Here is a 61,412-nt window from a genome sequence, read left to right as displayed (position 1 = left end):
GTCAAGAAGAAGGAGTGGAGCTTACAGAAAATTGTTTTAGCAGATGTCTTAGGAACTGGCTGTGATTTTTTAACACCTGGTTTCTGCTGATTAAAGAATTTTCAGACCAGTCCCACTTGTAGATACCTTCTTTCAACATCACCACATCTATTACCTGCTGCCTGCTACTAGATGACTACCACATCTGCCTGCCATCTAGGTATTGTCTGTGATCCTGATCTCCTTGGCCACAAAACAGATTGTGTCTAAGCCTTGCAGATTCTTCATGGATAGTATTTTTGTCTTAGCAGTGAAGACGGAAACAAAGAAGATATTCAGTAACTCTGCCTTCTCTGTATCATCCATCACCAGGGAACCTACCTCATTCAGCAGCGGACCTACATTTTCCCTAACCTTCCTCTTGCTGCTGATGTACTTGAAGAAGCCCTTATTGTTGTCCTTGACATCCCTGGCCATATTTAATTCCAAGTGGAGCTTGGCCTTCCTCACTGCATCCCTGCATACTCTAGGAGCCTCCTTATGTTCCTCCCAGGTTGTCTGTCCCTTTTTCCACATTACATATACATCTTTTTTCCCCCTGAGTTTTGACAGGAACTCCTTACTCATCCATGTTGGCCTCTTACTTCTTTTACTTGATTTCTTCCTCATAAGGATGCATCGGTCTTGGACTTGGAAGAAATGATGTTTGAATATTAGCCAGCTCTCTTGGACCTCTCTATCTTCTAGAACCCTATCCCATGTGATTCTTCCAAGCAGGACCTTGAAGACATCAAAGTTTTCCCTGCTGAAGTCCATGGTTTTAGTCCTACTTTTATTGTCCTCCTTCCTCTATGCAGAGTCCTGAACTCCACTATCTCATGATCGCTGCAGCCCACAACAATGACATTTCCAGACAGTTCTTCTTGGTTTTTCAGGACAAGGTCCAGCAGCACACCTTTACTCATTGTCTCCTTCACCATCTGGGTGAAAAAGTTGACATCAATGACGTGTAGGAGTCTCCTGGACTATGCGTGCTTATCACACAGCAGATGTCAGGGTGATTGAAGTCTCCCATGAGAACCAGGTCATGTGATTGTGAAGCCACTTCCAGCTGTCTATAGAAAGCCTCATCAATTTCCTTCTCCTGATCAGGTGGCCTGTAGTAAACATCGACATCAGCATCCCCCTTGTTAGCTTGTCCCTTAATTTTTACCCATAAGTACTCAGCTCGTTCATCATCCCTCCCTAGGCAGAGTTCAAGACATTCAAGTTGCTCTCTCACATAAAGTGCAACTCCTCCACCTTCCCTTGCTGGCCTGTCTTTCCTAAACGGTACATAGCCTGCCATGGCAACATTCCAATCATGTGAGCTGTCCCACCACATCTCCATAATAGCAATGAGATCATGGCCTTGTGAATGAATGCATGTAGAGCTCTAATTCTTCCTGTTTATTCCCCATGCTACGCACATTGGCCTATAGACACTTCAGGGAAGTACTCAAGCATGTGGGTGTCCCATGAGGGGTACACAAGGATCCACCTCAGCCATGTGTACCCTTGAGGTGGTTTGCCTTCCGGTTCTCATCTTGGGAGGCAGCTAAGGAGCGTTTTTCGCTGCTCTGCTTGGTCTGGCACGTTCTCCAGTTGGACATGAGGGTGTGAGCATCACCACTTTGGACTCCACTCCCCAAGCTCATCAGTTTAGACCCTGCTTCACCTTGCCCGTCTATGCTTACTGTCTCATCCCACAGCATGTCCCAGATGTGTCTAATTACATCCTCCTCCTCTGCCCTATCTAATTTAGAGACCTGTCAATAAGCCCTGCTAGCGTGTGTGCAAAGACCCTCTTCCCCTTGTGTAGGCCATCTCATTATCCAAACTTGTGGTGGTGACATCAGCCACAGAGCCATGTGTTGATAGAGTGCACCCATCTGTTTCTGCTAATGTCACTGCCCATGACTGGAAGAAGAGAAGTAAAAATAACCTGTGTTCCTGACTCCCTCACCAACCATCCTAAGGCCCTGGAGTCTCTTTTAGTTGTCCTTGGATTATGGGTCACAACTTCATTGCCACCCACATGAAAGACCAGTAACGGGTAGTAGTCTGAGAGCTGTACCAGTCTAGGAAGTTTCCTGATGATGTCCTTAACCTGGGCCCCAGGAAGGCAGCAGATTTCCCTAGGAGAAGCGTCCTTCCCACATACTGGACCCTTCATACCCCCCGAGAAGGGAGTCACCCACAACTATAATGCTTCTTTTCTTTCTTATGGAGGTAGTTGCAATACAGGGGGTAGGTATTTCAGATTGTGTGAGCACCTGTGGTGTAGATGGTGTAGATGATCCTTCATTTACATCAGTCATTGCTTGACCTTCTACTTCCTCGTACATGTTGTATAGAGGCATCTGGGAGGGTGGAGTGAGAAAGGAGATGTTTTATCTGCTTCCTCAGATGTGGACTTGTTTCCATCCACCCCTCTCCCTTGACCTTGTCTTCAGTCAGGCAGGGTGAGCATAATGGACTCTCTTGATCTTGGTTACTTGGTGGTGGCTTTTTGTGCCTCAGAGAGGCCAGAGCTTGATCCCACCAGTCTAATTCCTTCTCCGCCTCCCTGATGCTTGTCAGCCTTTCTACCTCCTCCTTTAGCTCTACCACCAGGCTGAGCAGGTCATCCCCTTGCTCACACCTCACACAGCTTTTCTCTTTCTTACCATTCCATGCCAGAGACTGACTTTGGCATTCCCTGCAGCCTGAGTTCTGGACAGCTGTGTGTTTCCATGGTAGTTCTTTGTGGGTTGCTGCCTGCTTCGTAGCACATGCAGGGTATTTACCGTTCCTCTGGATGGCTACCATAGTAAGGCTCCTCCTTTGAGCATGATAACCACTAACTGAACTTATCTCTTGAGCTGGCAGAGCTTCCTCACCCCTCTCACTTGCCTTTCCATGCGAACTGCCATGCTAACTGCCTCACCCCTGTTTGCTGCCCCTGTTCACTGTGCTCCTGCTCACCTGCTCTTCCTAGGGTGTGTCTCCTGGTAATGCCCCCTCCGTGTCAGCTTCTCTCATGTGATCTGCGACTTCTTGGTGTGAATGCTAGAACCGCCTCTTCCTCGGGTTTCCCTGCCTCCAGGAAGCCTGCTGTCTGCCCCTGTCTAGTGCTTAGCTGCGGGAACAAGCCAATCTGGTGCTCAGCCGTGGGAACTAGACACTGCCACCGCTGTGTGCCTCTCTGAGTGACTGCTGAATGGTGCTGATAGAAAAAATTTCCCTCACAGACTGCTGGTTTCTTTATATGTCATCAAACATAACAATTACTTGTTTGTGCCTTTGAGTCCCTTCAGAGCCCATCACCACACTCCTCACACCTCTCACTCACCATGAGAAAGACAACTACTGCATTCACTATACCGGGTCAGCCACAGACATTATCTCGTTACATCTGTGTAGAATTTCAATGTTATTCGTGTTCTGCCCAGGTGCATGGGATAGCGGACTTTTAACCACCTGCTGTCAGAAGATTATTTCACTGTCCATAATGCAGAAGGCCAAACATTAAAATCATTCAGGAATCTTAATTTCCCTAAATTTGATACTTATGATCAAGAACTGCCAATATAAATTTGTAACAAACCATATGTTTGTCTAGTTTGAGTCAGGTCCAATGATGTTTCCACCAGTTCCTGTAACAGAAATTCCTGGCAAATGTTTTTCTCCACAACACACTCGATCTGAAACAATCTAGGTTATTGGGAAAAGGAGCCTTGGAAGGCATCAGAATTACTCAATCATTCTGACAGTTATGAGAGGCCAACGGCTGGAAAGATTCTGCGAGAACTAAATTAAACTGTTCTAACAAGGCGTGTATAAGCACAATATGATACTCTGGTGCATAACAGACCGCAGCCTTTAGATGCCAAAGTATTATTTGGATGTTGGGCAGTATGTTCCCTTCTAGCTTGCCACATTTTTTTCTCATTTAAAAAAAATTCCTGTGAATTCCTAGTAACAGTAACACATTGAGCATTGCTCCATTGTTCAAGGAACTCAAGAATACCTTACTGATTTATTTATAGGTACTGAGAGATGATGACAGATCTGAGAACAGAACTTACAGCTTTCTTCATGCAACGTAAGAGTTCTGCTTTTCCACAACCCCAGTCTTAACTGGAAGTTTTTACCTTCTTTCAGCTTTGCTCCTTCTTGTAATCCCTGCCTATGGTATTTGTCCTTATAGGAGTGGAACTGATCATGGGAATTAGAAAGACTTTAGGCAGTTCAAATCACTAAACAGATAAAAAGATGAGACAAGAAGAGCCCAAAGTGCTACTGAGGACAAGTACCCTTAATGGAAACAAATACAGATCATAGTCTGTAACTTCCATTAGCTCTGGATCAGCACAGAATCAAGCATAATAAATGTCACATAGAATTTGTCAATAGCCCAGCATTCACTTTGCAGCACTTGAACATTAATGTTGAATATGCTTTTTAAAGTTTGTACAGAGTCCCTGTCAGAGATTGATAAGGATAATGGCTCAAACATTGTGGCAAAACCAGTTCATCCAGCCACAGGAGATGATATATTCAGTATAAGGTGATCTGTGATTTATATATCAACGACAAGCTAAAGAGCCACAGACTAAGAGCGGGCTGGCTGATACAGGAGGTGAGGCACATAGCTCCACCTTCTGATACGCCCAGCATGGCACAAAGGGAAAAGCTGAGACCTTTCAACACCCCCGGAGACTTGTCAATCTTTCGCAATCACACACACACACACCCCGCCTCCCCTGCCCGACTTTTCTCTCTTTCGCAATAACACCCCACAAAAAAATAAAAATTACACAAGTGTACAACCCAGAGGGCTATAGATCCCCGCTTTGTGCAAGAGCTGGCTGCGCCCACCCAGCATCCTGAGGACCACTCTGCTCACCACATGAACTGAACAAGACACCAGAGAACACCGCACATCACTGGACCCGAGACTACAAACTCCATCACACATAAAGCGGACCCATAAGGATGGCAAAATCTTTCTCTCTCTTCTTTCTTTCTTTCCCATACTTCCACTTCTTTTTGCTTTCCTTTCTATAAATGACGTTAAGATTTATAAATCTTTTATAAGATTTACAGCCCCGCATATGCCACAAACATTTTATGTTTACCAGTTGAACCTACAATAATGTAAATCCTTCTTCCACCAAATCATATACCATTTGGGCCAAGCTGCAAAATAAAAGCCTTTTGTTTACAGACCTTAAGTACTGTGTGTGCTGTTTTCCAACCAAGGAGACCCACAAACCTAAGTCACTTCTCCCGGGACATGACAATCTCAGAGAAGTTACTGACTTCTCAAATGCTGTACATGATCTCACTAAATAATGAAAACATTTAAACATTTAAACAAAAGAGAAAATACAATCAACTATTATAGTCTCAATGATTTTTCTGCCTGTGTAAGTGTTAAACACCAGGTCATGCTTTGCAATAGGGGTGCTGTGAGATAACAATTCATGGCCAAATATGACTTGCCAGCTGCCAGCTCCTCTACAGTGAAGGAGATTGCTTTGATCATGACATCCCCTATGGGGCTGTCCACCGTTGCTGCTAATGGCTCCATGCACTGCAAAGCACCTGTAAAAATGCAGTCTCCATCTTTTAGAGTCTGTGTACAACTTGAGGAATTGTCCTCTTGGGCCAAAGCATTGTTTGCTACAAAACTTCCAATGAAAAACAATGTTATCATGAAATGCTATTTCCTGCAATGAAATGAAATAATGGACAGTTTGGAGTCTGACAAGCTAGGTCATATTACTGACAAAATGCTGATACATTCTGAATAAGCATTTTTTAAATGACAGAAGCAGTACATGTTAGTTCATGAAGTGTCTGAAAACAAAAATTTAGGTTTCTTACCTGCAGTTTGTCTCTCATTTGCTGCTTTCTGAATGTTTTTTTAAGATACATTTTAAAACCAGGATAGGGATTCCAAAAGGTTTGCCTGTGTTTTCCTTCCAGATTAATATTCTGCCAGCTAACTAAGAGGATGATGCAGCCAGTGACTTATTCGCTGATGTTTATAGTTATCCCAAGTTGCCTACAACTCAATAAATAATCAGCCTTCCTGTTTGTTTGTTTGTTTGTTTGTTTTAATCAAAGCATTCAAAACATGAAGTCATACAAAAAAATATTTTTCATTTTCTGAGTAAGAGTGCCTACATTGCTCAGCATTTTTACCTACCTATCTGTACACTGTTTAGGTAGATGTTTTTTAGGTCATCTTTGCAACTGTTTCTCTTTTAATTTTACCCAAACTAAAGGCCTAGAAAATCAAGAGGGGGATAGGGTTGAGCAGGGATGGGAACACAGGATGGATAAGTATTAGTTGTTTGCTGCAGTGAAAGAATTAAGGGGAATGAAATAGAGTTAGCAAGGAGCCAGACTCAAAGCAAGCAAGAGGAGGTGGCTGTGAGCAGATAAGCTGTGGAACTCCTTGCCGTCGCACACATGCCAAAAATGTAGATGGGTTCAATAAAGGCCAGGCAGACTCATAAAAGACAAATTCACTGATCGATATCCCAGAACAGTTAGAAACCACCTTTGCCTCAGACAGACAGTTAATTTCAAATTGGTAAAGACTGAGAAGGTATTTCAAGAAAGTGTCAAGTATGCTTACTGTGTTTCACTTTTCCTTGGCATCTGCTTTTGGCCACTTTTAACAGATCTAGCAGAGCCATTGTTATTGTTACATAAAAGTTCCATATCAGCATAAAGCAAAATTTAGACAGCAGGTTGGATAAAAATATGGTCTCACTGAAGTGATTTCTCCTGTAGGTTATTTTCCTAAGTAACTTTTCTGTTCATCACAATACAGAAAAACTTTGGTCAAGAAAATCTCCTGCTATGTGGGCCCTTCTAGAACTGTTGGGTTTGACTTACAGTAAAGTGTTTGGAGTACAAATCAGTTAGTTATGAATTGTTTACGTATATATGCTGAAGCCTACGAAGTTTAGAACTCCATTTGGTGCCTCACTATGGGTTAAGAGTTGAAAAGAAGACTGACATAGGGTTTCTGATGCCAAGTATGGTTGAAATTTCATGCAACCAGAACCAGAAACTTAGGGGGAAAATGTTAGGCCACTTCAATAATGCACCACACTACTAGATCCACAGATAATGAATATCCTGAAAACCAAACACACTGAAAATTCAAGTAAATGACAAAAGCGTATCTTCTTATCTTTTTGTTGCTCCCCATGTACATTTGCAACCCTCAATTATATGAACTTTATATGAACATTATATGATTTGTGGGATCTAAAGCAAATAGTCAGGTCCTCGCAGCACAGGAAGGGAAATAAATGCCTGGCTGCACTTCAACTTCAGCTCTTTGTCCCTGTCGTTTAAATGGAAACTTCCTTTCATCATATGTAAAAAGAGTGATACGGCTGAGAGACAGCGACACATTCTTTTCTATCACTTTGGCTATCCAGATAGTAGTACGGGAAAAAAAGAAAAAGAGGGGACATGTTTTAACATCATTATGACTAAATTTGTCAGCACTCACATGACAACACAATGACTCACATGACTGAAGTGATTTGAATTCACAGAGTGATTTCTCATTCAGTGCATTTCTGGGTAGAATCAAACCCAGAGGTTTCTATCTATGCTTCTATGAATATGAACGCTGCTATATGAACTGGTCTTACTAGGATGATGCAGCCAGTGACTTATTCGCTGATGTTTATAGTTATCCCAAGTTGCCTACAACTCAATAAATAATCAGCCTTCCTGTTTGTTTGTTTGTTTGTTTGACCATTTAATATTATTTTATTCTTGCTAGAAAGAAATTGGCTTGAGCTGGAGTAAGGATATAAGCATTTGACTGGATGGGTAACTTACTTTGCATAGCGCTGATATGTCACTCCATTTTCTCTATGAACCTAGAAGTGCTGTTTGGAGTTAATACAGGGGAGCACTGAAGGATTTTCCCAAATATGGAGAAGAGAGGTTAATAGGAACTCCTAGGTAAAATGAGCCATGATCTTAAAAAAACCATATTTGGTCAGATCTCAAAACCATAGGTCACAACATGGAAACTAAAGGATGGAGTTAGCTCTTGTCAAACTAACCATGAATGCAGAAATCTTGACTTTCATTGTTCCTCTTCCTCCACCTCAACTTTCTCAAGATGGGACTAATACTGAATAGTAGGACAAGGAGCCAAGACTTGAAATTCCTCAGTCATATTTCTGGTCATTCTGCTGACTTGTTAAGAGGACATTGAGCAACAATGGATGTATCAAGATGGGATGATGAAAAAAGCAGGAGATAATAAGCTAGCACCAAACCACTTAGGACTGAAAGCCATGACTGGGAACCCAGCCTCTAGATAACACTCCTGCATGACAATGTACAGATATTTCTACATGGTACTACATGGTATGTAGTACATTTCCTAGTATGTCACACAGTTCTGATAACACTTACCTATATTCATGGGTTGCTGTTGAGCTAAATTTATCCAAGTCAAGCACTTCAGTCTTTGGATGAAAGGACATCTCATTGAGAAAGTTGAAATTTTTATCAATGTCATAAAATGAGTGGCTGTTGCTTAGACTGAGAATTAGCTGGTTGCTAATGAAATAACAATGGGAGAAGAAGCACTTGCCTTTCAAGTTAGTCTCTAACATGAATAGAAGCAGATTGTAACAAAGAATAATTATTACAGTTTGGAACCTAGAGTGGAAATTAAAGAGATTAATGTAAAAAATTAGATTTTTCTGTTATCTTAGTACAAGCTGAGGAACGACCCAGTCATTTTAGGAAGACAGTCTCCCTTTAATTAAAAGGAGAAAAGCATAACTAAGCAGTGTAAAGAGAGAGTCTTATTTAGAAATATGGAACATAGATGATAAAATGCTGAATTGACCATATGTCTCCACAATGTTTTATATGCTTAAACATTCTGCAGATGATACATGGAAGCGGTGGAGTGAATACTGTAAGAATAATTTCACTGAAATTGAGAGAGGATAGGCAGAAATAATTTGAAAGGTCATCAATTAATGCTTCTAATCCTCTATTTTTCTGGTTTGGATGATAATTGTAGCTGAGAAGAAGGTCCTGAAAGTGCTTTTTGGGAAAAAAAATATAAAAAAAAAAAAAAAGAAGAAGGAAAAAAAAGTATCTGTTATTAGATTTAAAATCTGTTTTCATTTGTTGATATCTGCACATGTTTCCAATACCTAGTTAGGTTAATATTTGTGAGAGGCCTATGGCCATGCAGACTCCTTTTAACAGAACTACAGAGTCTGGAACACCATTCAAAACTGTCAGTTGTCTTTTTCTATTTCAAGGCAATGGATTATTTCTTTTAATACTCTCCAATGCACACAAAACAGTTGCTTAGCTTTTCTTTATGTATTTTTCAATACTGATTAATTAAGATTCAAGGACTTTATTTAGCAATCTTGTCTTCATAAGTTTTGCAGAACTCTCTCTTACTTAAAGCTTTTGCCCCAATCCCTTTTCCAAATAATGCACTATTATAGAAAGATTGTAGAAAATTAATTTATGGTTCATTATAAAAATTATATTTTTCTTCCTGTTATTACAGCAGACTGTCTTGTAGCACAGAAGCCTGTTTCTTGTCAGTGGCTGGAGATTCACTGTAGATATCTCTAATCAACAGGAATCTGTCATTTTAATTGACAGTTCACTTAGGGCTGTCAGTTATTAAAAGCAGGGAGCTAACACAGCTTAATAGCATCTCTTTTAGCACTGTAACCAGTACTTAAGGAGGGGCTGTTGTAACCACCCTTTTGCTGATGGAACACACTGAGAAGGTAAGAATAGTCTACCACCCCAGTCCAGGGTTGGCTTCCTCTCCACCATCTTAACATCAATACCCCGCTCCAGGAACCAGTCCACAGGTCTTGCTAGTTTAATTTAAGTGAGGTTAGATTTGTTTTATTTGAACCATTTTAACCTGACACCGTGGTCATTGTGTTGTATGTTTCTGTTCAGGCTGACCGGGCTCATCAAGGAGCTCATGGTCCATGTTTAAGTTGCATACCAACCTACAGGGCCAATTTCTGCTAATCCCAGAGCTCCATTTCTGTTTCTTAGTCCAGAGATTTAAGTGAAATTGGGGTGATAAAAGCAGATTACTTTAAGATTACTGGTAAAATCTGTAATGTACTGGGGCTCAGGCTTTCCTCCTCCAACATATAAAGATGATAAATAAGCTGGAGCATCTGAAATGTGCTATGTTTCTGCTTGAAAAAAATTATGAGATTCTTTCAAAGCCTTTCCTTTCAGCATGAAATGAAATGGTATGTGCTGGAAGAACCACACCTCAGTGCAGTCATGTTGAAATTGTCTGTTTTGTGTGTGTGTGCTATAATCAAATTTATTCTTTAAATGACAGGCACTAGGCTCAGCTAAGAAACATTCTCATACACATGGGGCAGAGAATCTAACATGGTCAAACTTTCATTAGCACATATTGTTTTCAGTATCTTTATCCCTTAGGATTAAAGTTTACTTCATTATTTTACCGCTAATATTTTATTGATTTTTTTCTTTCATTTTGACAACCTCAGTATTTTCTTTCTTTATGGAGTAAGTTAATAGAATACTTTAAAAGTACATTAACAAATTTTCCAAGCTCACAGAAACAGATACTTTCATGAAAAAATAAATCTTACCCTAACCTTCTATTTTGCAAAGACAAATCTGTTCAGGTCTTGACAACCCTTAGAAATGTTCTGTATATCTCACTAATGGGTTTCAGCTGGGAAAAAAAGCGGTACATTTTCTACATCATTTTATCAAGTAAATGCTTCAACAATATATTTGGTTTTGCCCACTACATCATTTCTGTTACCCTTTAGGATCTTGACACTGGCAATCACAACACAGAGACACAAATCTCAATTTATATAGAAAATGAGCTACAGTTCTCCAAGAGGCTGAATTCCAGCTTTCACTCCTCTGCTTATGAGGAAATAATTCCTTTCTAAGCAGAATAGCCCATAGGAACTATGTAAGGTATAAAGGTAGGACCTTGCAGTCACTTTTCTGCGAGGGAAAACAGTGCTCCCACTGCTAGGCAGGGAAGAAAAGAACATGTGGATGCCTGTCTCTACCCACTACGGGCTTTCAGCAATCAGATCCTTGCTTCCCTGCAGGATCACTGCTATTTACTTCACTGTCTCCCATTCCTCCTGTGTAAAAAGAGGCTCTGTGTTCCTCTTTTCCAAGAGTTTGTTGTTGTTGTTGTTGTAACTACTGTTCTGGTATTCAGGTATGTGCTCTGATATTTTTATTAATTATTGTGGGAGAAGCTGCAAAAGGGACACTATCCCTAGAGTTGACATCCTCTCCTGGGCCAAGCACCACTATACTGGGGTCCATTCTCTTCCTGAGGGTGGACAACCTTTTGTACTTCAGACTGTCCAAGTTCTTTACACCACCTTAGGCGTTTTCCCTGCTAAAGAGTGAGATTCAATCACAGTAAATCCCCAGCTCCCAAAAAGATACATCCCAGTCTGTTTCTTTTATGATTTTGAGATTTCTGCTGTTTCCAAGTTTAAGCAGTGGTCTTGCTCCAGAATTAAATTTCTAATACTACTTTTTCCCTAAGACAACTGCACTTTCTTTCTTAGGTGGCTGCATGCTGCCTCTTAACAGCATTTCTTGGATCTCTCGCTGTTCACAGACCTTGTACCCTAGGAAGAGGGTCTTTTCTCAAGCACAAATTCTGTTACCAAATGATTATAAAATAGTGAGTCTGTAGAAGCTATTATACAAAGAAGAATGAGCTAAAGCTTCAGCACGGGACATAAAATGGTAGTACTATGTGAAAATGAAACTTCCAGGGATAAAAAGCAAGAACTTGTAAACCAGTCAAATGTGTTGTGGCACCCACAAATTTTAGAATAATTTTTCTTATCAGACATTCACTTGAAATACTCATTTGGCTCTAATTCTTCTATACTTCATTGCAAATCTCTCAAATGTCAGTATGATTATTCAACATTGCTGCATCTAATTTATTGAACTTCTTTATATGGGGTATTTCACAAAACAATAATGCATTAGGCACAATTAGAACGTGACTAAATTGATTTCTGTAATGCCAATTATACTGGATTACTGCAAAAGTAATTTACACCTCCATACTGCAGATCCAATGCCACACGTGTGCCAGCTCTAGAGTAGAGAAGGTACATGACACACAGAATGCAATGAACAAGCACCAAAATGTGCAAAATCTTAACTGATAGCATGCCTGTTGACTATAATATCGGCAATTTGTAATGTTTAATAACAGACTATAAAGTAATTACATACTGTTGTATTTACACTGAATTTTATCATTAAATTAATGACTCTTCCTTTGTCCACCTAACCAGTCATTGCAGTCTAGAAGGCAACCAGCTTGGTCAAGCATGATTTGTCCTCATGACACACTGCTGGTTGTTCATCATTTTGCCCTTTGTGTACTGGAGATGGATTCCAAAGGCACATGTAGCACATACTCCATGACTGGTTTGCAGATTGAGACAAGTTAGGTCAACAAATATTTCCCTGGATCCTCCACCTTTTTTAAAAATGGGCACAACAGCCTCAATGCAGTTGCTGGGGAACTCCTCAATTACAGCGCTTTTCTGATAGGCAATGCTATTATGCTGGACAGCATTTGTGTATAAGTCCTAAGCAGTCCCATGATTATAAGGAGACTTCAGGGCACTGTCTTTCTGACCCATTGTTCCCCCATTGTTGGCAGCTCCTCTCCTTCAGAGTGTATGCTGGTACACACAGAAAATGCAAGCAGGCTTTGTCCATGAAGAATGAAGCATAAAAAGGCATCAAGTATTTCTGCACTTCCCATATGCACCAGTAGGATATCATCCTCAGCAATCAACATGAAGGTATCTGCAGGGATTTCTCTATAGATTATGCTGTTTATTTTAGCACCATGAGTGAACCATCTCAATTAAGCACCACTGATGTAATTTCAGCATTGCTGAATTATCTTACATTTATTTTGATTTTGTTGAAATAGAATTCTTCAAAGAGGATTGGGCAGTCATTCTTCACTCTTCCATCAACATAGAGCAATGGGCAAATATGAAGGTTAGTGTCAAATGCGAACAACACTCAGTGATCAAATGTTAAGTTCAACAGAAAATGTAAACAGGCACACTGTGAGAACACATTTACCTGGGCCTTAAACTTAGCTCCACATGACAGGAAGGGACACGTTGCATTACAACAGTCTGATGAATTTTCAGTTCCAGACATGCCAAAGAGATGCTAATATTTCCAAACCCGTAGATAACAACACTCGTTAGAGAGGAAAGTCATAACCACTTTTTTAGTGAGCTAAATTTACAAAAACCTTTTGAGACATGTGAATCTGAATAAGCATCAAGGAGAGTTTCCAGTGATAACAGATGGGTTGAGTTGCTAAATTCATGTCTTATTCCAAGACCAGCATTGGGCAACTCAAGAGACAGTAAATGCTAGGTCTTCAGCTATGTAGCTGTAAGGCAACTGGCAACTTGGCTACAGGCTGACATGGGATGAAGGAATCTTCTGGACCTAATTTAAGTAGGTAAGTTTATTTTTATTTCCATAACCTTTACAAACATAGCAACAGAGGATTCTACAAACACATTTTATTCTACTTTATTCTGATTTATTCCATGAGTATTTCAGATAACTGCCAATCACCAAGGTTGTCTGATCCCTTAGCACTGATGTGCTCTTAACACTCAGAGCCAGCACATGAGTCCTTTCAACACAATAGAGAGTCAGGACAATACCTCTGCTTAGCCACATGGACTGTCTTGTGCACTGGCAGTACACACATTAGCAGAGAAAGGCATCTTCCAGAGACCGCCACTAACCAGTAAGCTCCATTATGTGCAACAGAAAACACAAGAGGTCACGCAATCCTTCTGGGGAACATATAACAACCAGGGTAGAAGGATCTTAGTTATTTTGTCCTTCATCTTTCTTTCCTCAACTTTTGACTGTTTCACAAAAAGAAAAGTCCAGCCGCTAAGGACATTTAATTATAGTATTTTTTTCTTCTATAATACATAATGCGAACCCATCAAAAAAGTAAAGCAGACTACTTGCACTGACATAAAGTGAGGCACTGATGGGATTCATCATCTCTAAAAAAGTAAATTTTTTTTTTAAAAATAAACTTTTTCATTAAACAAGGAATTCTGAAGAAGCACAAGGTTTAAAGCTGATGAGGTCCTGAAGAGACGGATATGCTAAAATACCATGCTCACGAAACATCTGCTGATCACAGAATCATTTTGGTTGGAAGAGACACTCAAGGTCATAGAGTCCAACCATAACCTAATTCTACCACTAAACCACGTCCCTAATAACCTCATCTTTTAAACGCCTGCAGGGATGACGGACTCAATGACTTCCCTGGGCTGCTTGTCCCAATGCCTGACAACCCTTTCCATGAATATATTTTTCCTAATATCCAATCTTAAACCTCTCCTGGCACAACTTGAGGCCATTTCCTCTTGTCCTATTACTTGCTACTTGGGAAAAGAGACCAACACCCTCCATGCTACAACCTCCTTTCAGGTAGTTGTAGACAGTGATAAGGTCTCCTCTCAGCCTTCTTTTCTCCAGGCCAAACAGCCCCAGTTCCCTCAGCCGCTTCTCATCAGACTTGTGCTCCAGACCCCTCACCAGATTCATTGCCCTTCTCTGAACTCTCTCCAGCACCTCAATGTCTTTCTTATAGTGAGGGGCCCAAAACAGAACTATTCAAGGTGGGGCCTCACCAGCACTGAGTACAGGAGGACAATCACTTCCTTAGTCCTGCTGGCCACATTATTCTTAATGCATGCTAGGATGCCTGTAGCGCTGCCTGAGGTTGTTGTGACCCAAGTGCAGAAACCAGCAATTGGCCTTGTTGAACCTCATACATTTGGCCTCAGGCCGATGATCCAGCCAGTCCAGATCCCTCTGTATGGCCTTCCCACCCTCCAGCAGATCAACACTCACACCCAACTTGGTGTCATCTGCAAATTTACTGACGGTGCACTCAATCCCCTCATCCAGATCATTGATAAAGAGATTAAACAGAACTGGCCCCAATACTGAGCCCAGGGGAACACCACTCACGACCAACCGCCAACTGGATTTGGCTCTGTTCCCCATATCTCTTTGGGCCCAACCATCCAGCCAGTTCTTTATCCATTGCAGAGTACACCCATCCAGGCCATAAGCTGCAGCTTCTCCAGGAGAATACTGTGGGAAACGGTGTCAATGGCTTTACTAAAGTCTAAGTGCACAACATTCGCACCCTTTCCCTCATCCACCAAGTGGGTCACCTGGTCAGCAGATCATGTTGCTTTCATAAACTCATGCTGACTGGGCCTGATCACCTGCTTTTCTTGCCTGTGCCATGTGATGTCACTCAGCATGATCTGCTTCATGACCTTGTCTGTCACTGAGGTCAGACTGACAGGTCTGTAGTTCCCTGGATCCTCCTTCCAGCCCTTCTTGTAGATGGGCGTCACATTTGCCAACTTCCAGTCAACTGGGACCTCCCCAGTTAGCCAGGACTGCTGATAAATGATGGACACTGGCTTGGTGAGCACCTCCACCAGCTCTTTCAGCGCCCTTGGGGGGGATCCCATCTGGACTCATAGACTTATGTGTGTCTAGGTGGTGTAGCAGGTCACCAACCTTTTCCCCTTGGATTATTTGGGCTTCCTTCTGCTCCCCAACCCTGTCTTCCAGCTCAGGGGGGTGTGTACATGGAGCACAACTGGTTTTACTGTTAAAGACTGAGGCAAAGAAGGTATTTAGTACCTCAGTCTTTTCCCTCATCCTCTGTCTCTATGTTTCCCCCCACATCCTCTAGCAGGTGGAGATGCTCCTTAGCCCTTCTTTTGTTGCTAATTTATTTATAAAAGCATATTTTTCTTTCCTTTTAAAGCAGTAGCCAGGCTCAGCTCTAGTGGGGCTTTGGCCCTTCTAGTTTTCTCCCTGCATAACTTCATAGCATTCTTCCATTCGTCTTCTGTAGCCTACCGATGGTTATAAAATCTCCTTTTATTCTCAAGTTCCAACTGAAGCTCTCTATTGTTGATCTTTAAACAATGCCCTTCAGCAGAGTTCAAATATGCCAACAGATACTTAGCTTTTCTACTTCACAGGATGAAAATTAGTATCTTCCAGTTTCCTTACTCTGAGACAATGACACTTGCATTAGTACAATTTGCATAGACTTGAGACCTTTTGTAACTTTCCTTCTGAAGAAGCAAGTTAAATTTGAAACATACAAAATGTTCAAGTGCTTCAAGTCAGTGGTCTATGCTGGCTGCTGAGCAATGTGTAAACATCTGCATCTGTTTACTCTCACTTCACATTTGCATGTTTTTCCTCATAATTCCTCTGTTTTACTTGAAGGGAAAGGGAAATAAAGATTTCAGTGAAGGTTTATTGTGGCTCAGAGATGAGCAACCTTCACTGTTCAGAGTTTGAATCCAGTCAGTAACAAATTCAGGGAACAACGTCCAACTACATGGTTTGGTGTCAAAACAACTGTGAGTACCAAATCAGTTTGGAATGTACAACACAGTCAAAAGAAAATAATGGAAGTACTGAGACCTAGCTTGGCAGCACTGCTGTGTACAGGAGTTGTGAAGAGGAGCAGCTATGCTCAGAAGTTGAAAGAGCAGAGAAAATAATGGTGAGAATGAAAGATGGACAGGTACAGGTGAGTAACCGACTTGAGAAGAAGCTAGGATGAGTGCTGTGACACATAGTAAGACTGAGAATTTTAACAGCAAGTTGTTAGCCAGAGCTAGTCTAGAATAGGCTTGGCATTGTGTAAGAAAAGTGAAATCTTCAGTAGTTGTCCTGCTTGGAAGAAAACCTAGGGTTAACAACTACTATATCCCTTAATCCAGCTAAGTATTTTTCTCATGAACACCATATTTTTCAGATGACACCATTGAATGGCGTATGCCATTTCAATGCCAATAGGCTAAAGGGAGTTCTTGCAGTAACACAAAGCCCAGTCTATCAAATTCAATCATAATGTGTCTTACCATTTGTAACCAACAACTTTCAACTAATATGACATGATACTGTCCTTGATGGCTTGGGTGAAGGACTAATACAGGAAGTAGCAGGTGAAATATCCACTTGCATCCACTACCAAGTGCAAATCATTTTTTATTTCTGAAGTGGATATTAATGGCAAAAAGTTGCTCACCATTTTGATGTGCAGGGGAAAAAGGGCAAAATAAACCACTAAAACCAGGAAGCAATCAGAGCTATTGGTGTAAGACTGGAATCAGCTTTAAGAATAGTCAAACATTCCTGAAATGGCAGTGTTAACTAGGAATGCCAAAGAAAAGACAAAAGAATAAAGGACATGGGATATCACTAACATCTAAAGGCTATTTTCTGAAGCAAATGATTGAAGTGTTCCAGGTTGACTTAACACACATCTGTGTATGATATAAAAAACTGCATTAACACATTTAATGAGATCATCCAGACTGCAAATATTATGTCAACAGTGTTATATTAATTGTTCATAAAAATTAGCTTGCTGGTTCTGCTTTCAGAAGAATGGCCTGTTTTGGAAAAATTACATCTCCTTTCTCCTGATTACTTAAAGTAGTCCAGAAAAAAAAAGCAGAAAACAAAATGAAACCAAACCAGAAAAAACTCACAAAAACAACAACCAAACAAAAACCAACCAAAAAAAAACCCCTCCTGTACAAATCTTACAAGTTCTGTAGACAAATTTGGTACATACATATTTAAATATCTATGCCCAAAAAACGTTCTTGCATGTCTGTGAAAAAACACTCCATAAAATGAAGTATCTCCTTCACAAGTAGAAACCATATGACAGCCTTTCTGTGGCTGAGAGACAGTGAACCTTGAAGACTAGAGCACAATTATTATTCTTCACATTAAAGAAGTAGGAGGGGCATACAACATTAGAAGAAAGCAGGTCTGGAGTATACAAACAGAAATACATTATTTCCCTTGGTATTTAATTAAATTGTAGATCCCATTACTACAGGATGTTGTTAAGGATAAATGGGTTTTAAAAGAGATTAGATGAACTCACAGAGAACAAGCAGGTCTGTCACAGAATATTAAACACAACTGTTAGAATACAGCTGGTCATGAAATGTCTAAATAGCTGTCTGCTGAAAGGTGAAGTGATGTGCTTGAGAAAGGATCCCTTTGTACATGACCTGTTTGGTGGACGCTTTGCATCTATTCCTTGCACCAGCTGGCGACAAAACACTAGGCTTGACAGACGTTTGCTCTGATCCAAGAGGAAAGTATTTTATCCATTGTTCCTTCTTCTACTGAGGCAGGTCCACGACTATGGATTTACTCATCTTTTAATATTCCAACATCTTGCTTCAAAAAAATGATTCTTTAAGATGTTCTAAATTAATTACATTAAAACCTATAAGCTCAGAGGTTTATTATTAATTACATTTATGTTTGAGGGATTTGGGACTGCTTCAGATACACTCAAGGAATTCAGAGTAATGGCTTCTTGAAAACTATATCACCAGAAACTAATCATTCTGTGGTACAAAAGATTTTCTTAAGTCTCAGTTGTAAACTTCATTAAAACTTCAAACACCACGTCCACCAAGCTCAAGACTGATGCAGCCCTATGAGGAAGAAATCAAGTAAAGGGAGTAGGAGGCCAGCATGGATGAGTAAGGAGCTCCTGCCAAAACTCAGGTGGAAGAAGGATGCTTATGTGATGTGGAAAAAGGGACAGACGACCTGGGAGGAATACAGGCAGCTCCTAGAGTTTGCAGGGATGAGGCGAGGAAGGCCAAGCTCCACTTGGAATTAAAACTGGTTGGGGATGTCAAGGACAAGAAGAAGGGCTTCTTCAAGTACATCAGCAGCAAGAAGGTGGTTAGGGAAATAATAGGTCCACTGCTGAATGAGGTGGGTGCCCTGGTGATAGATGATACAGAGAAGGCAGAGTTACCGAGTTACCAAACTAGGAGGAAGCATTGACACACCAGAAGGCTGTGCTGCCATTCAGCGAGACCTGGACAGGCTGCACGACTGGGCGGAGAAGAACCTGATGAAGTTCAACAGGGGTAAGTGTAGGGTCGTGCACCTGGGGAGGAATAATCCCAGGCAGCAGTACAGGTTGGGGTCTGGCCTGTTGGAAAGTGGCATTGCAGAGAAGGACTTGGGAGTTCTGGTGGACAACAGGTTGACCACGAGTCAGCAACATGCCCTTGTGGCCAAGAAGCCCAACGGCATCCTGGGTGCATTAGGAAAAGTGTGACCAGCAGGTTGAGGGAGGTTCTTCTCTCCCTCTATCCTGATGAGGCCGTGTTCAGTTCTGGGCTTCTCAGTTTAAGAAGGACAAGGAATTACTGGAAGGAGTCCAGTGGCAGGCTGTGAAGATGACGAGGGGTCTGGAGCAATGTTTCTAATGAGACAGCTGGGTCTGTTCAGCCTGGAGAAGAGAAGGCTGAGAGTGGATCTCATAAATGTTTACAAATATCTCAAGGGTGGGTGTCAAGATAATGGGACCAGACTGTTTCCAGCGATGCCCAACAATAGGATGAAGGGCAACGGGCACAGAAGGTTCCATCTGAATATGAGGAGAAACTTCTTTACTTTGAGGGTGCCAGAGCACAGGAACAGGCTGCCCAGAGAGGCTGTAAAGTCTTCTCTGGAGACATTCATACCCCACCTAGACACATTCCTGTGTGATCTGCTCTAGGTGAACCTGCTTTAGCAGGTGGGTTGGACTAGATGATCTCCAGAGATCCTTTCCAACCCCAACCATTCTGTGATTCAGTAAAAAACCTCAGGTGTACATCATTCCCATGGACTCCGCATTTTCAGTCGTGACTGGCTACATCACCAGTCTGTAAGCTTCCATAATATTTCTCTCTTCCAGTCAATATTTCTCTCTTTGAGACACAAGTCAAAATTACAGAAAAAGAACAGTCAGAATGTAAAAGCTGACTTCCTATCACCTCTGCACTCATTTGCTAGTCTTGATGACTTTTCTTGCAAATTGGAGCAGACAAAGGGATGCTGAACTTATGACAGATGTGGAATTGTGGCTTGTTTCAGGCAGCGTTCTGTACTTTACATTGCATGTACATATTTGCGGATAATTTATTCCAGGATACATGGACTAAGAAGAGATCCATAAGGCAATGGCATAAAACAATCAATCAACCAAACCACCAACTCCAAAAAAACCCACCCAAACCCACATACACAGAACAACAAAACCAGACCATTGTTTCAGTCTTATGCTAAACACAATGAACCCATCTTTAAAGTTTTTTTAATCAAAATTGCATACATTTGTATTAGTTACTCTCTTTGTCTGTAGGTAAAGCATGTGAATACATCAAAGGCCTTGTTCAGGAGTTTCTTCTGTTGTGAGGCAGTATTTTAAACAGCAAAGTTTAAGATAATCCCATCAATGAGGTCCCAAGCTCTGCCCAAACTTTACTATTTGAAAACTAAATATGAATTCATAATAATATCTCATTCAATTAAAAATTCCCCCGAACTCAAAGGTTTTATATCAGTGATCTTTACCTCCCTAAGAAAAAAAAAAATATTTTTTTTTTAAGAAATTGAGCCCCCAAAATTAGAGCAAGAAACCTGGATATAAAAAACAACAGGTGAGTATTTTTAGTTTAGGTTTTGTTGTTTTCTTTTTTTAAAGTTCCACCATTTGTAGTGCAAATAGAAATCTTTGCTTTCAGAAATAGTTGTGTGAGGCAAAACAACATATCTTGCCAAAGTGAGAAGAAAACCTTTACAAAGTTTATAGGAAAAGTGCTCTGATTGCAGAGGAATAATTTTCATATTCATTTGCTTTAAACCAATGTTAATGAATTGTTATTAATTTGGAATTTTTGGTTTTTATTTTTGCATCAACAAAAATCATTTTTTGAAGCACAACATAGGTTTTGGTCTCCTGCACAGAAATTGTATTCCCACTTGTGTTTTTTGCAAGTCCTTTCTTCATTCTGATTTACATTTTTGGTCATGAAACCATAAGGCTACATTACCTATAGCTCTTCAACTGTTTGTTAAGAGCACAAACTAATACAACATTAATATTTAAGCTGAGTGTATTAATTTTTGGTCTGACTGAAGTAAATACTCAGTTTTGCACATTCTAAAATACTTCACCATACACAGATGCATAAAATACAGCATCAGAAGCCTCAGCATAATTCTTGGAATCCAGAATTTTTTGTAACAAATTGTACCATTATTCTGAAAATAATTTTTTACAGACAACATTCTTAAGTATTTTACAGCAAAGCACTTTTCATATACGTTAACACACAAAGACTCTGATTGAAGAGAGTCCGTAAATGAATCCAGGTTTCCTCAATTTGCGTTGACAATCTGGATACTTCTTCCAATAGGTTTGGTTCTGATGACAGAATCTTAAGATGTAACTGAAAATGAAAACAAGCAATTACTGAGAAAATAACTCAGAGAGCAGTTTCCTCATTCAATTCCAATACTTTGCTTTCAGGAATGTCTCAAGTAAGGGAAGGACTCTTTTCCTCCAATTAATTCCACCCCCTGTTCAATGGTGCTTACCTTTTGCTAGTCTTTTACAAGCCATTTTAATCCCACATATGTATTAGACGGGATAAGGCAAAAAACTGTCTTAAATATGTTATTGTTTTACTAGATCTTCTACTGCTTCTGCTGAATCTATCCTAATCACACATGTCTCTAGAATGCAACTTTCTCCTTTTTCCAACCTGCATCAGGAATTCCTCTATATGCTTGAAAGTCTAAAGAGATGCCCTGAGGTTCATCGGGATTATTATTTTAACAATCCGTGTTGCATAAAGCAAGGAGAATTATGTCAGCACACTCTACACTGATACATGGAGATGATGTCTTTCTGCGTAATAAAAAGTAACCTTGGTAAAGCATAAAGAAAAAATCCCTCTCAACCTTGTAGAGAGGCAGTAAGTACATTATTGCCACTTAATGGATGCAATAATTATTTTCCTGGCTACAACTTAAATGTAGGACACTTGCTAAGCTCAGAGTTGTTTTACTTGAACCTACAACAAAAGATACTGGTGTTCATGTGTCACAGGATGACTTTTTACTATTTTGCTGTAGTTTGGATCAAGAGTACATTTCTGAGGCATATTTCCTAGCTGTCCCTCATCTACCCTGCAAGAGCTACACTTTCTTTGTATCGAACTATAAGCAGAAAGATTAATTCTAACACCTAATGCCTAACATCTAATCATACCCAATCTATGGGACCAGACTAATGAAAAACAGACTAATAATAAATCAACATGATAAAATGCCACTCGTGAATGAATATCAAGACCTCAACCCTTAGTGTTTCACTCTACAGATCTACTGCTATTCATCTGCACTACTTGTTCTTGTGGAAGTTGCCCCATGCCTTCTATTTAACAAAGGGAAAAGAGCAAGTTGTATTTGTCCAGCATTACACTCTTACCTTTAAAACCAATCCCTGCAATATTGCCATTAAGAAATATTCAGTTAAATAGACAGTATCACATATGTATGAATACTTAAAATAACTTTTCCCTAGTAAACTGTAATGAATTGCTTTCTCACTGTTTCATAAATCAGAGCATCCTAACAAGATAAGAATTTGTACAACAGAAGGGTTTCAATCTTTTGCAAAATTTCTAAGCATAATTGCTACTGTATTTTATCCCAATAACTTTAACTTCCACACACCTGGGAAGAATTCCATTAGCTCTGTGATGCTTAACATATAACAAAAAAAGGCAGCTCACTGATATGGAAAGTAAATTCAGGCTTGCAATGTCTAGTGATTAAGTCCAACAAAATGCCAATTTTACTTCCCCAAACATCGTGCATTGAATTGTTTTCTTACTTAAGACACAGTATGTCTTAGCTTAGCAATTAACAACTATTACGAAGTTAAGTATGTTACAAAAACCAAAAACAATTCTAAGTAATGAATACGAGAATAAAACCTGGCTGGATAGTTCCTCTTCACAATATTTGTTTTTTGCAAGTTTTTCTTTACTATGATCAGATGAACTGTCAAATCATCTGATACACTCAGTCATTTTAAAACCATACCAAACAAAAATCATTTAAGACAATTCTTTCGAACAGACAATTTACATACTTTTACTGGACAACCATAACTTTAAATAGGACTAACATAAAATTTTATCATAAAATTGTTACCTTTAAAAATAATGCAAGGTATGCCTGAGCAAGTTCAAAGTTGTACTTCTTTTTCAGCATCATTCCAATCATTCTCAAAAAGCTTTGCATCACCTCCATGGAGCCACCACCTTCAGGGGCCAAACCCCTTAGTTCTATTTCAATATTTGATGGTCCAAAGCTTTTCAGTAAGTTAAGTGGTGCTGTATCTGTGTTAAAGCATTGAATACATTATCAGCAACATTTGCAGAAAAGAATCTTAAAAATCCTTCACGTGAATGGGCTTACTCCAAATTCTTAAGCAGTGACTGTACGTTTCAAGTTTCTGCTGTTACCTTTTTGTTTTCCACAAAACGCCATCCTGCCTCTAATTTATTGTCCCATCACATATTAAAGAGAAGTACATATCTAATAAGACAATGGCATTTTATTTGTATATTTGTCTTGAAAAATACAAGAAGCATCTTTGTATTTGGATTCCCATTTCTGTCTCTTAAGCTGAACAAAATTTCTTATTAACCACAACATGGTAATTTTACATATCTTGGGAAGAGGAACATACATATTTCTGTCTTCAAGATGTTACCGCAAATTCATCCTAGAAGAGACAGGGTACTCCTTTTACCAGGGATCTTTACAGTGTTAACTCTTATTGACACAAGGCTAAATTGAGAATCACCTGGTGCATCTAAAGTAATTATTACTCTTGTTAAGTGAACTCTTTCTGCTTTTCCTGGGACCTTGGTGTTGGTGGGGTGGGGAAAATCTTTTCCATGGTAGAAATACATGAAATTCACAACCTCTTTCCTCCTCTTCATAAATGTTCTTCTTCAGGATTTCTGCAACCCTACCTGATCTTTGAGAATTCCATCCATTTGCTTTAAAAATGCAGAAATAAAAACATGTATGTTTGGAAACACAGCTGTTGGCAAAAACATTTTTTTCAATGTCTTGTAATTCATATTTCTTTTACTAGGAAGTTGCTAGGAAGATCAACTTCTTATACTCCTACACCACAGCAACTAATGGTATCAGGCATTGGCTAATATTCCTTAAGCGGTATAACTCTGTTTCCATTTGTATTTGATTCCTGTGAAAATCATTAGCTAGTTTTAAATGTAATTGTGATATTAAGAGTACTAAACAGATGCATTAACTCATTTTTGTGATGTGACATTAATAAAAACAAGCATGGAACACACTATGAAGTTGGTACACATAAAACATGGAAAAGGTGCCCAGCTCAGTCTATGTTCCACAGTTCTGATCTGAGGTATGAAACCCTGTCTCTGTCCCAATTGTAAACCAGGATGGCTTTTAGTATTGTCCTGTTTATTTATGTAGCTTAGTCACCTTTAGAAGAGATGCTTGTAAACTACCAAGCCCAGAACCACGCTACACCCCAGCAGCTTCTGAGATGAGATAAGTAGACTCTCTGAATTGGGATGACAGCACAGAGCAGGTAGCACACCTGCCTTACAGCAGAGAGGTGGCCTGAGGGAGGCCCATGGGACCACTTACTACCTGATACTGCCAGTTTCCAGGTGCTTAGTTTGGTTTTAAAATATGCATATCATGTTTCACTCTTCTCTGAGCAGCTCTGAAACAGCTTAATAAAGTACTATCAATTGAAATACTAAAAACACAGAATAAAAACAGACTTTGTTTGTGACAGATAGCAAAGTTCTGCACACAAAATACTTTACATGACCTTGAGTAAGCTGGTAGTCTTAAGAGAGTTTAAGAAGGGGTAGAAAAATTCCCAGAACTGCCTTGTGGACAAGCTACCAGTGACTATCCATTTACACTTCCAGGCTAGCTACATCAATAATAATTTCCAAAATTCTAAATGTTATTGATTTTGTAGTAGCACAAGCTAAACAGGGAAAATATCAGGTACATTCCACAGGCAAGTTAAGTGACTGAATTTCAAAATTAATTGAATGTTAAAAGAAATCCAAGAACCTATTTTATAGCTTTTGTTTCTTCTTAAGCTTTAACTGATAAAGCAATCAATTAAAGCTCTTGGTTTACTGAACATTTAGTGACATAGCCTTGAAAATAGAACTTGCTGGGCAAATTATGTTTTTCATGTTTCTGTGAATCATCAGACTATTCCTTACCAGATCATTCCTTTTCTTTCTTACCCTACAAATAACACAGAGCACCTTTTCTGGGTGAGATCATCATAGTCTCAAAAAAAGTCTATCAATCTTAGGAACGTTATCTTCTTTACATGGTTTTAGCCAGAACTTCAGGCTTCATGCTGCAGGCAAGCAAGTGTACCAATGCACCTTTGATCTATAATGGCTATCTATTAGCCAGCTTTATACATAACAAGTCATTCCCTTTGCCTTTTCTACTGTACTATGCATATTTTTTCCTCCCACATGTTATAATTCTGGCATTAGAAATCAAATGTATATCAAAATATTATTAGTGTCTACATTTTTTGTGAAATGTCTTGTTAACTTACATTCATTAGTGCTCAGGGCTTCTTCAAGATGAATGTAGAAATCAGATTTCTGTGACAGTACTCCAAGGTTTACTACCTTTGACTAGACCATGAAAGCAGAAGAGAGTGTACATTAATATGCAAAGGTATTTTTCCATCTCAATTAGACTCTTTTCCTACTGACAGAGTAACAGACTTTAAGAAAGCAAGCATTAACGTAAATACATTAGAACTGGTGCTTTAAAGTCTTTAGCAAGATTTCACTCGGCACTAAAAAGCACTTGAGATTTTATTTTAAAATACAGTACATACACTCTATCATACTAATTTTTGGTTTTACCTGTGTATCTTTTTCTTCCTCTGGAACACTGTATCGGGGTATAAGACCAGGAACTGTTGGAATGAAGAAAGGAGCTGACTTGGGAACTTTTGGTGGCTCTCTTGGTTTATTTTTTTTCTGTTAATTAGATATTTGAATTAAAATCATTATCATTATATTAAGAACATGTGGGAATCTTCTTTGTCAATAGCTGTATTTTTAAAATACTATGAAAACTGCAAGAACTAACTGAAAAATACATAAACAGGTTAAAAGTTTTACCACTAAATATGAAGCTACTATTTAGAAGAAAAATGGCCCGTAACCCAAATCCCAGAAATTGTGAAAAGCTTCTGCTGCAAGGTCTTGAAAAAAACTGAAAATTGGGACCAAATTTTGTGACTAGGTAAATGCAGCTCATAGAACACGAGCAAATGTATGCTGGTGTATACAAATATTTTTTGCGTGTTCCCTCTTTTTCCAGTTCCAGGAGTGTCCAATGGTGATATGGAGGCATAACCTAGAACAGCTTTACAGGCACTAATTAGCTGCATTGACATGGAAATACTGCCTTCAGACAGCTATTTTGCATATTGCAGGAATACTAATGGCAAAAGTTATGACAGGTCCTCCTTCTCAAGAATTCTTGAATATCCAATAGAACAATTAAGACAACCGTCTGTTCTACATTACAGAGAAATAGCCCTCATTTTACTTCCTCCTTAAAAAATACAATCCAAATACTACAGCAGATAAGCAATGGTGTGCCTAATATCGTTACCTTGATAACATCAAGACTGAGGAGATTTTTCCACCTTGATTCTGGTAACGAGGAAAGGGTCACCAGCTGCTCTCCCAATTGCTCAGGCGAGACATATTCTATCATTTCATCACACATTTCTTCATCTCCTTCCATATCCACATCTTTCAAGAACAGATATCTTTTATAAACATACATACTCCATATTTATTTTTTAAAAATCAAAACATGATTATTTCTTCTGCAATTTTTGAAACACACATGCTGAACAACTATACATGTGGGTGCTAGCACAACATATAGCTAAAAAGCTACAGAGACAATCTTTAGCAACCCTATGAAATATTAAATTTAAATTGTGAATGATCATAACTAAAATGCAGAATTCGATAAACCAGATTTTAAAGACTTAATAAGATTTATCCACTTTGACTGAAAAGATATAAAAGCAATGTATAGAGTTCCAAGGAAGAACCATGGATTATTTTAAAAATTTTGTTAACTGTTTTAGTTTTGAGTTACAAATCTGTAAAATCTTTACATTTAAATACATAAAATATTCACAACCTGTTCATAAGTATGACTGAAGTAGCACATTAAAATGAAGAAAGTCTCAACGTTAAAGCACAGCATCACACAACAAAAGACATGCAATCTGTCATTAGGTTTTCTCCAGACTTCCTATGTGGTCTTGTCAAAACACCTATACTTCCCCGTCCTTTTTGCAAAACATTACGTGTCTGAAACCACAAATGTGATAGAAGAGCCCAAAATAACAAAGAAATGTAAACCATTAAAAGCTCTGAGCATCCAAACAGGAACTTTACGTTCACCAAAGACACGAAGTGAGCTAAATCATTCAGCCAGAATAAGTTTATAGGATTAAATCATTCAAAGTTTTGGGATGAAATTCTGTCTCACTAATTTAAGTATCTAAAATAATTATGTTCTTAATAAAGCAGTCATCACCAAGTATGTTCCTCACTGTTTCATGAGGTCAAAAGCTATGTGTGTTTATCCTCCAGATGGAGAATAAAATAGAGCACTGCTAAACTTGGGCAGACAAGATCTCCATCTAGAGGACTTCAGAAGCACAACCATTTCCATTAAATGTATGAAAAATGAAATTCAGGCCTTCCATCCACTGGGAATCGATCACAGGGACATGTGAGGTCAGTTGAATCCAATTCTCTTGCCATCAAGACAATATACAGCAGTGAAACTACCATGGCATACAGGCAGAGACAAAAGTTGGTGGTAACTGGAACAAAGAACCCTTCCCGCTGCCAAGCAGTAACATTAATTTCAAACTGGCCTCACATACATCAAGATGGAAGGTATTTACACAAGTTTGTGATTGAAGAAAATCAACAAATAGCACAGATGTTTTTATTACCTACAAAATATCCCTGGAGATGTGGACATAATCACAGTGTAATTCCTAATGTCTGAACATAGAAACATGACTAGATTTTGGTAAACAATATTAGCATATGAAGAAGTATGCCAAAAATGGTAGAAACAATAGGAACAGTTCAGAGAAAGAATGCTAAGACTGAGTTTTCACTGAGGAAGCAAATCATTTCCTATTTGAAACAGAAGAGCAAACTGAAAATAAAATACTCTTTCATCTGAAGATTACCTTGCACAGGGCAGGTGCTAGGGCGTGTTACCATAGAAGGCTCATAATCTGCAGGAAGCGGCCGTAAGGAGACAAGTGAATACAGAGAACGGTTTGACCTGAAAAATAAGACAGGCAACTTTCAAGTGAACGGGAACAGGTATTTTAGACATAATTTTACTGCAGTCTAATACAACTGCACTACGGCAATTCACCAGGTTCTATTAAAGATTAGTTGTTCTTATCTGCCAGATACACAAGAAATGAAATGTGGCGATTTACATCATCTGAAAGTCTGAAACAAAAGTTATGCTTAAGTATTATTGCCAAGAACATTTAATATATATGGCATTATGAAGTATTATTACTTCAATCATTGCCAATTACTGCATTTACTTGAAATTACAAAACTGCAGCTGTAAAACCTTGCTTTGTAGTTAATATGTACAATACTTTATGCAAATATAAATGATTCATCCTGCTTTCACAGAATTTCATAGTAGTACTCTTGGCAAATTTTCTTGAGATTCAGGACGCCATACACGTCATTCTGACAAATCATTTTGTCTGTCAATATAAAACCAGGGCTAGGTAAAAATGCTTGTCATTATTCACAATGAAGCACTTTTACTTAAGCATAGTAAAGTCCCAATTGAACACCCTTCAGGCAAAACTACAGGCAATAAATGTGACCTCAAAGATCTATCTATATATTTATCAAAAGGAAAAAACATCCAAACCACTTACAAAGTATGTTACTTCAGCACCTCCCCATACCAGTTATTTGCTTTAAAGCCATATGAGGAGGAAACTGAACTAAAATAAATTTTACATCTGTGATGATCTATATTTAATAAACAGAAATAATTGCAACTTCCAAATTCTACTCAGAAGTCTCAGACAACTTTGTATACCAGGATAAGAAGACAAGCCCTTCAGAAAGTAACACTACATGAGCCCTGACATTTTTATAGGGGTACAAAAAAAACAGAGTCAAAGAAAAGCTTTAGGAATAGCATAATAGGAATTCTTTAGAGTAAGAAACGTTGGAAAAAAAAAAAAAAAAAGACCATTTAATTGTCAGAATAAATACCTTAACTGCAAGGCATTTCAAGACTTAAGGATCACACCAATATAGAATAATTGTCTCACTTAGAACCAGAGAAAACAAAACCCTGGAGATGACACTTTGCAGAACAATTCTCTGTTTGCGATAAAGGTGTCTAAAAGGTGTCTGAAAGACTTCTTCCCCATCTGAAACTCTGTGTAGAAATAGATATATGACATACTCACCACAAATAAATTCCAAGATCATCCACATGTGTTGAAGCTAGAAAATCTCCTGTAGGAGACATAGTAAGGCTCACAGCTGCAGAGTCTACCAAAAAACAATCTATGAGGCTAAGAAGAGAAAACACAGAGAAAATCTCAGCAAGATGAATTTATTTATCTATGTATATCTGAATTACTGCACAAATACGACTGAATGCAAACAGGATAGTGGAAGTATGTATGCAAACGAGCGTATTACAAATATTCAAACACAGCACAGAAACTTTGCAAATGAATGGCACTGTGCAACAAACTACTTACCTTTGTAAAATTCTCTAAAAATCAGCTAGAGCTAGTACATTTATGCTAGCTCTTTAGACATCCACATTCTGTGGTAAATACAAAGTGTCTGTCCATGTTCAACTCCTTACGTCTAACACTAATGTTTTTAGTGGCCGTAAATTTCCCATGTCTAATCAGTCCCATGCTGCTCTGACCTCATCTTGTATGCTCTGCCATTAATTGCCTATTTCCTCTTTCTCTATACTTCATATACAGCTAGTTAACACCTGTACCTAGTGTTCCTAAACTTAAGAATGAACTGTACACCTCAAAAACTGCAACAGCTAGTTTTGACACTACCACATATTTAGCCCAATATAACATTCCTTGATCACTCCTCTCTCTATTGCAGAAAACTGAAAAATACTATACAAAAAGGCAGTTTCTCACTATTTTAACAATAAGCCACTCTTGGGTTCTGGATGATGTCACAGGTTCTGGAAGATGCACACCCTAGCAGACTTCCACTCAAGTCCGGGTTCACAGCACTGTTTGTCATTTGTTGAGGTATAAGTTTCACTTACTTCAAATTCTAAGAAGCAGCTGAGTTTGACAACTAGTTAATTGAGAAAAACAAAAAGAACAGATGGCAAGTTTGAATACTTTGCTCTTGTTTACAGACCAAAATCAAAAGCAAAGTGAGAAGTGATGAGAGCAGCTATTTCTGCAACTCTGTTCTGTTCACTAACAGTAGAAAAAATATTGATGTAACAAAGCAGTTTAAAATGTAAAATGTTTTAAAAATGTTTTCTTAGGTACCAAGCACTCCTGAGACAGTTTGACAAGCCATGTTAAAATATATTTTTTTCCCTGAGTTGAATGTTTTATTCTTTCTGCATGTTGTTAGAGGCACATTATAAGTAAAAAGTAATCAGGTAAGAGTCACATCATTCATCATTTTCACATAAAATATACAAACACTAAATCCATAATGCCTAAGTATGAATCAATTACACTGATACATTTTGCACACAGTGCACAATGGCTATAAAATTTACCATAAATGCCGGTTTTAGTTCCAAATCCATCCTTTTACCCAATCTTTATCAGTAACTGAGAAATACTGTTCAATAAAGCAGCTGTAAGGAACAACTGCAAAGCAAAGTTAACACTAAATTATTTTTTTCCTACTTACTGAATTTAAATCATGATCAAAATTACAGACAATGGGGGTTTGTGCAGAAATCAATCCACTATATAGGACAACGAGATATGTTTGTAATTTTTACACAAAATGTACAATAACCGCTAAATGAATCTTGCTGGGGGTTGAAAGCATTCACCTTTATGCTTCCTGCCTAGCTGCAAAAGTGAGAAAGTATAAAATTGCTGAGCTCACAATATCAACATTTTTTTTTTACACCTTTCTATCTCAGGTACTCCATCCAAACTATGAATAGTCAGCCTGTACCCTTGATTATTTAATTTGTCTACACAAGCTGCACTGCAAAAAGAAAAATTTGCATAATGCCAAGGTTCCTGCTTCTAACTTTCTCTACAGAAAATGGTAATTTTTTCCCCAATTCTCAAAAAGCCCTACATAAAAACATGCACTAGGAATTCTTACATTATGTAAGGACAGTTAAGCAGCATTCCCAAGTGAAAACAGATGTTCAATAAGTAAATGATATGCTAACTATTAAAGTCAGTTGGCATTTTTCATAACATAGGACTTAAGTAATCTAAAACCATATTTTCTATTCTTTATAAAGACAATATCAAAACTGAGTCTTTAGAATGCACAGTTCAAGATTCGGTTTTTCTATTTATGAGTCAATATACTACACTAGGATTTTTATTAAAAGTCATTCTTCCTTTTCAGTACACTCCTCTGCCTATAGTTATGGGGAAAATCTTCTTTTAAATTCTGGAAGAACAATTTAACCTAATTACTTTCAAAAACAGAGTTTGTCAAGTACCTGCCTAGATTTCGGCATGACCAGAATTTCTTGCAGTTACTCAGAGAAAAGACACAATATACTTACTTATGTGTTACACGCAAACAAGAACTACTGTTACTTTTATAAACAGTATGAATGGATTCTTATTGCAAAGTGTTGCTACCAAACAAACGAAAGGTACAAGTAACATTTCTGAAGTTTTATAATTAATGTCATGATTTTTTGTAGTCCTATCATTTTGGAAGGGAAAGATGGTGAGACAGACAAGTCCAAACAGAGAGTTAATTTCCCTCCTGTTCACACTGGAAAGAATACAGTTATTGTCCATCCTGTCCTGTTTCAGACTAGTATCGTTCATCATTTAAGAATAGGTCAACTGTTGAGATTCAACACAATTTTTGTAGTAAAATGAAAACTTTTACAGTATACACATTATTTATCAAATCACAACAAGTAAAAAAACACCCAAATGAAACCCTTCAGTCCCAGGTATGACCCGAGCTGCACACTGCATAGCACTGATCTAAATTACTAAAAATCTGTCTGATGTACTGCCAAAAGAATGTACAGGCACAACTTAAAGCTACTTTTTGGCCTGTTTTTTCTGGGCTCCTGAACTTCTTGTGTGTACTGGTGTATTTCTTGGCCAAACGTCATTATGGGAGAAGACTACTCACAGTGGATCATGGAAGAGTATTTTGGCAGCTGCAAGCATGCACAAATGAGAAATATAACTGAAGTAAAGCCCTATCGTGTTGCTAAAATGAATGGAAGTGAGAACGGGATTGCATTTATCAAACCAACTGCAGTACTGCATCCAACTCTGGGGCCCCCCAGACATGAAGTTAGATCAGGTCCAGGAAAATGGTCAGAGGACTGGAACACACTGCCTGCGAAAACAGGCTGAGAGAGCTGGGTTTGTCCACCGTGGGGAACAGAAGGCTCCTGAGAAACCTTCTTGTGGCCTTTCAATACTAAAAGGAGGCTTCTATAAAAGACCGAGATATTTTAACAGGGCCTGTGTTAACAGGACAAAGGGAAATTATAGTTTTGAATTGAAAGGGGGTAGGCTTAGGTTAAATATAAAGAAGAAATTTGTTATGATGAGGGTGGCAAAGCACTGGAAGAGGTTGCCTAGAGAAGCTGTGGATGTCCCAACACTGGAAACATTCAAGGGTTGTCAGATGGGGCTTTGAGCATCCTCGTCTAATGGAAGGTGCCCCTGGCCACGGCAGGAGGGCTAGAATACATCTTTGACAGTTGCTTCTAACTCAAACAATTCTATGCTTCTATGAACACTTCAGCATATCACACATTAATTCACCTTAAGCAATCTCTTGACAACTGTATTATAGTGCTGCTTCTAGACAAAAAAAGAAATTCATGGCCATTCATGCTACATGAAAAATCCAGGTTTCATCATTAGATCTTCAGGACATTGTTATTCTGTATACCTAGAAAAAGGCAAATATGGCTTGTACCACACACAACTAGAATAGTGGGTACTGAGTTGTCAGACCATGGACATAAAGCACAGGTTGGTTACAGATAATTAAGCAAGAGGACTATTTGCCATTTAACAGACAAAAAGGGAACTACAATACATTTCTGTTCTATATTTTTAAATTGACTCACCATCCAGAGGGAAGGTCCCAAGTTTTAATGGTACAGTCCATTGATGAAGTTATCAGCCAACGACCGTCAGGACTGAAAGTCTAAAATAAAATAGCCAATTTAATGGCACAACTGACAAGTCAGTCCCTACAGGAGTCCTGTTTTACACAGTTCGAGATTAGATTGCTCCCCAACACCAAATTAATTTTAAAACAAAACTGACATCACCTTATTGAAAGTAAGAAAAGGACAAAAATGGAAGCTGTTTCAGAACAGGTTTAAATATATGACACAGGATACACCTGGCTGTTAGTAAAAGCACTTTGATCCTTGCTTTTACATTAATGATGAAAACCACTGAACATAAACTGAAGAAATCAAATAAATACTTAATTACAAGCACTTAGAATTAAACCAGAAGCTAAAACTATTTAAATCAATACTACAAAGTATTACTACGCATGATGTAAATTAAGGAATTATCAGTGCACTGCATAATCTCACATCTGTTTACATGTTTTATTTACCTGACTCATCTCTTCTATATATACAGTTAAGCCTGTTGCACATTTATGCCCCTCAATGTGGTTTTCATTATTCCTAATGCTTTATTCTGTTGCAAAGTTATGGTAAAATCCCAAAGTACACTAAAAGTACATGGCCATTCAAACACCACACGTTAACTTGGAAACTAACATGGCCAAAACTGCTGTAGAGCTGAACTACAACTGTACTATTCACAGTTGAATAATACTCAGTGACTTCACACAGGCAGAGAAATCCACCATCTTTAAAATTAATTAGGTATTTGTATATGTCACCTGTTACAGAAAATAAATTAACAATTACCATGTCATTAATCCGTCCATGGTGTCCTGAGAATGTCCTGACAATCTTCCTGGTTTCTATATCGAAAACACTAATACTGAAGTCATCAAAGGCAATTCCCAGAATACCACTGCCAAGAATCATTAGCACAGATAATAGTGAATACTCAGAGACAAAAAAAACACCAAAAACCATATTAAAATCATGCCAAAAATCTTTTATCCTGAGATGTCAGATAAAAAGTATTACATTCCTTCAGTCTAATAAAATGTCTTGCATTTTGTTTTGTCAACTAGTAGTCAGTTGTATTTCAAAGCATCAGAAATTTAAACTTCATTAGAATATTTGGTTGTCATCCTAGACTTACATACTTTCAGCAAAACAATATGCACATGAAATAGCTTCAGTTTCTTACCTGTCTCTGTGAAGCAGTATTCCACTTGGAGAAGAAGAAAGCTCAGTGGAGTAAACTAGATCTTTAGTTTTAAATTTCCAAAATTTAATTAATCCTTCACTACCAGCTGTGATTATCAGCTGGTTTAGTCCATCCACTGCTATCCCCCTAATGGCCCCCTCATGTGCTGCAAATCAATGGAATAGAAAGTTGTATTTTAGAATTTAAAAACAGCATAGAAATCAGCAGAATGCCAGACCCTGTTCCATGTCTTCACCTAACTACACTAAATGAATGGTAAGCATGTGACAAACAATTCTAGAGCCACCTCAGAAGACTGCTTGCATATTAGCAGTTTCTTCATCAATACAGAAACCAAACTGCTTTCAAGCAAGCACCTAGCATGCAACACAAAAGTTGTGAGTAACTGAAGATCATACTAGCTTTTATTTCTACTCCCAGTTTGAGGAGCTTCATTTGAATGTGAAATTTGAGAGACATTTTGAATCACTTGTGGAATGCCACCAGGGGGCCTGACCACTCCAGACAGAATTTAAAGCTTCAGTTCTGGCACAAAGGCTGGGAGTTTTCCTAGGCTACTTTACACTGCAGTGTAAAGACAAAGCATAGCTCCTCTGGTTTTGGATCAATTTTATTTCTTAATCTATGGCTAGAGTTACTGGCCAGTAATCAAACTTAGAAAATTAATCCCCCTACCAGGCAATGAAGTTATTAGGAGATCACTTCATGTCTGCTATGCTAGATGGCTTTCAGAAACCCAGTAAGGTTTTAAGGGTTCATCAGGACTCTTTCCTTGTTTCTACAACAAAAAAGTTCAGATCACAAGGGCACTATTATAAGTTGCAGACTTACGAAGCAGCAGCAAACATACATGTATATTTCATGTCATGTATACTCACATATGCAATGACTGAAAGGAAAAGTCTGAAAACTATGGCATTAAGTCCTAAGTTTGCAGCTGGGCAACTGAAAATAATAGCATATGCAAAAAACTGGACTTGCTTAGAATTTCAATTTCCCATGCATCTAAAGTATTCTTTCATTTTTAAGCAAAGAGCACAAAACAGATGGGAAAATTCATCTCAGAGATAGAACCCTATAACAAGAAGCCAAGTACTAGAAATGTGATTATCTCAAAAAGACCTGAGGTCAGAGGATCTCATTTTAGTGCTAACCATTTTGTAACTAACAATTTTCTGTTAATTAAAACCAAATATATACTAACACCAAAGATGTTAAAATAGCAGGGATCCTGTCCTTCAGAGTAGGTGTCAAATTACTTTTGATTACAAGGAAAGATAGGACAGTGTAGGATAATTAGAGAAACTGAAAATTCCCCAATTCAATTGAGAAGCTATGTTATATTTCCTAGTTGTCATCATTCTGTTAAGAGTCAGTATTTTAAAAGTGTAGCAATTCTTACCTCTTTCTTTGCCATAACGCCCTCTGTGAATGCCAGACTGCATGTTATACACATCTACCTGTCCAGTTGACAACCCAATTACGGCAAAGTTCCCACATGAGGTAATGTCAACCGCCTTTCAAGGGGAAAAAAACAAAACATCTAAGAAAACAACTCCTTAAGCTTATATATCATTACCAAAGTTGCTATAAGATATATAACATACCAAGAATACAAAATCCTAAAACGTTTCCTTAGACTTCCTCAAGGAAAACTACACAGAACAATACATCTCAAAAAAGTAGAGAGAGGAGCTCTTAAAATTGGCTAATTGTCAACAAGTAATAAATACAGCAGTGCACACTTACAAAGGATAATTAAATACTTAGTGACATCCATCAGAAATCATATCTAATAGTATCAACTCTGTAACCTAAATGACTAACATATATAACCAATACATCAATAAACAAAATCCCTAAATAAAGTTCAGGCATGCTGACTGCAAACCTCTTTCAATGCCCACGTTGCCAATGGCACCTCAAAACTTTACAGACTTTACATAGTAAGAAACAAAGAAACAATGGTCTAGAGGACTGTGGAAAGATATAGTCTAAAGAGTCTAGTAGCTAAAAGCAAACCAGGTGTTTACAAGTGAATTGATCTTGTCTACCACTTAACTACTAACCATAACGTCATAAAAACAACTTGTCACAAGATACAGTAGTATGAATGCCTAACATATGAAGTATGTGACAAGTGACTACTTGTCGTGCAAGCTCGTAAACTTTAGTAAACATATGTATCTTCTTCATTGAGTATCTGACATTCATTGTGTTCAGCTCAAGTTGAAAAGCCATTTGGAAACACATTTTTCTGTATTGGCAAAAAAAAAATCTTCAGCAGTTTGTATTCACAGATCAAATTTATCTTCACAGTCATATAGTCAACTCTACATCACTGTAACAGATTAAAGGTAAACACCAATCATCAATCTGAATCAGAAAATGATATGTGCACTTAACCTGGATGTTTAAGAAAAAAATACACATGCAGCATTTCTCTTAAGACCATATGTATTACAAAACAGCTAGCAGGACACTGAGCTGGCAGAAAGCACTTTGCAAAGCAACTAAAACATGTCTAAATAGAGTTTTTTCATCCTAAATATATTGATTCTGTACAAATAGAAATCAAAATAGCATATACTGTAATGTTGAAGAAATACTATCCTAAATAAACTTACTGTTGCATATATATCAATAGGTTTGTGTTTGCTAAATTCTTCTGGCCTCAGTTTATGAGCTCCCATGGAAGTTTTCTGATAGTTCCAGGTTGTACAGGTTATATACCCTTGATGACAGGCAACAATACCATCCCAGTCACTCTGATGTGCCACTTCTGCAATGTAACACACTCCTTTTAGAAACAATCATTCTAAAATCAAATAGCTCTTCTGATATTGTAAGAAAGAGAACTTTGAAACACTTTTAGGGAGAACAGTTCACATTTAGTGTTCTTGTTGGACAGTCAAAAGGCTACCACTCAAAAAAACAATCATCTGGCAATCAGTTGTGCACATACTAGTGTAACTAAAATGCTAAAAAAACTACAAGCATTTTTTGGTATATTTCATGTCTTTGTATATTTGAGTCTATGCTGTTTGAAAAGCATATTTAAACTTAAATGATGTAAACTGCTCAATCCATACATATTTCCAGCTGAGCCTTTTTAACTGTTTCTTCAGCTGCTGAAGTAGTAGAAGGCTCTAAATTAAAAATTTAAAGCAGGTTTTAAGAGCTAAGTCTGCTTCATGTAGCAAAGCACTTTTTTGCATTTTCAAGGAAATCCTTCCTCAAAAGCTCTGTATCCAGACTTTGTAGTCAGATATGATATGTGGGGATCTAAATGAGCAAGTTTCCTTTTTTTTTTTTTTTCTGGAATATATACATTACCAAAAAATTGGGTATATCTAGAACTTCAAAGAATAAAACAACCAGATACAAACTGGATCACTTCACCGAAGACAATATAGCAAAAAAAGAAACAACTCCAACTAAAATGTACTTAAATAAATGTTTTCTTATGTCTCCAAACATATTCAAGGTAGTTCTACTACCCTGAATCAAGGAGGCAGGTCTAACATTAATTTTAAAAGTGCATATAGCTATATATATACACATGCATATATTTGCAACAAGTATGTACTGCACCACTGAAGTCTGCAAATATAGACACTTTATGTAGTTAAACAGCTACACAAAATTGTAAATCCAAACCTTTCAACATACGAAACAATCAGCCATCCATCCTTGGAAGACAAAAGAATAGCTACACTTAGGACAACAGATTTCAAGTCTGAAAAGGAGGTCATTAATCTAAAGAAACACATTTTAATGAAGCAAATAATTGCAATTCTGCTTCAAAAAGTTAGGTTCTGTATTTGCATACTGAATTTCAAATTAACAAAGTAATTGAAATTTGACTTCAAAAACTCAAAAAAAGAAACAGGGGAATCAAAATCAACCACCATAACTAAGATTTCCTCAGCTGACAAAGATCTTCATCCTTCCTAACAGCTGGTTCTCCAGCCTGGAATAATACATACATCAGAAGACTCTGGCTCCTGTGCTGAAGATTTTCAAGCCAAGAGACAGTTTAAACATAAAGATATTTGAAATAAAAAACTTGTTTTTTCCAATAGCAGAAAACTTTACCAAGTAAAATGGCATTTTAAATTACCGCTCAAGAGCTCATGAAGAGTAAAAGAATCTCAGTAATGTCATCTTGATAGAGCACAGGCTTTCAAAACAGTAGTATCTTGAGTGTTAAAAGAAAAAATGATGAGCTCTATAACGTATCTCAGACTACTTACCTGAAGCAAAGACTGTAATTGGTGGAAGTACCATCGTATCAAGCTTCAGACCTTTCTTTTTTGATTTCTTTTTGTTAATTGAACCTTAAAAAAGAAATTGTCTCAATCTCATGGCTACATCTGAGAATAATGGTTTAAAAAGGAGTATTTACTAAATGTAAAGTTCCAATTAAACCTGGCTTGCATTAACACAGCATTGCTGTTACCTAGCGTTTGAAAAGCTAAAAACATTATTAATACAGTTCCTGTCAAAGTTCATGTGATGCTGAGCAAATCACTAGCTTATTACATTCACAAATATACTACTCAACCCATTTATACAGGATCTTGTGCCGACAATCCTGCAGCAGATGTTCCCCATCATAGCTAAAACCAGGGTCATACAGATATGACTATATAAATCAATATATAACACCCAGCCCTTTAAATAACCAAAGAGTCAAGAATTTCAAATTTATGCGCAAAGGATATATAATCAACTAACATACAACTGTACCTTCAAGTCTATCTAAATACATATATATCAATATATAGACATAGATTTTTAAAAATAAGAATTATTTTAGTCATGCCATGCTCTCTGAACTGTACAAGAAAGTGTCCCTTAACCATGGCACTGCATGAACAATGTGTTTTTAAATTAAACTCTACATTAAATCAAAAGAACTAAAGTCCATAAACATGAATTAACTAATGAGTTAGTCACTTAAATGGAAGAGGAATAGGGTAAAAAGCTGTAATTACGCATGCTGAAATGTCAACTATTGCTTTATACATTTTTAATACAAAAATCACGCCTAAGTTTTCCCAAAGTGAAATAACATACAGTGCTAGGCTACATAAATTACTTTTATTAAGTACAAACAAATCTGTACACTTCATATACAAACAAATCCGGACACTTAATATACATCAGAAAAGACTGAGTTTGCAGAACAACTGAGGTGAACAGTTTCCATGCAACAGTTAAGTGAAAATAAGGCCTAATGTTTTACCTCATGTTTGCATAATTACTTCTTAGGGCATTTTTCACCAATATTTGTATTTTCACTGAAATACTTACCACGTCCTAAACTTTTATTGAACTTGTCATGCACTGTTGAAAAAGACTGCAATGTTCCATCTTGACCTGATAAAATATTAACAGAGAGCAGTGAAGGAAACTTTCTCTTTCCTCATAAGCTATCTGAGCAAGAAAAGCAGAAGATAAACACTAAGAAACCTCAAACACCATAATAAAGTATTTCCTAAAAATTCCAATCCAGGAAAACAACGCAGAAACATTATAAGCAGCAGTCCTAATGGAGCATCATTTTCTATGGTCTGTATTCCATTCCAACTACTTTGCTTCACACATGATCAGAGTAACACCACTTTTATGGACATCTTCTCCGTGTTCAATTCCCCTTCCCCACTCCTTTCTCCACTACAGTATCTAGCTGATCCGAAACTTCTGTGATTAAAACCTTAAATAAACTGTTATTAATACTTCCTGCAAATACCTCCATAATACTTACAGTGCTTTCCCATGGCCCCATAAACTCCCTTACCAACTACAATATTCCTTTCTTTATCCTTTGTCTAATGAACATATGCTGTTGCTGGTTAAGAACTATGCCTAGGTTAGCCAGTAAGCTAACCCAAGCAAAACTGGTAAAAGCTGAGTTGTCCATAGTTTCTGTAAATCAGGACACTAATGGGACTTCCCACCTCTACCCAGGGACAAATGTTCACTGAACCAACAAGAATTTTAATAGAGGGACACAAGGCTCGAATTTTAAACTAGCAAACAGGTCCACTTTGCTTGGGAGATGTGGACAAAGCAGAAACAGAAACTAATAGTAAAGGAAACTGCACAATGCATGCAAAATTAAAGTCACTGAGATGATTTTTAAAAATCAGAAGAATCACAAAACATTTTTACTAGGCCAAACAAGTAAGGAAACAAAGAATCAGTCAAAGTGAACTTAAAAAAAACTGAAAGAGAATGGAACAAATATAGTGCTCAAGCAACCTCTCCCTGCTGCTATACAGAAATACAACAGGATGTATGTACTGGGAACTGGGAGAAATGTTGAGCAGGATGAAAGTTTGTGGAGATGCCCGTCCTGAGGAAGCAAATAGCATTTGAAAGGCACCCCACATCATTGCTACCTCATTTCTGTTGCACAAAGTTCTACCACTGGTTCAGAAAGGAATGTAGAGAGTCAGTCTTCTTACACTGCAGATACATCAGATCTCAAAGCTGGAGATCTTTTTTACTTTAGCAGTTGCCTCTGTGCCCTCTCCATAAGTTTCAGTACAGTTAACAAAGCAGTAAACTGCAAAGCCAATGTGGAGATCTGTTAAGCAGCTGTTGATCATTACTATGGTTCACCTGCTGTGAGCTGAATTACTATCTAGTAAATAGTTACTGAATCAAAATTACTAGTTGGATGACCAGTAAGAAATTTTAGCACACGTGGTTTTAGCGCAGTGTACTGCTGTGCCGTATTAGGTGTAATATTCAACAAAATGTTATGTTTTCAAATGTTGCCCATGTAGACAATTTCATTACTTGGGAGTAATTAAAGATTAGGTGAAGAGCCTCTATTATTCCATTACTGAAGTGTTCCAGGCCGTAAACCCGTCTGATCTAGTACTTAATTTCCTAAGGGGTGTATTTGTGAATTTTTAAATACACTATTTTCTTAGGAAGGGTAGTCGCACATTCTTACATTTTTAGATTAATATCTTGTTAACAAGCGACCTTGGGAGTATATATTACAGACACAATTGGGCTGTAACAAATTGCAAAGACACTACAACCCACAAACCTTGCTCAAACTACTGGAAAAAGTGGAGTGGCTCCCCTAAGTTACTAAATGTATTATGGGTGTGATACTGTGATACTGTGATTATGCTGTTTATTTTTCCCTGTCACAACAGAACTTCTCTAGTTGTTAGAAGTTTTCATTTTGATCAGCTGATAGCTCCTTAGGGATAAGGAAACATTTTTCTTCATCGCACACATAAATACAGATGATAAAAGTACCTCCTAAGCTTTTCTGCTTGTATCTACTTTTCAGCCTACCTGCTGATACACATTCCTCTAGGGAAACCATGAAACAATTTGATATAGTAATAAATAACACTGTTGACATGAATCATTTACTATGTTTCAAAAATACACATATTTAACACATGAAACACAATATACTGTATTAATAAAACAAAGACACTTAGCTCTGCATGTTTATTACAGCAGAAAATCAGACTGAAGAACAAGAATGAGAATTCATACCTGCGCTAAGAATTTGCTCTCCATTTTGCCCATGGTATCTGATTTTTGTTGGTGGTGCACTATGTCCCATTCGGCTTCTCAATACACGTCCTGTACCACCAGGTCCATCAAAAATCCACACCTGTCTCCCAAAAAAGAAAAGCAGAAACAGAAAGCTGATAAACACTCCCCTGCCAATAATTATACCTCTTGGCAGTGGAACAGGCAAAGCTGGGAGCTGGCACAGCAAACTTCACACATTGGCTTTCTAAAACTCTGGAAACTTCCACCATAGCAGCTGATTGCTTCTTGCTGTTCATTGTGCTTCACAGAAAGCTAATGGCATCAGAGGACATGCAGCACAAGGGATTTTTATCAACAGCAACCACTTGTAACCAAGAACATTATAAAAATAGTTCCAAGATCTAAGATAGTACACCAGGCTATAAAGTGTAGTTCTCCAAAAGTGGATCCAAAGCTTTGTTCTTCAAGGCTATCACAAAGCAATAAATGAAGCAATGACAACATGGTAGTAAATCCTTACACTGTGCCACTACAGATTGACTCAAAGTCAGAAACTTTAGTAACTCGAGTTTTGTTGCATTTATTTCACTTGAGAACTGCTGCTTCAATCTGAACTACACATTTACACTTTGGAGGACAACATGAGAATAAAAAAACCATAACAGCAGCTATTGTAACTTACCCGTATAGCATTATCAGCACCATTAGTAATAAGAAGTGGCTCTCCAGGGACAAACGACATACCAGCTATTGCTGTGGAATGGGCATCTTCCATCTGACACATAAGTTTCTTCTCTTCTAGATCCCACAAAGCAATGTGTCCAATTGGGCTACCAGCTGCCATGACTGGGTGTCCATCTGCTCAAAAAAAAAAAATAAAAAAAAGAAGTTCAAAAGGTTTGCTTATTATCCTTATTGACTTCTCAAATGTTAAAACTAAGGCAAGAAAAGGCTATAATCACAAGAAAAAAAAAATCTCAAGCTGAATCTAAAAATAAGATGTTTTAACTGAAATATTCTAGTATTTCACACAGAAAAGAAACAAAGTTCACTGACAATAAAAACAGGATTTTTTCATATCAGATAACGACAAATGTATCTACATCCAGCAACTGATGCTAGATGCTTTGCTTGAAAGCACAAGAAATATTGTACATGTACCATTTTCAAACAGTGCTTTATACTCCCAATTCTTCCCCAAACTTATTAGCCTTCACAATTCAGGATGTGAGAGCTATTGTATCACCACTCTAGAAGTTATCAGTTCTTTTTTAAAGTCTTCTAAAGTTTTTGGCTCAACAGCTTGCAAAAATAAATTCCAGAAGTTGATTACAGTTTTGTTCAATCATTCTAAGCAATAATTAAAATCTCAATTCACAGAATTTCTAATTTTGTTCTATTTGCTCTATCCTGGCTAATATTAAGGAGATAAACACATCATACTAACTCCTAAAAACATACTCCAAATATTCAAGTAAGTTTTAAAATATCATATCCAGATAAAAGTCCACCAAATATCACGCATAACTGGTAAACAATCTTTTCACTCCAACCAAAGAAGAAGGTAGTTTCCCATTTGCAATTACACACATCATAGATAACTAAACCAGACAGTCCTGGGGTTTTCTTTTCCAGTAAAGCTTCCCAGATATGGAAATATGCCAAGTTCATTTTATTTACTCAAAGAGTAACATGAGTACATGAGTTCAAAACAATCAGGTTATATTTAAACTAGACGTCCTAACTATAAAGACAGGAAGAGAGAGAGATTAGAGAACATCTGAAACCCACGCATTCAAGCAGGTAATGAAATTATTTAACCTTTTTAACATTTCAACTTAAATGGCTGACAAAAAAGGCACTCCTTCCATTTCTCCCAAGTCTTTCCACAAGCCTCTCCAGTAGCATTCTTGCTCAACGGGGTCTAAAATCTATTTTCTGTTAAGATCAGTATGTTTTGTCTATTCAAATAAGATATTAGATTCAATATCAACAGCTCTGTAGGCACGATCAACATTAAAATAAATGGCTTCAGTAATTAGTAGACACTTGTTAGATTAAAAACGCTCTGAATATAAACAGGGTACCCTAGTAACAGCTATTTGGTAGTCACTCAACTATGAACATTGTAACTTTGTTTTTAAAATGCACATGTTCAGAGTAGTTTATTCTTAAAAAAGAAAAAAAAAATCCTTAAGCAATAGTACAACTCAAACAGTCATCTGAAGTCCTAATCCTGCAATAATTTTTCATGAACGGATCTTGCAACACATGCAAAGACCCAGCAAGGTTCCATATAGGTGTAAAGAAATGTACTTGTATGGAAATTGCAATTTAGTGTTCCATTTTCTGGGAAAGACACTACTGAGAAGTAGTGTTGGATACTAACTTCCAGTGTACTCATTACTCTGCACTAACTCTGATATAACTCTGTACTCTGCTAGCTCTTGGCACACTGTAAACATAAACTATCTTTCTTTTCTTTGAAAAAGGAGTCCTGTAGGGCACACTTCCTGTCCACTGAGTCACTACACAAGAAACCACCATAAAATAGCCACCATGATGAAGACGCATGATCTCCCTCACTTATCGGTAAATTTTCTAGATTATCTGTGGCACTTAAAAACCAAAACTCTCAGCCCAAATTTTGCTTCTGAAATGCCTTATCAAAACATATTTTAGTTTTAGTGATTATATACATAATTTCACTAAAAATGCTAAGACTTACCTGTACGAAAAGATATTGCTGTGATGGGACCCCAGTCTTGTTGAAATTTCATCAAAGTTTCATCAAACTTAATATTATGTACAATGATATGACCTGATACAAGACCAATCGCAACAACATCCACTGCTGGAGCCTGCAAGAAAAATTTAACACCAACTAAAATGAAAAAGGAAAAGCTTGTTGCTACACTAGTAATATCTATACATACAAAATAATGTATCTAAGTCCAGGACAAACGGTAAAGAAATAAGGCAACTTGCATAAGACCTTCTATCTATATTACCTTGACACACAACTGATAAATCTAAACAAAAAATGAGAGATGCAAGATTTTGTACTTTGTCTCCACTGGAGGAAACAATTCTGTTCCCAGAAGCTGGAACTCCTTTGAAAACAGCTAAGTTTTCAGTAGTTCTGGTAGACTATTATGCACCCTTCCACACACCGACATGTTTACAAGTTTTATCCAGGACAACTGCAGATCATTTTCAAAGCTGTCATCAATGCTACAGATGAGTTTTCATTAATTTTTATATCTACAAAACTAGAGCAAATACAATTATAAAATCTTTTACTGAAACAGCAAAATCTACATTTGATTAAGCTCCAAAGCAAAACAGATTTAGCAAAAAGCTACCAGTGCAATGGAAATTACATGATACACATGAGACTTGAAAACAAACTGTTTCTGTGAATTCATTACATCATTCAGTGAATAAAGACAACGGACATGATGAACACAAAACAGCTAAGATGCTAAATGCAGAAGAACTAGGACTAGAGGAAAGGCAGATCTTAAGCCTTCAAGTCTACCTCTCTTCAATGTCTAAAATGCTCAAGAGAGGTTTATTAAAATTACCATACAAAATACAAGCCATCTTTATTGCTGTAATTTTAAACATTATTTTTCTTGCTGTTCTTGACCAGTGATGTCAGAAAAAAAAGATATAGCAAATACTAACTTGTTCAAGAGTTGTGACTTTTAAGTGCCATCCTGGAAATGAATATAAGAGTTTGCTGGAAAGAAATAAATGAAAAGCATAAATCAGTTAACCGTCATTACCTCAAAGGTGACATAACTACATAATATGAATAGGGAGGAAGACCTCTCTACAAAAGTTGCTCCCCATGCGTTTCTGCTCTTAACACACCTCTTCAAAATTCTTAACATCAACATAAAAAACCAGTCTTGGTCCAACTTCTAATAAAAACAAATCCCTGATTTGCAGAGTAACTTCTGCAAATGAAGACACTAAAGCATATTATAAACATATCTCGTTTCTTTCACAAATGGTAACAGCCAAAACATGCAGTAGGACTGTCCACCAACAATGCAGCCATGCAGTACTTATTAAAGGTGAAATTGTGAAGACAGTATTTAAGAACAGACAGAATTAAAAAGCTATTCCATCACCACAAATACAGGTTGTTACTCTTAAGAGAGCTTGCAGCCATGTGTTACCACCTTTCACTTTCCTTTCTTGCCAAAGATCATCAAACCTCAGTTCTTTCAATGTATTTGTCTAATTATGCCCATGCATACAGACAAAATAATCTGTGCAGAGAACAATCAATCAAAAATATAAATTGCTTACACAGCAACATTGCTAAAAGAGTAGTAACAGTCTCATACGTTTTTACACAATTAGAAGAGAAACTAAGTCATATAAGGAAGACTTTTTTCACCTAGGATGTATTGCATCTCAGATGCTGCAACAGGCATTGAAAAGATGTAAGAGTACTATAAGTAGATATATTTACTTTTCTGTATTTGTAGGTTATCCCTGCTTCCTGATTTACATAACATATATGGCATCTCCAAAACATTAGAATATGAAATATAAAAAACAGCAGTGACATCATTTAAATATACAATAGTTATGAAAATAAAACACTGAACTATGCAGGTTAAACTAACATCTATTTGAAGTATGTACACTAACATGCAAAGAAGTTCACTGAAGCTCAAACTTTCATGAGAGACAACTACATGCCTGCACATCTCCTTTTTGAGTACAAAGATCAAATGCTAGTAATTACCTCCACACTACCTGCCAGCAATTCCTTGGACAAAAAATATCAAGCTTGGAAGGAGGGAGGTAGAAGGCCTAAACACGCATTTACTATTATTTTAATTATTTTAATGGGAAAGCTACATGTTTCCAAGAAATGAAAAGAAAAAAAACAAGAATTCCTGAACAATCCCTGACATTTTGCAGAGAAAGTAAACAACACGCAACTTGAAAGGCATCAGCATTCAGGGAGCAGCAGCATTTTTTGTTCCTGGAGACAGACCAAGTGAAGACTTGTGCCAAAGGACTCATTAAAAGATATCGTATTCAAAACCTACTGTCCTTAAAAGTATTATTTGTTGCATATGAAACTACTTGGAGCATGAATGATATCCAAGTTTTTAAGAATCTTACTTGGATCTTATATTCCATAGCTGCAAGCTTCCTTGTTCACTCCCAAGGAGAATTTTATTCAAGTAGGTGCTGGGATGCAGAATTGCAGAAACTGCAAAAGTGGCCTTATCAAAATCCACTTGAAGATACTCCTCTGGAAAAAAGTAAGAAACTGTGTTAGTCTGGCTGCCCCTATAAATCTGCAGGCTTGTCACCCCTTGCAAATGTAAAGGCAGAACTGGTGTTTACCCTGTACAAATCTCATAAGTGGCGTTTCTTGCATTAAAGGATTAGCTAATAAGTAACAGGACACACTAGATTTGTTTACATTACAACATCTGCTGGCTTGAAGGTATAGTTTCTTCTTATAAGCCTACCTAACACAACAATGCTGGCAAAATGGTAGCGATTTATATCTTTCTGAAGGATTCCTGCTCCTGCCTAGGCAAAACACCTCATCTGATTAGCATGGCTTTTGTTTGTTATAGCAACTCCATATCTCTAAACCCTGTTTGCAGACACTTTTGAAACCCAGCATCCAAGGAATTACACTAGTCAAAACAATGAGAATGCTTTCTAAAGAATAAGATTCAGGGAACTGAAGCAGGATTTCATAAGGTATTTTACAAAAGCATGAAGAGATACTGACACCATCAAAAGACTATTTTTAAGAATTTCGTCTTACCCAGACTGGTAAATATCAAGGAACTACAGGATTTCAGAGATGGTGCCAAAGCTGCTGTATCACAACCTTTCCCAAAAAATGGAACACTAAATAGCAATTTCCATACAAGCACATTTCTTTACACCTATATGGAACCTTGCTGGGTCTCTGCACATGTTGCAGGATCCATTCATGAAAATTTATTGCAGGATTAGGACTTTAGATGACTGTTTAAGTTGCACTATCTCTTAAGGATTCTTTTTTCTTTTTTAAGAATAAACTACTCTGAACATGTGCATTTTAAAAAACCTTTTTCTAAAATTACTGAATGCTTAACAATGCTATCCTATAAAGTAGTAACAAAAATAAAGTGTCTCTTACCTTCTGACTCTATATTCCAGACAATAAGAACATTATCAACATCCACAGAGATAACATGATCACCAAAAGGCTGCAGAAGGTGTATCTTTGCTTTGTGACCTTCATAGGTATGAACCACCTACAATTTCAAAGTAGAAATGTTTTCAGTATAAGCTGTTCAGGTAGCATATCATGTTAACATAATACCTGAGGACCACTAACAGATCAGCAACAAGTTTAAATAAAATACATAGAAACGCCACACAACTTGAAGTAGAAGACACATCATTTCCTCTGACATTTAAAACTGTTGGCAAAAATATTTTAACTAAATATTTGTAATTATTTAGTTTACTTTTAATAAATTTATGTGAATTATCAATTTATCTTTTAAGTAACCACTTTATTATTATAATCAATATAGAAAACACAGGTAGACCATTACAGAATTTGTTCTTACATTCCCGTTTTAAGTGTTTTATTCCCTCTTCTACAGTTTTTGTTTCCTAAAATCGAAGGTACCAAACATCTGCAAAAACAGATGTTTGTAGAAAATTAACCATATTGGAAAAACAAACACTACACAACATTTTGTACTACTAACCAACACGTAAACTAATAACAACCTCTTTGTTCCTGGCAAAAGCATGGAGAATGTTGTCATACGAAGCAAATATCAACATGCGGTCTGCTGCCAAACATGTAATATCTTGTGGCAAAGCATTACCTGTTAATCAAACAGAAGAAAAGTTCAACAAGTTTCAGGTTCGTAACAGAAGAGAACATCTGACAGTATATTTATTTAGCATGGTGACCCACCAAGAAAGCTCCCTGTTGAATGTTCTGTTAAATGTCTTAGAGAACTGCACACATTTCAGATAATTAAAACACTACTGTAAACAACATCATGCTGGTAAAAACAACATAAATAACATCAGATTGACAGATGACAAAGTGTTGAAAAACTATTACAACTTACTGAATTATCATGGTAAGTAAAAGCATGCGTTAGCTTTGTGGGGGCTTATAAAGAAGTTATCCCAACATAACACTTCCGTGGACTACCAGAGCCCCACAGCCCACTGTACTGGAAAGACAGATGATAAATCAAAGTTTCAGCATTAGTAATTGCATATTATGTGAAGTCATTCTGTTGACCTGGACGCACTCCTGCACCCACTTCCTGAATACATCTAAAGACACCAGGAATTTACCGCTCTAAGAACAGATCTCACTTTCCACCTTGTGACTGGTTCAGAAAGACTACCTACTATTTATCGTGATCTGCTGCTTTACTAGCTTAGATGGCAAGAGAGTCAAAGCTCCAGATCACACTGAGAAGCTGCTGGTATGGTCCCAAATGGTAGAAAACTGAAAAAAAAACACTAGGGAAAAGTACTCTCAATCTAGGGAAATACAAAAATGCACAACAAAGCACTTAATGATTGTACAGAGAAATACTAGATCAAAAATCAGTCACTGTAGGAGTACGCCTATGATACAAATGATCAAACATGCATTCCCCACAATAATGCTTTGTATTACGAATTATTATCAGACACAAAGAATCCTGTATCCTCTGCTGTACTGCAGCACAGCTTCAATGGGAAGAACTAAACTAAGAAAATGAAAAACTTTGCACTTCATGAGAGGTTTCATTTGTTTGAACACCTTAGACACCTTCCAATAGAGCCTTTGAAGCGACTTAAGTCTACAATCAGGTTACAGATACCCAGTACTCCATACAAGCTGTATGCAAGTCTGCTTAGGCCAAGAGAGTTTTAGGCATACCCCAACTAAAGGTTCACAGCACCAACCACATAACATCAATAAACCAACAACACCACAGAGGCACATCGTTTATTTTTTTCAATCACAATTTTGTATGGAAACACCTCAGTTTCTCAAAAACCCTAAATGAATATGTCTGTCAGAAGATGTAGCCCACTGAAATGGATTTCACAGAATATACAATGTTATTATGATTTTGTAAACTGAAACCAGAAGTTACATTAATGTGTTTACCTCTGTAAACTATTCACTGCTGATCTTTTAGATCTAGTCCCAGTTGTGTGACATTTGTTCTCAAGTTTATAGGTGCTCTGTTAATGAAAAATATTTTACTTTATGAGGTCTGTGTAAAACTTTGTGGTATACAGAAGTAAACCTACTTTTGAAGACAGCGCACCATCTCACTGAATCATCTAAATGTCAGATGGAAGGGTCCTTTGGAAATCATCTAGTTCAAGCTCCCATCCAGCTCCTCCCAAAGCTGGACTATCACCAGCACTACATCAGGTTAACTGTAGCTATGCCCAGCTGAGTCTTGAAAACTTCTGGAGAAGGAGATCACTCAAGCTCTACACTGTACTACAGTTCCCTCTTAGTCAGGGCCATTTTTCCTGACCTCCACTGTGACCTCCTCAAGCTGCAAACTGTGGCTGCTGCCCCTTTTCACTCTGTCTACCACCACAAAATCAGGTCTGCCACCTTCATAACTGTCCTTGAAGTAACAGGCTGCCTCTACATTGCCCCATATCTTTCCTTCTGTGAGATTAAACAACTCCAGTTACTTCAATGACTCCCCTCATACTGACTGCTGTAGGCCCCTGGCACTCCCCAGTTCCTCAGCCTCCCTCCTAAAAGAGAAATGGGAGTGGTGAGAAGGGGAGAATCACACTAACTGGGTATGGCAGTCCAGATATGGCCTCATCAGCACAAAGTACAGAAGAATAACAACTTGCCCTGATCTGCTGGCAGCATTCCTAATGTAGCTCAGAACACTGCTTGCCTTAATCACAGTTACTGCATTTTTGGTCCACGTTCAACCTGGCATGAGCACTGCCCCAGCTCCTTCTCAGCAAGAAGCCACACAGCCAGTCAGTTCCCAGCTTGTTCTGTCCCAGGTGCAGGATTCTGCACTCGCCCTTGCTGAACTTAGCAAGGTTTATGTTGGCCCAGGCCTAGTGTTTTGCAGCACCTCCCTGGAGTGAGATGCACCACTCTGGGTGTCAGCTACTTCCCCTAACATAGTATTATCTACAAGTTTTTACTAAGAGTGCATGCTGTCTCAACAGCCAGGCTGTTGGCGAAGATGCTGAACAACACAGGCCCTGCTGTTGACACCTGGGGTACCACTCTGTTACCAACTGCCAACTGGATGTCAAGCCATCAATTCAATCCTTTGTATCTAGCAGTCCAGCCAATTTTTAACACTCCCTGAAGACTTTCAGTCCCATCCACACCTGTTTCATTCCTGTAATTATTTTCTTCCTGTAACGTAGCCTTCTAGTTACTACAAAAACAACAACAGAAAGGGATCTGGAACTGACAGCTTTATTCAGTGCTCACTCCTTAAGGCCTAGGGGTGCTCTTGGAAGAACAAGATGACAAGCACAGGAGGTTCACAAGGTATATCCCTATGAGAACTAAGCTACAGTTGCAACAGCAGTCCAGCTCCCAAATTGATATTCAATATTTCTGAGACTCCTTTCAACATGTTTCAGCGTAAATACTGATACAATTAATCTTCCTTTTTTGAGCTGAGAATTGAGTGCAGATGTCTGACGTGTTAAAAAAAGAAAATCAAGAATGAATGATGTGTGCATACTTACTCACAGCAACAATACCAAGCTTCTTTACCTGCAATGATAATGTTAAAAAGACATTTTTAGTAATGGGTTGCAATGCATTTGCCATAAACAGAAATTCAAAATTCTAGGAATCAACCTAGATGGCAAAATCAATTTGTAAGCCTCAAAATACAGAAAAATTATTCATCTTCAATTTCAACAGTATCTACTGGAAAACCCACAGACAGCAGTCAAAAGGAATGGAGAAATGTATTTGCCAAAAGACAACCATTCAGCAAGAGTAAGTTGCACTTCTTGATGTACTTCACGCTAATGCACAGGAAATGAAGCACAAATTTAGACACCTTGCAGAGCTTGGGTAAATTTTCACATTATCTCTCCTTCAACTTTATTCGAACTACAACCACACTTTGTTATTATCTTATCTTTGTTCACATAGAATTTGCTTCAATTATGTTCATCTTTGACTAGTAATGATGATTATATTTCAAAATCTGTGGACAAGATTGACAAGAGTGAACACTAACAGAGCGCCAGAGGCACAGGAAGATCTGTGCTGTCTGCAGTCTGCTGTTCAACCTAATCACTTCATTCAGTTCTGTCTTTGTTAATATTTCTATACACTGAAAATTCTTTTATTTGCCCTGGTGAGACCGCATCTGGAATATTGTGTCCAGTTCTGGGCCCCTCAGTTCAAGAAGGACAGGGAACTGCTAGAGAGGGTCCAGCGCAGGGCAACCAAGATGACTGAGGGAGCGGAGTACCTCCCTTATGAGGAAAGGCTGAGGGAGCTGGGGCTCTTTAGCTTGGAGAAGAGGAGACTGAGGGGTGACCTCATTAATGTTAATAAATATGTAAAGGGTGAGTGTCACGAGGATGAAGCCAGGCTCTTCTCAGTGACAAGCAATGGTAAGACAAGGGGGTAATGGATTCAAACTGGAACACAAGGGGTTCCATTTAATTTGAGAACAAACTTCTTCACAGTGAGGGTGATAGAACACTGGAACAGGCTGCCCAGGGAGGCTGTGGAGTCTCCTTCTCTGGAGACATTCAAAACCCGCCTGGACACATTCCTGTGTAACCTCATCTAGGTGTTCCTGCTCTGGCGGGGGGAACTGGACTAGATGATCTCTTGAGGTCCCTTTCAATCCCTAACATACTGTGATTCTGTGATACAGCAATAAGTGAATCAATCTCAGAAGCTCTCACTTGCAGAACTGAATTAGGCTCATCAGTTTCCAAACAGCAGAAGTTTTAACACAAACTAACAGACTGCCTCTCAGAACGGCAAACCGCTGGCGAGACCTGGTTTATCCAGCGACGAAGAAAAAGCTTCAGCGCCCGGCTGCTCCTCCGCCCGGCGGACAGGCCGCGCTGCAGAACCCGGGCCGCACAGCCGCGCGCAGGCGGAACAGGCGCGTTCCCCCAGCAGCTTCCCCTCCGCCTCCTGCCGCCGAGCAGCCCCGCTGGCCGCCCAGGAGCCCCGCTGGCCGCCGAGCGCCGCGGCCCTCCGCACACGCTCCCGCTTCACGACAGCGAGGCGGCTGCAGGGGAAGCGGCGGGGAAGGGGAGAGGCGGGGGCCCAGGCGGGGGCCCAGGCGGGTCGCCCAGGCGGGGGCCCAGGCGGGGGCCCAGGCGGGTCGCCCCTCGGGGCCCCAGCCTCCCCAAGGCCCAACGCGGGCCACGGAATGAGGCAGGGGAGAGGGCCGGGAGGCCGCGTACTCACGTTGTAGGTGTGGACGCTGCGCCCGACGGCGGTGGCCAAGTAGAACTCGCGGTGGCGGCCGTGGTAGCGCAGCACGTGCGGGACGTGGCCGCTGAACCGGCCGAGCACGCGGAAACCGGTGAACAACCTGCCACCCTCACGCGCCATCGCGCCTGCACGCGCCCGCCGTCCGTGCACAGGAAGCGTGTCACCCCCCCCGCCCGCTTCCGGCCACCCGCGCCGGTGCTCCGCCGAAAGCTGTCCCCGCCGCCGCGCCACTTCCGCTACCGGGGCAGCGGTGCCTGGCGGCCCCGTGCTCCGTGGCTGAGACGGTGTGCCCGGCGCCCGCTCCGGACGCGGGTGGCCCGGCAAGGCGCGCACGGGAGCGTCAGCGCTGCCAGCCCGGCGGGCGCGGTGCCAGCGCACGCAGGGGCTTTCACCCGCCAGCGCGTTTCAGAGCCCCAAAGCCGCGAGTGATCTTTTTCCCTCCTCTTTTTTTCCGCCTCCCCCCCTCGCAGAGAACCGGCCCGGCTCAGGCTGCGGGTGCGGGGCAGCCCCGCGCAGCGGGAGCGGAGCGCTCGGAACCGGCCTCCAGCGGCGCATCCCGTCGGGGCCGCGGGGCGCCCCGGCCACCCGCACCAACAACCTCTGGATTTCCCAAGGCGTTTTGTGTTTAATAAGTTATATATAAAAAAATAACAAAACAAAAGACAACCCGCAGGATGGTTTCGTTGCGATGACTGCACGGCGGCAATAAATATTCAGCAAAGTCCGATGGAGGGGAAAAAACCAAAAATCCCCCTATCCCAAATTGATGTAGCTTCTCCACACCGCCATCAGCTCGCGGGCCCTGCTCTCGTCGCACGGGACTCGGCTCGCCTTCCCGGCCGCGCCGCCCTGCCACCGCACACGCGTTAGCGTCCCGGCACCGTCCCGGGCTCCCCGCGGCAGGGCTGCCCCGCCGCCGCCCCGGCTCCCGCACCCACCTGTGGCGGCCGGTAGCCGGGGCAGTGCCGCTGCACGACGGACAGGGTGCTGCGCCACAGCGACGGCCGGCGGCCGCAGCCCCACGCCCGCTCCAGAGCGCACTGCAGCAGTCGGCCCGCCCGCTCCGCCCGCCGGGAGTCCTGCGGGCAGACGGGCGGTCATGGCCCCGCACCGCGACCCCAGCCTTGCCAGAGCCGTCAGCCCTCAACCCCCTTTCCCTTCAGCGCCTTCCCACGCATGCTTAAAAAAAAGGTTTCCCACCCTTTCCCCCCGCTCGCTCCCCATCCCCGCCCCCTTCTCCCCGCTCTCCTTCCTTTTTCTCCCCCCCGTTTTTTTAATCTTCTCTCCCTTTTTCCCGTCTTTCCTCCCTTTTCCGCGTTTTTCCCTCTCCACCCTTTCCCCCCTTTTTTCCACTTTCTTATCCGCTGCTTCCCATTCTCCCTCTTTTTCTCTCCCTTTCTTTTTTTAATGGAAAGGGAATGCCCCGTAAACGCCGGGGGACGCGTGCACCCGGGCGAACCTCGGACTGCTGCAGGCCCGCCGGCAAGGGAGGCGCGTCCTCGCAGGTGTGAAAATCGAGTTGTAGCTCCTGGAGAGAAACAACAACAGGGAATGCTCGTTAAAGCCACGGCGCCTGGCGTCGTCGTCGCCCGCTCGCCTCGGACATCCCATTAGCGGACGTCCCTACTGACCCGGCGCGCCGCCACTCTCCCCCGGGGCCGCGCAGGTTGTGCGCGGCGACGGGACTCGAGCGGCAGCGGCGGTGAGCAGCCGGGGCCAGGCTGCGCTGGCCGAGCTCTGCTGCTTAGCCTGGGCCCGCGGCCGGGCTGCTCACAGGGGCCGCCGCCCCGAAAGCCGCCGCCTGATCCTTCTGCTGCATGCCGGTGCGCATGTGAACCATCCGCGTAGCTTCTAAACTGCTCATCACCTTTGCAACCGTGACACCACCATCAGCATCGGTGAAGCGTTACACAAGCGACTCTCAGTCCTACGGGCGGGTCTGCAAGGCGCCGGGAAGGGTCGGGTAGCGCTCTGGCAGCAGCCGCTCGGGCTCTTGTTCTCCGTCCCTACCAGTCCGAGCTCCAGCGAAGCCCGTTTTAGTAAGAGAGAACTTCCCCGTCCGGTTTCACAGGCACCGGTTTACTAAACTAGCCGACGCCTGGCTTGCTAATCGAGATTTTCAGAAAGTAGCTAGCAGCGGTCAAGGGTAAAATCGTGGAGACAGTGCCGTCCCGACAGTTTCCCTCCGATGCCACCAGAGAAACCACCAACCTCTTTTTCAAAGGTCATGTGTGGATCCAAAACGTTTAGGAGATCCTCTTGTATCTCGTCGTGGTTACAGAGGCTGAAATTGTAGGTGGATCCCCGCGGTAAATCGGCGATCTCAAGAAAGATGATCAAGCCACAAAAGACTGTGTAAGAAAAAGCCAAAGGTTAATTCTCCTGCACCGCTACGTGACTCGACAAGGCACGGAGGACAGGTCTGAAGAGAGGGATGCTGGTGCTTAGGGAGCACTAGAAAAACTGGTTGGTTACCCTTGTGATTATACATGGTGTCTTTACACGTTTTTCTCCTGCTGGGCTTCAGGTCGTTGCTGGCTTCATATATGTACCTGTACGCCTACGGAAATGAAGGTTTCCAATTCCATAACCGGGGCTCATTTGGACGTCTCATGCACCTCTTTCCAGAACTGTAAATAATAATTATTCAGACTTGAAGATGTGTCACGGATTCAAAAAGAAACCCGGGATAATGAATAATAATCAACCGCAGCATCCAAAGCCAAAACAAAACAAAAGCAAACAATAAACTCCACAACAGCCAATCTTGCATGAAATAAGTGTGAATAGCCCTTCCCATAACTGCGTGGGGTCCACCTTCAGTGTGGACTTTTGCAGAAACACGTGGTTTTCTCCCAAAGACGAGACAAAATGCTTTAGGACACCTGCAGATGGACCACCCGGGCTGGACGCTCATATCTTCCATACTGAGGTGGCAGGGGACATCTCTAGTGCGTCATTTTAACACGCTAGCGCGGGAGCGGGTGGTCCTTTCCCTATGCCGCCCACAGGTTATTGTTAGTGGTGGTGTTTTCGTTTGGCTGGTTTTTTATTTGTTTGTTTTCTCGAAGATGAACGTTTTACCCAACAAACCACTTTTCCTGGGGAGCCCCTTCGCTTGCGCAGGCTGCAGGGAGTGCAGGCGAGATGGGCAGCAGAGGGTGACTTGCTCTGCCGTGGGGACAGCCTAGCTGACGGGGCAGCCGGCTAGCCCGGACACTGGGGACCAGGATGCCCGGGGTACTGGGAGAGGCTGGTGAGAGGAGGCACGGCATCGCTGCCTCCCTCGCCCCGAGGAGCCGCCGGAACCCTTTTTCCGAGGAGGAACGACATCGGTGCCTTTGCCACGGTCCCCGTCAGGTGTTCCCGGGTCCCGCGAAAGTGTTTCACGGAAAGTGCCCCAGGAGCCTCTGCGGAAGCCCCAGCCGGGACGGCGGCGGCCGCCGAGGCGCGGCGGGGCAGGGGCATGGGGCTCACACTTGCACAGCTGAGCCAAGCCTAGCCGAGCCACACCTCGGCGCGCCTCCGGTCCCGCCTCAGGCACGGCTGCCGAAGCTTTAAGCCCAGCCTCAGCTCAGTTTCAGAGAAAGTTCGTGCTCGTTTTCGGGGAATCCTTCTCCAGCATGAATCATTAGGGAATCCCAGAAGGACTGCCACCACCGCGGGAGAAAGGGCTTTTTTGGCCAGCTGAGCTGGGGACCAGCCAAGGCAGATTAGTCAACACTGCGTGCCTGTCCGCTTGAGTGGGTACCTCTCCCCGCCCGCCGCCCGGATTTCTCCTTTCTCTCTGTCTTATTTGCTTTCCGTCCTTCAGCCCGCAGCCTAGTTGGGTGCTGCCTGCCGCGCTGCCCGTGGCCCGGAGCGGCACGCCGGGAGGCTCCCGGTCCCGCCCGGGGGAGCGCAGAGCGAGGCGCGGAGCTTCTCTGGCTTCGCCACTGAACCTCCCAGTCTCTGTTTCAAAGTGTGGATCAGTCCTGTAACCCCATGTGTGTGCGTGGATATAAATCTAATCCTAGTCGAAACGGACTTTTTAATACCGATGCCTTGAAATCTGTTGCACTAATTGAGATGCTGTTTCAGAGCAGGTGCATTGAGCGTTAGCCCTTAAAAATGGATATTGGCTATCCGATAGATGTGGTTTTGGGCACAGTACTGAGACCCGGATGCCGGCCGTACATGTTGTGTGCATTGGCTTTTCATAAAGCTGACGGTGCCTAGTCCTTTGCCAGACGGCACAGGATAGACCTTTTCCAAGATGCTTCCCTTCATCACTCTCCCAGTGTTGCCAAACAAACCAACAAAATCCTAGTTTCCTAAGGGCTGTCTTGCTCTCATATTCGAGAAGCTGTTGTGCTTTTCTTAACTTGCAAAGTCGTGTGCCTTCTGCTTTCTCCAGGGATTTTTGTTAATGGGCTTCATGGCAGTTAGTAAATTAATAAAAATACAATTCTAAGTAGCTTTGTGTTTCTCATTTTACAGCTGCATAAACAAAGGTGCACCATAGCATAAAGGAAGTCACTTTAGGTCAGTTTTATTTTACTCCTGAAAAGCAGTAGTATAACCAACGATAAACCTGCTCCTGCCATGAATTCAGTGTAATACTGATCTAACGAAAGAATTCAGGACCAGGATTTTATTATTATTATTATTTTATTTTTTTAATTTAAAAAAAAATTTTTTTTTTTACTTTCCGTTTTTTATTTGTCTTCACTGGACAGGACACAAAAACCCTGTGAACAGTTAAATAAAGGTGTTTATGTGTCCTTACTAAACAGGATGTAGTAATCCTGTGTATAGTTAAAGGGTACAACTTGTTTCAATGCAAGTGAAACTAGGCTGAAATAATGCTTTTATTTCTGAAGTATGTCCTGGAAGTTAACAGTAGAGCAAAGCTGCAGCAGGTACTGGCAATATAATCAGGTCAACAAATGAAAAATGTGTTTTTAAAGGAACCAGAAATGTCTATCACTATAAAAGACAATCTCAAATTCAACACATGCTTGAAAGTAAATTCAAATGGAATATTAAGAAAAAATAAATTCACTTACTTTGTCTTTAATAACTTTTTTTTTTTTTAATGAAAAGTTCTGCAAATAAATAGTATATGTCAACAACTTTGCTGGTTTCTAATTTCCACCCAGGAGCAACACCATTTAAAGTTTGTTTTCTATTTTAACTTCTACAGAGATACATGAGCAATTACTCACATATGTACCAGAGAGGCAGGGGGGGAAAAAGGAGGAATTTAGAAAAATCTGTCCATTTTTATAATTATGGCAATTCAAAACTTCTGCTTGCTCCAGCCATGAGAATGCTGAGGTCTCACCTCTGGCATTGGCTTCTGACCTGAGCAGCTGGCCAAATTTGAGGGATTCAGAAGTGGTTTCCCTTAAGAGAAATAACTCGTGACCAGAGGCATTTTTCGGATAGAACTTCATGGTTCTAGCACATCTACTTTCTTGCCTCATACCTACCACCTGGCAGTCTTATTCTGCCTTGAAGATCTCACAATTTTGATGATGCTTGAGCAGCAGAAAGATGGGATTGAGAAAGAGCTTCTGCTATTTTGCTCCAGGTTCAGATGCTATCTGTGTGGGTGGGACTTCTGCCAGCCCTCACTCTGAGAGGAAGAGTTCAAAGCCAACAGGTTGCTGACTTCGGTAGACATTTCTAATCAATATTGCTATATTACTGGCATAATTTGTCAGTTTGACTTATATTTGCCAAGCCAGTTTTTGATTGTTACATCTTGGTACATATGGCTGAAAGGCAAACGTTATGCCTTTTTTTTTTTTTTTTGTACACATGAGGAGTATATTCCTGCCTATAATATATCACTGCCACGGAAATGCTGTCATATCCAGGATGTTTAACATAATTCTGCTTTGGATATGTAGGATTTTGGAATTTCTTAAATTATGAAATTATGTACTTGGAAAGGAGAGGTGGAGGGAGATGATGATTGCCTGAGGGAAGCTGGGTAGTTGGGAAGAAAGTGGTTGAGGACATGCATAGTGTTTGTCACATCCTGAGTGCCCAGCACAGACCGCCTCAGGGTGAGGCAGGTGCACACAGCCTGTCTGTGACCTGCCCACCCTTCCTGTCAACCACATGCACAGGAGATCCTCCATCTGCCTGTACAAACACTATTTAGGTTTCCATTTAATGGGTCTGGCTGAGCTGGAGTTCCCTGCTAGCCCCTCCGCAGGTGGAGAAGGCACTGCACACTTCTATGGTGCCTAGCACACTGTCTAATGACTGGTGGCAGCACTCAGCTGGCAAAACAAAAATGCCCTACCTGTAGCAAGTTGAGTGTGTGAACATCACCATCCAGAAACACATACTTAAGGGAAGATTAAGATGATGTTAGAGAGACTTTTTACGCACAAAACATTTGGATAAAGCTCACTTTTTACTAGGTTTTTGTTAAAACAGTTTCATTTCAGAAAATTATATGTTTTTATTTTATTTTATTTTATTTTATTTTATTCTATTCTATTTTATTTTATTTTATTTTATTTTATTTTATTTTATTTTATTTTTGAAGTATCATCATTTCCACCATAATAGAAACTCAAAGTTTAGGTCACATTTTCCATGTTCCCATCTGATGCCTGGACACTGCTCCTCCTGGTCCCAGATACAGAAACCTGGCTGATTGTCTGTACATGTGTTTAGGAGTTTAACTTCTCAAATACATGCAGCAGATTAATGCTGGTGATGATCTCCATGTGCCATTTGGAAGAGATGTGTGTATCCCCATCAGGAGCACCTGGGGTTGGCTGATGGCTAGCAATGAATGAAACAGCTTTGAGAGAGTGTAGCAGCTGTTACCTTCGGTAGTCTTCAGCTACTCTCAGAGATCAAAAGACATGGCACCAAAACACAGCAGTATGTCCACATTATTGGAAGCAATATCTAACCCCTTTTGATTTAATTAGGCTATCGTGGTGATATTTGTTTGGGTAGCTGCCAACTAGACCCTCAGCACATCAGCAGAACTCAGGTGTGTGTGTCCTGAGATTTAAGCAGAATACTATCCTCCTAAGTCTCCCAATACTACTGTCTTCTACATGGAACATAGAAAACCTGAGGTTTGAACACCAAGTCTCACTACACCAACAGCTGGCATGTCCTACCTTTTAAGAACTTCATACAGACCTTAACATTGTTTCTAAGACTATTTGTTTCTAAAATTAACTTCCTGGCTCTTTAGGAAAGTGAACAATAATGAGGAAGAAAAGTTTCAGCACCAGAAGCCAGACTGATGGCCATCTTACTTTGGCAGTACCCTGATGAGAGTTCCTTTTGCCCCGGCTGACTAATCACAGCAGTGGGGAACTGTTATTGTCTGTGCAGGTCAGTTGCTAGAAGGAAGAAAATACACATTCCCAGGAGGACTGGCACCAGTTCATTGCCAGAAGAAGACTCCAAAGACTCCGCACACATGTATTTCATATCAAGGCCTGTAAGAGATTGTGGTCTGTGTGTTAAACACATTTGTCCCTTACTGTTCTAACCACTGCCATTCCCTATTCTTTTGCCATCTCCATTTAAAATATCCAG

General features: G+C 39.8%; 1 protein-coding gene across 2 annotated transcripts; it reads right to left on the bottom strand.

Moving 5' to 3' along the window:
* Nucleotides 1-20,382: 20,382 nt before the first annotated feature.
* Nucleotides 20,383-53,984, bottom strand: WDR36 (WD repeat domain 36). 2 transcript variants are annotated; one of them, XM_080362235.1, is made up of 23 exons: nt 53,820-53,984; nt 52,115-52,142; nt 49,127-49,227; nt 48,522-48,639; nt 47,498-47,630; nt 46,034-46,088; nt 45,072-45,204; nt 43,026-43,201; nt 42,341-42,461; nt 40,121-40,186; nt 39,058-39,141; nt 37,429-37,583; nt 36,204-36,318; nt 34,781-34,946; nt 34,387-34,495; nt 33,559-33,638; nt 29,702-29,809; nt 28,430-28,527; nt 26,809-26,951; nt 26,049-26,165; nt 25,730-25,811; nt 23,275-23,462; nt 20,383-21,500 (listed from the first exon to the last, which is right to left on the bottom strand). In XM_080362235.1, the coding sequence occupies exons 1-23, from the start codon at nt 53,964-53,966 to the stop codon at nt 21,351-21,353; spliced, it is 2,673 nt and encodes an 890-aa protein (XP_080218361.1). In that variant the 5' UTR covers nt 53,967-53,984; the 3' UTR covers nt 20,383-21,350. The 2 variants fall into 2 exon arrangements, with proteins under 2 accessions (XP_080218361.1, XP_080218362.1); XM_080362236.1 differs by lacking the exons at nt 52,115-52,142; nt 53,820-53,984 and adding an exon at nt 50,526-50,554.
* Nucleotides 53,985-61,412: the final 7,428 nt, after the last annotated feature.

Source organism: Nesoenas mayeri (genome assembly GCF_963082525.1).
Source record: "Nesoenas mayeri genome assembly, chromosome: Z".
NCBI lineage: Eukaryota > Metazoa > Chordata > Aves > Columbiformes > Columbidae > Nesoenas > Nesoenas mayeri.
The sequence above is the reverse complement of the archived record's forward strand: the minus strand, read 5'-3'. Positions and strand labels throughout refer to the sequence as shown.

Excerpts from the sequence above, each read along its gene's own strand:
- WDR36 (XM_080362235.1), bottom strand. The coding sequence starts at position 53,966 with ATGGCGCGTGAGGGTGGCAGGTTGTTCACCGGTTTCCGCGTGCTCGGC. Across the intron at positions 37,584-39,057 it reads AATTACAGTCTTTGCTTCAG|AAGTGGCACATCAGAGTGAC; the intron begins GTAAGTAGTCTG and ends GTTACATTGCAG. Across the intron at positions 33,639-34,386 it reads ATGGACGGATTAATGACATG|ACTTTCAGTCCTGACGGTCG; the intron begins GTAATTGTTAAT and ends ATTTTATTTTAG.